This window comes from Ornithodoros turicata, chromosome 3 (assembly GCF_037126465.1).
Source record: "Ornithodoros turicata isolate Travis chromosome 3, ASM3712646v1, whole genome shotgun sequence".
NCBI classification, from domain to species: Eukaryota; Metazoa; Arthropoda; class Arachnida; order Ixodida; family Argasidae; genus Ornithodoros; species Ornithodoros turicata.
This window is the reverse complement of record NC_088203.1, coordinates 23,341,652-23,413,740: the sequence shown is the minus strand read 5'-3', so window position 1 is coordinate 23,413,740 and position 72,089 is coordinate 23,341,652. Positions and strand designations below refer to the sequence as shown.

General features: G+C 45.6%; 1 protein-coding gene and 1 long non-coding RNA gene across 4 annotated transcripts in view; both read left to right on the top strand.

Moving 5' to 3' along the window:
• The window catches only part of LOC135390050 (uncharacterized), a 43,615-nt gene extending 22,495 nt beyond the window's left edge, over positions 1-21,120 (top strand). The window contains exons 2-4 of the long non-coding RNA XR_010421679.1: positions 2,613-2,729; positions 18,347-18,452; positions 20,482-21,120. This is a non-coding gene — a long non-coding RNA (uncharacterized LOC135390050). The remainder of the gene's footprint in view (positions 1-2,612; positions 2,730-18,346; positions 18,453-20,481) is intronic.
• A 12,895-nt stretch (positions 21,121-34,015) lies between these two features.
• Positions 34,016-67,217, top strand: LOC135388300 (uncharacterized). 3 transcript variants are annotated; one of them, XM_064617759.1, is made up of 5 exons: positions 34,016-34,086; positions 42,361-42,521; positions 63,859-63,975; positions 65,284-65,389; positions 67,123-67,217. In XM_064617759.1, exons 1-4 carry the CDS (start codon positions 34,050-34,052, stop codon positions 65,362-65,364), a joined length of 396 nt encoding a protein of 131 aa, XP_064473829.1. In that variant the 5' UTR covers positions 34,016-34,049; the 3' UTR covers positions 65,365-65,389; positions 67,123-67,217. The 3 variants fall into 3 exon arrangements, with proteins under 3 accessions (XP_064473829.1, XP_064473830.1, XP_064473831.1); XM_064617760.1 differs by lacking the exon at positions 67,123-67,217 and adding an exon at positions 66,624-66,694; XM_064617761.1 differs by lacking the exon at positions 63,859-63,975.
• The last annotated feature ends 4,872 nt before the right edge of the window (positions 67,218-72,089 follow it).

Below are 72,089 nucleotides of genomic sequence, written 5' to 3'. Positions count from 1 at the left end.
TGAAAACGCGCACAGTAAACTGACACAGCAGTTTGACACATTCAAAGGATCGCCGTACTTGTGGACTGGTACGACGACCGAAGTTTTTCAACAGCTGGGAAACACAGAGTCACATAGAGAAAGGTTTAATACATAAACGAGGGCGGAGGCAAGGAGGTCAGCATAGGCTTTAACGAATACTGCAGTAATTTTGTCGACCCCTGGGGTCGAAGTAGGTTTAGCGTCCGAGTAGTTGCGATAACTTCCTCGCGGGACACCGCTATATACAACAAGGTTATAAGACGCGTTCGACACGGAGCTCGAAATCGCGTGGTATAATGGCTGTGCTTTGCTGTATTTATATAGTGAAGAAAAATGTGTAGCGAAGAGCTGAGCCATCGAGGTTGGATTAGAAGATATCACTGTTAGTGTTTAAAGCACATAGATTGTTTAGAAAGACCCACGTGTTTCCAAAATTGTTTAGGCTGCTGTGTTTCCGGTAGGGAGAGTCCCATTAGCGGGTCTTATTTGCTTAATGATTTTCTACTGGTATTGTTACATCATGTCTGAAATTAAAATATCTCCATCAATCTTGTATGATCTTCACATAAGTTTCCTCTGCTGTGACGCGCATTGTCTGCAATGTTATCGGTACAAAAGGACGCTATTTAAGAAATCACAGCACCCAGCACTGTACGGAAGTCAATTTGCAAAGTGCGTATTGTTCTGTCATTTCCACTGTGTGTGTCCTCCACGATTGCGCCACGGGCTCCTATGGTACATGCACGGACATTGAGGGCTGGTCATACGAGCTACCACCAGCCAGGCATGGCAGAGACAGCGATGGCTGTGCAAGGACTAGACATAAGGATCACCATGGTGCACCGGCAAGGAATGATCAAGCAAGTTTTGGCACCTTGGTTTCACATGCTAGGAGGTAGCCTATTTGAAACCTGGGGATGAATCTTTATTCATCCATCGAGTGTAGTGTATGACGGTTTGCGTAAGGTCATGGTTATACACGTAGAATGGAAAAGCAGTATACAGCCTAGCAGTTGCAGTAGCATTCGGGTTGAGGTGGGTCGTTGTTGTTGATCTCTCTGCCTCCTTGATGACGTCATGCTGTCAGGAGTACGATGAAAATTTAGAAGCTGGATGAAGGCTTCGTTAGTGACGTTGCCGATTGCAATCGTAAACTGTGTGTGAAATAGCATGCGACGTTAAGCTTAGATCAAAAGAGTGAAATACTGACACTAGCACTACCGTAGCATCCAATGAGCAGGCGTTCTATTGAAAATCGGTTGCACTCTAAAAGCGGCTTCAAGCAGATGGCTTTGACCTTGCAGCTACAAATGGTTGCAGCTGGTCATGGTACGCCGCACGTTTTTTTGATTCGCAGTCGTGAGACTGGTGCTAAATATGGCATCCGAGGGAAGTGTTGGATAAAGTTAGTTGTGTCATGACAATCTTAAATGATGAAGAACAGAAAAGTATAAGAAATTGCTTTACGGGCTATTTCAGGGCTGCTACGACGAAGTCTCCATCCGCCACTTAATCTAAAACGAAAATTCGAAAATCACGCCGTAGTTGGCTGTTAGAACTTTCTGTTCTACACCATTACGAGCGACCAGTTTTATTTATTATCTGCTCGGGTCCTCTGTTTAGAGCCACACGGACCGCCGTGGCGGGCAACCTTTTATTGCCTCTCCTCTCCTCCTTCTCTCTCTATCCTCCTTCTGTCAGGACTCTTGACATTCCAACATGCCCATTTTAAAGGGGTAATAAAATGCGAAACTTCCTTCTCGCGGAATATGAAGGATGCCGTTATCTTGGCACCGACCCAAAGGAAATAGAATTCATATCGATCACGTCGCTCGCCATGTGTGAGCGAAAGAAACAGCCATTTAATATTTCTCGCTCCCTCTCCTTCTCAAGAAGCGCGACAATGCTGGGACGAACTGAATTGGTCTGTTCAAACATTTGTCCCGCGATGGTTGGGCAAAGCGTTTGAGGAGACCAATGAGAGGCATTTCCTCATTGTCGGACTTCTTGAGAAGGAGAGGGAGAGGGAAAGCATCGTTTCTTTCTTTCTTTTTTCTATCGGTCATAAATCAGGAAGAACGCAACCGACGAATCCTATTCCCTTTGTGTTTGTGTCAAGGTAACGTCACCATTCATTTTGCGAAAACACGCAACCGGTTCGGGACTGAGACGGCGTCCTCCTGTGTAGGCTTGGATTGTCTGTAGCCACCACGACTATTACAGTGTGATTAAATAGATGCACCAAATAAGAAAATCTTGAATGGTTGTGATGTGACGATGAGTACGTAGAGGTGATGGAACAAAATTTTATTTCTTCGCTCTGTACAGCAGAATACGATTTCAGAATGTATTTTTTCGAGGTGCACAGTTACAGCGTCCTTATAAAGCGCACTGTAAAAAATAGATATATTTACTGTAAGCGCTCCGCATTTTGTTGGATAACTGACACATTACGAAATTCTTCTGAAAAGCAAGAACAAAACAAAAATTCAACTGTACCTCTGATCTTTGTTGAGATTCGCCGTATGCGTGTTACGATCTTCTCTGCACCTCCGTTCAGGACCGGTTCCATATAGGAATATTCGTTTCAGGGGCAAATTGTAACCAAAGCCTACCTGAAGCGCTGCAGCTACACGTGTGAAATGCCTTATCTTCCAAGATCACAGAAGTCGCAAACACGGAATGAACCCGAATGGACGCCCTGCGCGGTAAGAACTTTCGTGACGAGCACACTGTTAATCTTAAAACAGTATTTTAGGTGTAATTCACACATACCATAATTTACTCCTTTACGAGTGTATGTTAACACCCCTTTCGAGGCCTACACCCTCCCCAAAATGGTGTAATTATACTCCTTTTTTTTGCGTACAGCCTATGTACCATAACTTACTCCTTTCCAGCTGTAAGTGTACACCCCATGCCAACTATACACCCTGCTGAAGAAGGTGTTTTCTGTGATAGATGGAAAAGGCACAGTACACACGAACACAGTGCACTATTATGCATTTTAGTTGCAATGTCTGCGGTGAGAAAATAAAAGCTTCTGCCTACAAATGAGTGAGACAGACCTGTATATCAGAAGACGGTGCACAACTTGTCGTCCATATAGCTCTTATAGCCGTTATAATTTTGATGAAATGACTGACACAGGCATCACAGAAAACAGTATTCTATTCTGCAGACAATGTTTTGAATACCTTACATCAAATTATATTCAGCTCCTTGTGACTGTTCTTAACTGAGCGTGCGCCCGATTGGTGCGCGGCGGTCACGTGGTGTAGGCACTCCGATGCGCACGTGTCTGTCTGTATGGAGAGCGAAGGGACGGCTCTCGCTCGTCGTTTCTTGGTTTCTTCCGATCGGCCGTCAAAGATGTGGAGTTTCGCTTTATCAAAAGTCATTCATGATGTAGTTCTTAGCTAGGCTGTGGTATTGCGACTAGAAAGCTTTCATCGGTTGGTTGGGCCGGTTTGGGGCCCGTAACTTCCGCGAACGGAGCCGAGAAATGAACGACCTCACTTTTTATCGGACATCGTTTGAAACTCTGAGTGATCAATGCCAACGCTAACCCAAACACAAACTCTGTCGGACAGCCCCAGATGGCTAAGTGACTAAGCTTCCCCACGAGTTCCTTACCGCTCAGCGAAATTTGTTACCGCTTTCCCATGTGGCTTTTCTGGTGATTTTGTTCTGCCTTCCCTTTTTCTGGGATCGAGGAACAACAACTTTCTGGACGCTTAACCACATACGTGCGTATACCACTCACTTCTGAGAAACCCGTGCAAACCTGCCCTCTTGCGAAAAGAACTACACCAACTGTATCTGGCGAGAACTTCCAAGTAACTTCACTCGTACTTCAAAGTAACGACTTACTCTCTTGCGCATTTCGTACATAACTCGGTACTTTTCAAAGTTTGGTATTTAGCACTACGCAAAGCATTCTGGAAAGCATTTTAAGTTGCCAGGTATAGAGTTTTGAAAGCACTTCATCATCAGAATATATACGTTGTTGTTGTTGAAAGCAAGGTAACAAGTTTCGCTGAGCGAGAGGAAACTCGTGGGGAAGCAACACCAAGCACTGTCTTAGGTTGGTTTAGTGATAGGTTAGGTTAGGCTAGTGCGGCTTTCGCAGCTAACTTCGCCATCCATAGAAATGGATTTGGAGAGGAAAGGCAAGCTGCCACAGTCGCTCTAACCTAACCTATTACTAAACCAACCTATGACAGTGCTTCCCCAAGAGTCTTGCGAAACTTGTTTCCGTGCTAAGACATCATAAACTGGTTGGTTTAGGTTAGTTTGGTATGGCTGTGGCAGCTTGCCTTCCCAATTCCGTTTTTGATAATGAGATGAAGCCAACTTTCAAATGGTAACGCCTAGCAAAGGAATGTTCGACAGAGTTTGTGTTTGAGTTAGCGTAGGCAGGGATCACTCAGACCATGTCCGATAAAAAAGGAGGTCTCATCGGCTCCGTTCGCGGAAGTACGGGCCCCAACACGGACCACCCAACCAATGGAAGCTTTCTTGTCTTAGTCGTAATACCACAGTCCAGTTACGAATCGCATGTTACAGAGATGTAAACAACAAGATTTGGCCGAGGCAGTCCACACTTAGGGAAGACACAAACAAGTAAGCATCATACGCCCGGAAATTAACGAATGCAACAACTCAGGGAAAAGAGGCGCTGAACCGAACCTGGGTCTTCTGATTTCCGGTCAGATATGCTACCATGCACTACACCACACCAGCACGCCGTTTCCCATGAGCCACTGAGTGCCGCAAGTAAATCAGAAGACCCAGGTTCGATTCCTGGCGTCAGCGCCTCTTTTCCCTGAGTTGTTGCATTCGTTACAGAGATACTCCACATCTTTAACTGCCGACCGGAAGAAGTGACGTGACAGAGCCGTCCCTTCGCCCTCCATACAGAGAGACACGCGCATCGGAGCGCCTGCAGCACGTGACCGGCACGCAACCAATGATGCGCGCGCTCCCGTAAGAACACTCAAAACCAGCACCCTTCCGGGTCCCGGAAGAGTCACAGCGTTTTTAAATTGTACCTCACGATTCAAGAAATATATACGGCGCACCTGATAGAATATGAGATACGACACGGTCTGTTGCATGAGGTACACATACGATACGATGCCCCTTCGCCACTGAATGGAGGAAGCATATGCACGGACGCGAGAGACCAGACATACTTCAAACATTGTCAGGTCTCATTCGCCCGTGCCATTCCGAGCTTCCAACCTGACGTGGAAAAGGGAACCGTGCCGTCTACGAAGTTCAATTTGCAAGAGTTCCACGACGCGCATAAACAGAGAGACACGAAATGAGGCACAGAGCAATTTATTTTAAAAATACATACCTTGAAAGTGGTATCCAGGTTGACACAATCACCCAAAACATCCCGTGCACACTGTCGGGAAGTGTTTCACACGCACACATGTTTCCATGTCGCAAGGTATCGCACAACGGACAGACGATGACTCGGTGCAGTCCGCGTTTGGTCTCGTGATCATGCTACGATGAATCTCGGTACATTTGAAGATCCAATGGAATTGCGGCATGAAGAAATCCAAGTCTGAAATGAGGTGTCTGTGGTGTCGGTAGGAAGGAATTAACTACCTTGGTAAGAACGGATCAAACTTTCATGGAGCCTGCATGACGCGACCGTCCAGGAGATCAACTTCTTTCTTTTTAATTTTCGATAACAGTCGTGCAGACCATCTGGTCCGCATGCTCATGCCGACATGGCCGTAACAACACAACATATTCTCCCCCCCCCCCCCTACAGAAAGTCCTTGTGAAATGCCCAACGCAAATGTATACTCATACCCGACAATTAAATGTGAATGTTTATGGCCGACGGGGCCCCCGTATCTCTTGGGAGGACGTCTTTCTCTCGGAGGCAGCAGACGTTTCTGGTGTCCTGCACCTTCCTTCGGAGGCAAACGTGATCCTGCTCCTGGCACATCAGTTGGCGCACCGATGCCAGTAGCAGGGGGGAAAGCTTGTGATGCCGCTTCTTGATTGGCATCGTGTTGTGACTGGGATACATGCACATCCGAGGCATCCATACCACTAGTAATATAGGTGGGATAATGCAGCATGAAGAACTCCGTGGAAGGTGTGGGGTTGCTGCTGGCTGGTTGAATACCCGCTGGTGCGAACTTTGATGCGTTCCATGTGTTGCCGTCGGCTAGTTGGAACGAGTACCTCCCTCTTTGTCGGATGATTTTGAGTGGCTTGGTGAACGACGGCATTCCTTTTGGAGTGAATCCTGGTTTCCGTACCCGAACGTAATCTCCTACTTGATATTTTGGGACTTTGGCACTACGTTTCTGGTCCGTGTAGGTCTTGCTCTGTTGCTGATGCTTGCGCACCCGTTCACGTAGATTGGTCATTGCTGCAGCAGGATCATCCTCAGGTAAAGACGACGGTATCCTTACGACGTCCAGTCGTGTCCGTGGTTTCCTGCCATGTAAAAGTTCGGCGGGTGATCTTCCGGTGGTTGCATGAGGGGTACATCTGTACAGTCCCAGGTACTCGGTGACGGTTTGCCGTAGTGGTCTTCCTTCCAAGAACGTAGCTTGAACATAGTTTTTCAGAACTCTATTAAACCTTTCAACAAGCTCGTTTGCACGTGGATAATACAGAGATGAAAATGAATGTTGAATGCCTCTGTCCCTGAGGAGCTGTTCAAACTGATGTGAAATGAACTGAGGTCCGTGATCGGACACCAAATTGTCCGGATAGCCTTCTCGTGCAAACACTGATCTGAGGAAGTCCAAAATTGTTGATGCTGTCACATTCGCACAGAACTTGGCCTCTGGCCATTTAGAAAAATAGTCCACCATCACGATGGCGTACCTGCAGTCAGGAGGAGCTTTTTCAAAAGTGCCCATTATGTCCACGGCTGCCTTCTCCCAACACCTGCTCGGAAACTGAATGGGTTGCAGTGGCGTATCAGCCGTCTTCGCACTTTTATCGGCGTCTTGACAAATATTACACGACTTGACAGCATTCTCAACTTGTTTATCCATCTGTGGCCACCAGTATTTCTCCCTTAAACGCTGCTTGGTGCGCACGATGCCTGGATGCGATTCATGGGCTAGCTGTATGAGATGTCCCGTCAACGCTGGTGGTACCACTATGCGATTTCCACGTATTAGCAGGTCTTCGAATACCGTGAGTTCCTCTTGAACTTCCACTCGAAAAAATGGCTGACGACTCGGCACCAAGTCTTGCTTTAAAGGGACTATCAAATTTTCCGAACCCCCATACTTTTTTTTCGATGGAAACTATTCTTCCCGCAGAGAAACTAATATGCCACAAATTTTTCCGGACGAAATCGCTCCACTCTGCGAGGAGCGCGCACTGGAAATGTCTCTTCCGCGTTCCTCCTCTCCCGCGCATATTTCCCTGCCGATGGTGTAACTGTACGGACCGCTCTTCGGTTCCCCGTTACGTCACCGGTGTTGCACAGTGGCAAGTAATGCCGCGAGCTCGCGCTGTGGCTGCCACCACTGCCGAAATCTGCCGATCGCGCGAAAGCTGCTGTCATGGAGATTTCCACTCCCGATGAACGCATACGCGGGATCTTACGGCGCATGCTCCTAGCGGGATTCCTCGGCTCGGCAACACGTCACGATGACGTGTTGCTGAGCCGGCCGTGGTCGCGTCAAGTTACCCGTTGTGTCTCCGCTCGGCAGCTCGTCACGGCGCGGCGCCAGCTGTCCTCCCTTCGCCGCTCCGTTTAAATACGCTCCCGAGAAATCCGCTCGCGCGACGAAAGTAAAATTTCGGTTCTAGACTCAGAAAAATGTCTTTTTTCGAACGAAACGAAGAAAAAATCGTTTCATAGTCCCTTTAACGGCCGTCCTTACATCACGAACTCCATGACTTATTTCAAGATCGGATCATTCCGTGATGCTACTTGAAGGTCTGTCTTCGCAACAGGCGTTCCGATTTGGCCAACAAAGTCGAATTCCTGATTAAGCTCTTCAGTCTAGGCATCGTGTGACAGAGGCAAACACGACAGCGCACCTGCTATTTTGTTGTCGGCACCCCGGGAGTACTCGACTGTGAAATTGTAACGAAGAAGACGCTCTGTCCACCTACTACGTCGCAGTGGACGTCTTCCTGTGCCGCGTGCCGATAGCAATGTCACCAAGGCTTGGTGATCTGTGCGAATAAGAAAAAGACGACCACAAAGGTAGACGTGCCAGTGCTCACATGCCCATAGGCATACCAGCGCTTATCGTTCCGCTACAGCATACTTGCGCTCTTGCGAAGAAAGGGTGCGTGAAGCAAAAGCAACTGTCCGATACACATTGCCTCGCACTTGTTGCAGAACAGTTCCTAACCCGTACGAAGAAGCGTCTGTCGTGACGATTACTGGTAGTGTAGGGTCGAACGGGTGGACGACACGGTCTTCTCTGAAGAGTGACTTCACAGCATTGATACTGTCATTGACAATGTCTGTCCACAGGAAGGGTTGATCTTTTCGTAGTAGGGCACGCATAGGATTGGGACGAACCTTGAGTAAAACCCTACATGTCCCAAAAACGAACGTAAGGTAGCAACATCCTTTGGTGCTGGTGCATGTGTTATTGCTTCCACTTGAGAACGAAGCGGACGTAATCCATCAGTGCTTACGTGGTGCCCTAAGAATTCCAGCTCCTGTGTCTCGAACACACATTTTGCATTGAGCCTCGATCCGGTTGAGCGAATGACGGTGATCATTCTTCGAAGATTTTCTTGATGTTCAGCTTTGTGTCTCCCAAACACAATGATGTCGTCGATGTAACATAATACTCCGGAGCAATCCTTCAGTATCAGAAACATCATTCTTTGAAATATGGCGGGCGCAGATGAAAGTCCGAAGCAGACCCGTTTGAATCTGTAGAGTCCGTCATGGGTAATAAATGTGGTCAAGCTCCTACTTTCAGGATGCAGACGGACTTGATGGTATGCTGACCTTAAATCGATTCGAGAGAAGTACTGAGCTCCTGCTCACGCATTCAGCAGCTCTTCTGTATGTGGAAGAGGGAACAGGTCTGGTATGATGGCTTTGTGCACCTCACGAAGGTCCACACAAAGGCGAATCTTTCCATCCTTTTTTTGGATTACTACAATGGGGGAAATCCATTCTGACGCCTCAACCCGTTCTCTTGTGTCTTCCTTTTCAAGACGACGCCGCTCTTTCGACAGAGTCGCGAACTGCCAATGGAAGTCGACGTAGCTTAGCAGTTACGGGTGGAACATCTAGACGAACTTTCACCTTGTGGGTAAATCCATTAGCCAAACCCAGCTCTGTTGAAAACAGCTCTGAGAAGTCCTGTGCAAGTGAGTCTGGTAGCATTGATGAAGCGAAGGACGTTTCATAGCAGCTGAGTGTCCCGCCTTCAATGTGTATGCCGAGTCCTTAGATGGCGTCAAGTCCCAATAACGTTGTTCCTCTGGGAACTACGAAAAAGCGAACAGCATGGTGCCTCTTCGTAAGTGACGGCAGCCTCGAAGCACCCCTTTACGTCAATCTTCCGTCTTGAATAATCCACTAATACAGTACGTCGTGGAACCAGAGTGAAATGTCTCCTGACGAGATCTTCTTGCAGAATGGATACTGACGATCCCGTACTGACTGAGGCGTAGTGACCAACCTTGCCACAGCTGTTGCAACGCTTGTGGAACGCTGGACAATTCGAAGCATTTGCGAGATGCTGCGTTGACCCACACCAATAGCAGCGTAGCCTTTGCGCTCCGTTGAGAGTTCTGGGAATGATGCAGCTGGCACGTTTGTCCTTTACCTTGACGCCCTCGGGTCTTCGACGCCGGAGCGTTGCCGATGGCTTGAACGACATCACCATGTACGAAGGACTGGGTTTCGTCCGATACTCCTTGACAATGCTTGGCGATGTCCACGGCACGAGAAAACGTTAAAGCCGATCCGTCAAGGAGAAGCTTCCCATGTATTTGCTGCGAAGATACTCCTTGTACAAATTGGTTTCGCAAGTTGTCTTCAGTTTGGGCACCAAAATTGCATGAAGCGGATGACTCCCGTAAGGCCAAAACAAAATCGTCAATGCTGTCGCAAGGCAGCTGAGTTCTTCTCCTGAAGTTGTGGCGTTCCGTCACCACGTTGACGGTGGTAGCGAAGTAAGCATCTAAAGTACGTAGGGCCGTTTCGTACTCGTCAGGGACAGCGTCACTGTACCTGACACGGCATTTGTAGACGGTGTTGCACCGGCTTCACGTGATGCAGTTTGCGTAGCTTCGTGTACTACTTCTGGAAGCGTATTGTAAATTCGAAGGCCTTCTATCCTTAAGCAATGTAGAAGGATTTGCTTCTTCCTTTTTGATGTGAATTCCCCAGCTCCTGAGCCTCCAAAGAAATTGCAGAAAAGTTGTCTACATTGCGTCCATGGAACGTTAGGCTTGCCGGGAGTGGATAAGCACGTGGGCGGAGGCGTAATACCGCCGAAGCTCATGATGAACCTTCAACGTGGTGCAGTTCCTTTTCTTCGGTGAGCACTCTTCGAAGATTTTCTTGATATTCAGCTTTGTGCCTCCCAAACACAACAGTGTTCAATCACAGATTAGCCATGCTCGAACAGTAAGTTGGTTCAGCAGCTTACCTACCCACAAATCGAAGCCTACAAAATCGAGACTGAAATTAGCAGAAGCAACAGCAGCCACGAACTTATTTTTGTACATGCCTACATGGATGGGACGCAAGCGAAGGCTGCAGCCGCTGTTCAATGGCAAATATACAGGACAACAAGATGTGGATAAATGTACCTGCAGCGCAATCACACGCTTAGTGAAAGCTGACAAACGACCAAAAACAAAACTATCAGCTTACCCGTTATCGCACCCTCCTTTGTTCTTCATAGAGCACTGCACGGGCCCGGGCTTATCCGAAAGGCCGACCCCGGCCCGGCCCGTGGGCGTTTTTAGGCGGGCCTGGGCTGGGCTCGGGTTTCAGCCACCGGGCCCGCGCCGGATACGGGCTTGACAACGCAGGACATGGTCGGGCATGTAGCGAACATATTTCACGAGGTTGGACAGCTCAATTTTCACGTTACTTTTTTTTTCCCATTGGGTATGGGATATCAGGTATTCTCATCTGAGAACTACCACGTTTTTACATGTGGTCATGCGTATTTCGTGAATGGGTCTGGATTTCACGCGTGCACTCACACACATTTGGGGACGATTGGTGTGGCGGGCGCGCTGAGGGTCGTGCACGAGTGTCAGTTAGGTTAGGTGTTGGGACATATTTCGTTCTCGCGAGGGTCCGGCACGAGGGTCAGTGAGGTTAAGTGTTCTGACATATTTCGTGTTTATGAGAGTCCGGCAAGAGGGTCGGTTAGGTTAGGTGTTCTGGCATATATTTCGTTCGCGTGAGAGTTCAAGAAAGTAACACCGGAGCATGTGCAATAGAGCGCCGATGAGTCTCTCTTGAATCGCAATGTACAAACGCCAACGCGCCGCTGCGCGCTGCAAGCAAGCACCAAGCGCAGAGCGGCTTGCCGGCAGAGAAACACAGCCGCTGATGCGTCCGAGTGTACCTCCTGACTCTCCACCAATTAGCTGCGTCCTTTTCCTTGCTGCGCTGTGCTCTTTAGTAAATGTAAATACGCCTCCGAACCTCCGAGAACAGATAGAGCAGAGGCGGGCTGGGACGGGGCTTGAGCATGGAAACAGTCGGGTACGAGCCGTAGCAGCCGGGCCTGGGCCGGCCACGGGCATGGAAATTAGGCCCGTGCAGTGCTCTAGTTCTTCATCCAGCGAGCACCGTTGGAAGTTTGGAACGCCTGTCAGAACTCGCAATCTTATTACCGCAATATCGCAATCTGAATTACGCAACTTTGGGGTGATATCAGCGGCGATGGCTCTACCGTGGCGAGGCAAGGCGAGGTATGCGCGGAGTGGGTTTGTGCGGTACGGCATGCTTGAAGGCAGGGATATTCCCAGGATTTTTGTCTCGGGCGTACGGGTGGGTATGTTTGTGTTCCGTAGGGGCGGGGGCCACCCATATTTGCAGCTTTTCATGCTTTTTTGGCCCTTCTGGCAGAAAATTTAGAGGGCTATTGCAAGATTTTTGTGCGTGTCCTCAAAGCCGTAGCGGCGGGGGTGCGAGAGGGGCAGCTGCCCCGGGCACCCTCGCCAGAAAGGACGCCGAACAGCAGGCTCTGGCAGGTTGATTGTACCCGCTGTAGTGTACCCGCTGTCTAGCGGTGTTCGCTTCTGTGTAACGCTTCTGTACCTCATCCCACGGATCTCCGTGTCTTTGGAGACGTACACAAGATGTACAGAACGGACCTCACATTTAGTGTGAGGACTTCAAACGTCCAGCCCAATTCGATTCTCAACTTGAACAAAGCTAATTGAACTGTTACATGACATTTTCGGACAGCGCTCCCCTGACATTGAAAAGCGAATCTCTGTCCCTGCACTCTAAATCGTTTTACACCTTAAAGGGTGTAAATCAAAATGTTCATGGCGCACACCTTTTAAGGTGTATTTTAACACCCTCATGGCAATTGTGGTGTAAAGGGTGTAACGCCGAATAAAACTGCTGGGTCCATGGCAATATGCTGGTAACTGTGTATTCACAATTACCAACATATTACATATAATCACATTGAGGTACATTTATGTATGTACATCAAGGTGATTAAATATGTGTGTAAACATGCACAGCCGACATACAGAAAATCATGTATGGCGTGGCAGCTGTGCATGGCAATGAAGCATGGCAGCTGTATATAGCTTTTCGTGAGATTGTAGACCTTTTCATGAGCAGGCACCTCCCCCATATGCGTGTTCATGGCCTAGAACGTTGCATTTATTGGTTTCTTCAAGGCTGTTTGGTCCTCTCCTAGCTGTATGGTATATACGTTTAAAAAGAAAACACCAGTATTTTAAACATGTTGCTAGAAAAACTCGACATTTTAAGAACATAACCCTTTCATTAGCAAGAAGACATCAATTTTATCAAATGTATGTGTGGTCGCAGCCCTTCATCAGAAATGCCACATCTACTGATGGTTCCAAGGAGATACTACTTCAACATGCCCCCAAAACAATTCAGAGTTACATTCATGACCGTGATATTCACGCAGAATCTATGGTCTATGTGAAAAGTGCAGTTGATAATGATAACACATTTGCTGTTGGCTGTGTTGTTGCTAAAGAATCTTCCGAGGAGGACGTACCCGTGTTCGTTGAGATTACAGTTGAGTATGATGAGCACTATCATGTATTTGTTCTGTCTTGCAATGAGGAGCAACGTGTTTTAAGAAATTTAAGCACTATCTCAGCAGATCTTCTAAATCTGCATACATTACTATATGGTAGACGTGTTGTAAATCTACGCCATGCACTTTTGTAATGTAACTTCCCGTTCCCTGTTGTATATATTTACTTTTGTTCATGTGAACGAAAATAAACATACTCCTCCCTACACCCAGGCGACACACTTATCACCATATTTCACCTGAGGGTGTAGTACACCATTGTTACACCCTCAGGAACTTCCAAAACAAAGTTGTAGGGTGTGAAAGGGGTGTGATCTTTGTTGATACACCTATTTTACACCTTTAAAGGTGTGAAACGATTTAGAGTGTGTGGTTGACACAACTCTGACTAGAATAACTACAATCAATAAATAAAAGAGCACAGAAATATCCCCTTCTTTAGCTTATTGAGACCAAAGAGAACCATCTATGGAAGGATACAATAAAAGGGTAAAACAGAGTAAATATCTCTCTCTGTGGAGCTCTTAAGCTTACTAAAAAGTGCACAAGAAAGGCGTCTGTATCTTATGAGCCCACGTCAGGCACTGATTTAATTATCTCGATTGCTCAGTTGTGTTCTTAGGTCCAGTTTTCAACTTTTCATGACATCAAATGGAAATTTGTATGTTTTGGACATGAGGTACTGCATGAAACAGTGAGCAGTAAACAAACTTCTTGCAGCCATGCATATGCGTTCCTTAATTCCCATCCTGTTTTTTCCTTACGGAAGAAAACAAAGGGCAGCCAACATGTAAACTGGACATTGTGTCTACTGGAAACACCATTTTTACACCACATGGTTCTAAATATGGTGGAAAGGGAGAGTTATTTTGCTCTAACGCGAATTTTACACCCCAGATGAGAAACATTGTTTCCACAAATGGTGTAATTGAGGAGGTTTGAAACGGTTACACCCTGATTACACCCAAATTACACAAAAAAATGTGTTTTGAAATTAACAGTGCACGTCTTAGTAATCGGAGTAGATGTACACGCAAGGCGTGTCCGCCTATTTCTGTGTCGATATGCTGCACGTGCATGAGGTTCTTTTGACTTGCACCTGAAATATCCAACACACCGGGCTGGAAGCAATGCCCACCAGCTTCGGTGGCGCAGCGGTAACGCGTGCGCTTGGAGACTGGGAGGTCCGCGGTTCGAATCCGCGGGCCGGCTGTGCCGTCTGGGGTTTTCCTGGGTTTCCCTCAGATGTGTAATAGGCGTATGCCGGCAGAGTTCCCCTGAAGCCGGCCCATGGACGCAGCTATCCTCCCCCCGAGCGGATTCCGCTCGGTCTTCCACTTCACCCTTTCCTCTCCTCCTCTCCAGCACCTTTCCCTTCCCGAGAAACATGCCGCCTAATCAGGCAGGCAGACCTCTCGGGTTCCTCCCAACGACACTCCTCCTCCTCCTCCTCCGGAAGCAATGCTTACTTCCCCTTCGACCTGGATCGAACCAGCGATCGTGAGCTAAGGAAAGAAGCCAACACGTTACAGACCGAGCTACCGAGGACGGCGCACATGTTCGCCTTGACGGTTGCAAAAGCTACAAAAGAGAGGTTTCGTTGTACAAGATAAAGATGACATCTTTCACAGCAATTTCACCTGACGATACCGCGCCATTCTCGTGTCACTTATATACCTCATACGCAAATGCCTCTCCCGACAGCATTGCATACGTATTAGTGCGACAATAGTGCGATAATAGGAGGCCACTGTCATGAGTAAGTCCCGGGAGATCATGCAAAATGAATATTTTTAGAATGCGTTCTAGATGATATTCTAATATATATCCACACATTACCGCTCACTACAACATAAAAATGCAATGTTTCGTGTCTCATATAATTGCATATTTGGGCAATTTCTTTCTGATCGTCATATAATACGACATTTGCATATTATACGGCATATCTCGGAGCTTTTTGGTTCCATATTATGTCATATTTCGGCGTTTTCCTTTACGGCTGCCGTTCCCTTTGTTCTCCTACTGCTCACAGGATATTTCAACAAGGAGGTTGTCGGCCCAAAGCCCGTGTTCTTGCTACACATCTAACCTACTGCACTCGCATAGGCTCATTCGTGCTACGTAACAGTGGATTCTGCTTGCACCACTAGCACCCAGAACCAAGTTCTCAAAAGAAAGCCCGCGACATGTAGTCAGTGCGTTCAAGTATTGCAGAGTGTGCGTGCCGTTCTCAGAGCCATAAACATCACAACAAAGACCTGTGTGCACACGGCTTGGATCAGCTATAGGCAGCTAGCTAATTCGCCGGAGTAACATCCAGCGGCACAGAGCATATTTTCGCGGTACATGGCTTTCTTAACTGGCAAAGCAAGAAGTTGTTAATCGTCCCATGTAAAAATGCATGTGCAAGTGTGTGTGCACACTTTTGAAAACGTATGTATATGGCTGTGGTGGCATATAGCAATGATCAACGAGGAATATGTGAGCATGCGCACGTATGCGCGCGGAACGTGCGTTCCAACTGCCAATAAGGAACATGGATTTTCATTTGTAGAACGCTTTTTAGACAATCTACGTATTTAAGCAGTTCCAAGGCACGCAAAAGCTTCTGCAGCAAAATTCCGTGCATCATAATATTTCTGCATATTTCTTGCATATTTTGACGTTCTGCGCAGCATATCTGCATATTTTGGAAGATTTTTGCCCATAAACTCGCGGGCCCTAATCATGACCATGCACAGCAGCGAGAAGACTTTCTCCATAGCGACATTTGGTTCCCGAACTATAATCCACACATATCGAGATAATATCAACAAATTTCACGAAGTACGTACTCCTTCGCCGTTAATGACCAGAGAGGACGCACTTCGAACACGCATTGCACGCATTTTTCACCGCGTTCTATGAACATACGACCTTGAGGAACTGTCACGCAAATTGTCATTTGGGAAGCGCGAATTTCCTGAGAAAGGTAGTTAAAAAAAGTGCAGGCGGTGTCAATCCCGCCAAGCTTCTTTTTACGTGTTTATTGGCTGTCTAGAACCATCTGCGAGCGAGAATACCCAGTCGAATGCGTGAGTCTAAGGCGTGCGTCGAAGAAGACGCATGCCTCACGATTGGGTGATTGATATTACGCGCACTCTGAGAAGTGAGGGTGCGTCGAAATAGCTTGCCGTTGTTGGCTGCACACGAGTGGGCATCGTCACGATTATAGCAAAAAAAAAAAAAAAAAAGAAAGGAGAGAGACAAGAGAGTTTATAAATGAGTGAGGCATAGGCAGGATGAACGATATACTGATGGGACGGAGGTTCACTGTGGATGGGAGGTGCACTAGAGTGGTCTTTTCTTCGCGAGGCCCGTTTCTTGAAGAAAACGCACGAGGTTGCGGGTTTTTGTAAACTCGCAACAGAACTTAACCACAAAGCACGCTTTCAGCCAATGATCATCCCGAATGACATCGTTCTGCCCCCGATTGGATAAAAACTGGAGGCCAACGTTTTTTTTTGGGTCACTTGTGCAGTTATATTAACTGTCCCAAAAGGCGCATGCCCCGCGCTTTCCACAAACTGGGAGCGATAACAATATCATTCTGTCCAATGGTTAGCCCTCACGGTGCTGTGAGGTGTAGTCCTATTTTTAGAGTGTGTACGGGGTGTTTCACCTACACTCTAAAAACAGAGTTTCACCACATAGCACGCTGTGCGCCAACCATTGCCACGGATGATAGGGTTATCGCTTCTGATTCGAGGAGAGAGGGGGGGGGAGTACGCCTTTTTGTGGCAATTTGAATATATGGTAATTGCCACAAAAAGGCGTACGCCTCCCTCTCTCCTCGAATCAAAAGCGATAACCGTATCGTTCGCGGCAGCGATTGGTGCACTACGTGCTATGCGGTGAAGTTCTGTTTTTAGAGTGTACACTCTGAAAAATGAACTTCACCGCATTGCATGCTCCTAGCCAACCATCATCCCGAATGGTATCGTTCTCCCCTGTGATATGTTGAAAACGGGAGACGTAAGCTTTTTTGGAGTCATTATGTACTGCATAAGTGCTACTATAAAACAGGCGTATGCCCCCTGTTTTCAACAAATCAGGGGCGAGAACGATGTCATTCGAGATTATTGCTAGCTAGGAGCGGGCTATGTGGTGAAGTTTATTTTTAAAAGGTCCTGGTGACGACTGTGCTGACTGGGGTTTTTCCTGGGTTTTCCTTAGACGCTGTGAAGCATATGTCGGCACAGTTCCCATAGAAGTCGGCCCAGGACGCACCTTCCCCCAGGGCGTTAGTCGTGACGTTGCCCACATCTGTGAGGCCGACAACGACGGGCTCTTTCAGCACTACCACCACCACCCATTTTGAAGAGTGATGAGCTCGTCAAATGGGTAAAATAGTATTCGAGCTCGTCAAGCTGCTTACAACGTTTTGTCCCAGTTATCCATAGAAATATTCTTAGTGAATAGAAGTTTGATTTATTCGTTGATTAACGACCTACTAACAATGTAAAATATCGATGCATGTAAATCCCGTTTTCACCGGGGACTTGGTGAAGTACTGCTGCTTCCCGGGAAACTACTTGAGGCATGGCTATATAACCTCGAGATGACCGTGGGTGATCCAGCTCACGCCCGTCGTTACGCGTGCACTGAATTCCCACTAGAGGAGGAGAGAAGGATAACGAATGTGTGGTTTGCACAAGATCGCCGAATCGGTACGCTTGTGCGAACAACTAACCACTACACTCTAAAAACTGAACTTCACCGCATAGCACGCTCTGTGCCAACGATTGCCAAGAATGATCGGGTTATCGCTACTGATTCGAGGAAAGAGGGCGGCGTACGCCTTTTTCTGTTAATTATCATCTATCCAAATTGACACGAAAAGGCATAGGCCATCTCTCTCTTCGAATCAGAAGCGATAACCCTATCATTCGTTGTAATGGTTGGCGTAGAGCGTGCTATGCGGTGAAATTCGGTTTTTAGAGTCTAGCTAACGGCTGCCACTCAAGCGCAAAAATCCATTTGTGATTCTAATCCTACGGCTTGCGATGACCTTTCAGAAAGGGCCTTTCGGGAAGAGCCATAGGGAACGTGGATTGTATTATGTCTACGGAAACTGTCAAGGCGGGGAGTGTTATTAATACACAGATGGATCTCTTCATTTAAGTGAGTATGACAAGAAATTTTTTATCACGCAACTATAGGTAATCCGGTGTTACCAGCTTCGTGACGTGTTGAGGCGCCATTGTAGTCACACTAAGTCGAATCAATGTTGATGTACAAGCAAGGAGAGCGCTTCCGGGAAGCTGAAGGGTATATTATTCGAGTACAATAATAAACAAGAATATAAACGAGGTCCAATAAAACTCCAACGTCTCTATGTCAACTCCCTGCGGTCCCCAGGATACATGCGGTGCAAAGCGTACAGAAGTTTCCAGCGGAGGATGTGCTTTGCTCCTCCACTGTGCTGCATGCGAACAACACCTGTCGTGACTGATGAAATCAAGTAAACATAGGCAAATTCATGCTGAAGGTGCAGAGAGACTGCTTCTTGAGTAAGTACTTGGGGCGTTCTAAATGTCACTTCATTGCTCCTTCGAGGAAGCGAGTGACAATCTCGAACGGATAAACAATAGAACTTGTCTCTTACGGCCATATACTATACTCCAAACTTTTGTTTCTTGGAAAAGAGTTGCCTTAAATATATGAAGTGGCCAACAGACACTTCCGTCCTCATTACGCCTAAAGAGAAAGTTCGCTCCCTAGCGTAATACTTCTGTCACACGGGCGGTCTTATTGAAACGAATCGCCACTGAAAAATGTACGTAGCGCCATCAGGTGTACAACGTCACCGTGTCAAGCTGTCGGGGTGCATTGGATCCAACGCTGCCTGAGATCGCCGCGCAACGGAAGTGCTCGAAAAGCGCGTAGTTCTAGTTTCGGCTTATTTGCATAGCGAAATTTGGCATTGTACATTGGCATCAAAGTACGTTTGCTTCACAAGGTGTTTAATAAAGACGGTGGAATTGAATAATGACTGGCTCCAATTCTGCGGTCCCGCATTTCCCAGAAAACTGCAAATTAATAAGTTAATTAATGAATTTTATCTAGTTAGTCGTTCCGTAGTTACAACGCTGTCCTACAGGATGTTCGCATGGCCGTATAACCCGTTCTCTGCGAGATTTTTTAATAAAAATTCTGTAATTAATACAAAATACACCACTAATATATATCGTCCTTCGTGAGAGAGCTAATAAATAAGCTCTTGCACCAATCAGCTCCATCGGTACAGAGTACGTGGCCCTCTCACGTAGATTTCCTGTCGCTCTTTCTATGCTCGAAAAGTGCGTAGTTCTTATTTCGGGTCATTTGCATAGCAAATGACGATGGATAGATAACAAGAGCGATGGATATTTCAACACACGAGCGCGTTTTAGGGTTTTTTTTAAAACAAGGAATGACTTTCAACGAGGAATATATCCGGTTCTGTTATGGTCCTTTTAGCGGAACCCTTTAATTAAACCAGGTGGTGCCACCAGCATCAAGGTCAAGAAAGGAAGGTAAAACTAGAGGCGGGGACACTTCCTGCCCTAGACGCACATGTCGCGCGCGCTTCTTTGCGAAAATCAAGTAGGCAGGACTAAAGCTTAATGTTCACTTTTTTTTTTTACTATTTCTGTTGTGATACTGTGCATAGTTTTGTTGGGTCTGTGGTTATCCATGGAGGACTTCATATTTCTGTAAAAAAAAAGTGAAGTTCGCTCTGCAATTTTCAAAGTTCAATTGAAAAAATAAATTTCCCTCAATTAAAAATTGTCCAAAGCCTTCCTAAATGGCGGCAAAAGGTTCTAGAAGGTAATTGCCGAAAGTCCCACAACCCTCCGGCGAGTACCTCGTCAGTCAGAAATTTTTATCACTTTAGGTGAAACACCCTGTACTTCCACTTTCAAGGTTAAAGGCTGATTCACAATACAGCGTTTACGGCTCCATACGGCGTCTTACGTCTACCATCGTTCCGTCCTGAATGATGTTCCGTTGCAGTCATTCGCTGTCAGCGGACGTAACACGCAAGCACAACCATAAACGCAGCAGTGCGAGTCAGGCTTAAGCTGAAGTCCCACGCATCATTTTGCTTTCAAGGGATTCTTGAGCTGGAGATGACATTTTTGATAACTGATGTTTCGTTTCTTTTCAGCTACTGGTACGGGCTTCACACGGGTTTCTTACTTCTGACCACGGTTTCTGGTATCACGTGTTAAGCATTCTCCCTAGCAAATGCACGTGCTCATTATAAGCATTTCTATGTTATTGGTACTTATAATCTGCTGTCTTCCCAAGCCAGCGTGGGCTCGTTGCGCAGCATGGCTGCGCCGTCTTGCACACCATAAACACAACCATCCACCAGCCATCATACCCCGTGCTGTAATTTTATTATCCTCTGCTCGACCACAATGGCATGGCAATATGCCTACACATATGGTTTAAGAAATTTACGACGACAAATATGTGTGAGGATGAGTCGTGGCAAGTGAATAGTAACGCAATGACTTGGTGCATGCTGCAAACAAAGCAACCAGAAGCTGAAGGTTGGGCAGAGAATAACGACATTCCAGCCTACATGTGGCAATAGGTCACATGGGACTCTTGAAACTGGCTGACTAAATTCATCTGAAGACGGACGCAAAGAAGACTACCCACGTGGGACGGAACTACAGCTTCCCGTACAGCATGGTAGCTACGTGAAATGTTAACACATTTCCGCATCACGCCCTTCATGCACAGGCATTGGTCGGTTATTTGTTCGAACGAAATAAATCGCTGTTGCTGCTGCTGATATGCATCTACTGAGTTTCTTTAGAAGGGGATTTACCTTCTGGTCCTTCGGTTGCAAACCTACATCAGAATCTTTGAACAGAAGGGACCAGGAGAATCATTTATCAGGAGTTCCATTTACTCAGGAAATCTGGAGTAGGATATTAGGGGTGGAAGACATTTTCAAGATAGGGCACGCTCAGATCTAACCCTGGGAACGAGGCTTAGACGGAAGTGAGCACGGTCTCGAACAACTGCGGGGGGGGGGGGGGGAATACCACCCCCCGGAACCCCTCCCCCCCCCCCCAGCGTGGAATATGTACTGATCTAACCTGACGTAACTTCACTAAGAAATTTGCAAATAACAGCGCAATTCATTACTAGCGTACGTGCGACTTCCGGTTGGCCTCGTTCCCAGGGTCAAGATGGCGGCTTGCCCTATCTCGAATATGTGTGATTTTCAGGATATTAGACACTGTCTTAGATTGCTTGTAGAGGTGCACAAGTACGACCCTTGTGCGCGTTGCTGTTGCATAAATAGTTTATAGAAAGAGGAAATATTATTAAGATATACAATCTTTGTTAGTGACATCTCGGAATCGCTTTGACTCTGGGTCATTTCACACGATGCGTCTTTATGAGCACAACTTGCGGACAAACCGGATTATTTCAGGGAGCAACTACCACGTGGCGCACTTATGATGAACTCTCCCTCGAAACCCTGGCAAAGAAGCTCGTGCGCTCTCTCACACACTCTTAAAAATGAACTTCACCGCATAGCAGGCTCCTAGCCAACCATGGCCAAACAGAAACATGGCCTCAATATGAGGGTAACAGCTAAGAAGTGTCAAGTCCACGAGTGATTGGCTGTTTTGGTATGGTATTTTGTTAGTTTGCCTTCTGGTCTCAGAGGTCGTTTTTCTGCCAGGAGAGAACTGTAGAACTGAGCCAAGCGAAAAAGCATCATGGAGCCTGGGAGTGGAGACTTGTCGCTTCCGTGGGCCAAATTTAGTGCGCATATCGAGCCAGTTAGTTGCGATGGGAGAACTTTTACGGTTCGGTGCAAACTATGAGGATCGCAGCGTAGAATCGCTAGATAGGTTCCCGACAAACAAGAGACCGTTCGTGCAGTACAACACGTAAATTGCGTCATCCGCTCTTCCGCTGAACCAGTGTTCAGTATGACTAAAGATGTCCTGTCGCCGCAGCGGGCAGGAGTAACGGATGACAACTTTGAGCATCTACTGCTACTACGCTGTAACAAATCTTATCTTATAGTTTTTGCCTGTCATTCTCATTTCTCCATAGATTTAGTGGCACCCATTTGGGGGATATTCGGGTGTCTACCGCGTACAGGCACCGTGCGACACCTAAACTGTGGCCGCTGCTCCGTCGCGACAGCACCGCCAGTGGCGGTCTTGGGAGTCTCCCACATGTGATACCAGGCCGCCCGTTCTTTGCAGTCTCAAGTGGAACCGTAGCTTGCGTAATTAAAAGGGCTGATTTTCGAAGTGCAAATGGTGTGGAGCCTTTCGGGGCGCGAACGGAGAGAATGGAGAAAAACTGCACAGAAGTAACCACCATATTTATAATACTACTACTAATTATTATTATTATTTATTTTTGATTATATGCCCATAAACAACCCGAAGGTCTGGGAAATGGAGCACCAAACATGAATGAATTCAAAAATACAAACATAAGCATAAATACACATAAATAATGTATGTAATAATATATCTGACAGTGCGGATGAGCTACTACAACTCGCGTCTGTCTGTGTCACAACACCTGTAAGTGCTACGTCGAGGGGATGGCTATTTAATGTCCCGAAATCCCGACTTCGTAGCGAGTACTATACCATAGGTGCCTTTCTCGAACCCCAGTCACTAACTGTAACATCACGTTTTTAACTGAGTATCGTATTCCTTTCGTTCTTTAGGCACATCACTGCGCACATCGCTTCGTCACTGAAATCTACACCGTGCGTCTGTTCTCTTATTCGTAATCCTACATCGCCATAAGGCATTACAGTAGAAGGGAAGTTAGTTATCATAATGCACAATTCAAAAGAAACTGATAACACGACACATATACAACAGTATTCAGCATCACTCCCTCAACAGTGGTTTATAAAATCAGTCAACACTAGGCCGCTCAACTATAAAGCTAGACAAGCGGTTCCACCGTTTTACCGTCAAAGAGGAAAAAAGAAAATATAAAAACAGCTGTCCTCGTATTATATTCACATACCTTTTTAACTTTTATCCATACAAATAAACACGTGTGAGCTAAAATTCGGCTTAATGGTAGTCGGGGGCTCTATTATCAGAATTACACTCTTAAAAATGAACTTCACCACATAGCACGCTCCTAGCCAACCATCATCCCGAATGACAACGTTCTCGCCCCTGATTTGTTGAAAACGGGAGGAGGAGCCTATTTTGTGCCGTCCATAATGGCCACAAAATAGGCTTCTCCTCCCGTTTTCAGCAAATCCGGAGCGAGAACGTTGTCATTCGGGATGATGGTTGGCTAGGAGCGTGCTATGTGGTGAAGTACATTTCTAAGAGTGTACAATAAACACGCTTGGCACTTTGATCATTAATTAGTTTCATAATTACAGCGCACCAATGATGACTGTGTCGGTGCGTTGATCTCGGAAAATGAAAATCTGACGAAATGCGCCTTGACGAGAAGAAAGGTCATTTAAGCCACAGGTATGGGATTTTTGTTAAATGATCAACAGGTAGCTACACTACAATAAACATGCGTAGCACTTTGAATATCTTAATTTTGTTTCATAATTACAGCACGTCAAAGCTGACTCACACGATGACTGCGCCGCCGCGTTGAGCTCGAAAAATGCAAATTTGACGAGTGGCGCCTTGACGGAAAGGTCGTTTAAGCCACAGGTCTTAAATTTATCTTAGATGATCGACAGACACCTACACTATGATAAACATGCGTGGCACCTTAAACATCTGAATTTAATTTGATACATAATTACAGTGCGTCAAATTTGACTCACAATGGTTGCGCCGCTGCGCTGGACTCGAGAGAGGAAAATTTGGCGAGTTGCGCTTTGACAGGGTACAAAGGTCACTTAAAGGGACTCTGACCAGAAGTTCGACAAATCTTTGGTTTCCATCTATTAGGAAGGTATAACATGCCTCCAAGCCACACGCGAAATATTTTGGCTGTGCGCGGCGGCTAAGTGTGCCAAACGGGGAGCTGAAAACCGGCTTCGCTTTTCCTCCTCAACTCGCACAATCGGCGCCGAAATCTAGTCTCTTTGTAGTGCACATCCTCAAATTTCCGTGTGCGTGCCGAAAGCACGAGGTCCACGTTTCATTGGGCGCCCGGACCGGAAGTTCTGTTGCTAGTGGCTTTGTGAGAGCGGCGGCATCCGTCCGGAAAGCGATCTTCAATATGGACGTCGAAGCAAGAAATGCGTAGACTTCGAGCCCGGAACTTTTTTCTGACCTTTCTGCGATCGAGAAGGAAATTGTGCGTGCTTAACAGCTCGGTAGCCTGGTCGCCGGCCTGGGGGCTTAATCGCTTCATCGTCGTTACTGTCGTTACAAGCTAACGAGTGGCGGGAAATTCAAAAAGGTGGGCACGTGACACATTGCGCGTGACGTGTACCACGGCCTTCACGTATCGCGCGAAGAGCCCGTGCACGTGTTCTATCACGTGCCCATCTTTTTAAATTTCCCGCCCGCCTTTTTGAATTTCCCGCCACTCTTTAGCTTGTAACGACCGTAACGACCATGAAGCGATTAAGCCCCCTGGTCTCGGTAACAGCTCGGTAGCCTCGGTCGCGAATGCAGCGAATGCGAGACAAAGTTAGAGCTCTACAAACATCGCTCACGGATGAAGCAAAGAGCATCAGTCGCCTGTCTTCAACAGACAGGTAAGCGATGAGCTTTTTAACGCACACTGTGATCGAACATGTAAACGTTCTCTGAAATTTCGTGTCCTGATATTTAATGCGCACTTGCTGTTTATGGTGCCGGTGCGGCTGGTGTGTCATAATGCCGAAGGAGATCGAATGCTTGTGCTGCAAGCAGCTCGAAAACACTGCCGAATGACTGCAGTATGAGTGCATTACAACCCACGAAGATTTCCAACTTGTATGCTTCAATATGACTGTCCTGAAGGTGGCATATTTTGAACTCCTTGTCGAACAATGTTAAAATTTGGGCGCTCGAAACTGGTTTGTTCCTGCATTAAAGTCGCTAAAAACTCCAGTGCAGGGCGCGGCACATAAAAAGACTATACAATACACAACTCTGAACTGGAGAAAAGCAATATAGGCAATTTTGTAATTGTCAGTGTGCTGTGTCCTGAGTCACCTTTTTTTTTTTTTTTGTATTGCCCTGTGCATAGGGTCTTAGCGTAGGTTTTTTAGCGATGTTGGGTGTTCTTGATTGTTCGTAGATTCAGTAAAAAGTAAAACAATGTTGGTTTCTAAAAGAACACAGCATGTGTACTAATATACAGAGTGTGGGCAGGTAAACTGCAGTTGCTCTCGGGTACATGTGGAAATGACACTGGACACACACTGTAGTGTAACCGGTTACCTATTTGCCTAAACCATATTTTCTATACATCTGTGTAGACGATACAGATACACCGCGTATCGCCAGTTTCCAAGGTAAGTATGGCACAAGCTTGAGAAAAACAAGAGCATGGTCATCCCAGCCTGTGCAGTGAAGAGGGTCTGGCAAGCCCTCCCCACAGAAACTGCCACAGGCTTCAAGTACCCAAGATCCTAACTGGAGGTACCTCTTCGCGCAGCTCGTCTACTGCATTTAAAATAGTTCAGCATCTGTATTTAGGATGATTTATAGCTCTCAGGATGATACATGGTTCATGAGTTCATTATGTTGTGTTGAAACACAACACTAGTCGTTTTTAATGAGCCTTGCGGAACGATAGATGAGCACTCCTTTCGTGACATTGTGTACCGTTGCTACAGTGAAAAATTTTTTGAGCAAGACTGATCAACAAACGAAAAACAGAGTATGTCTTCCAAATATGTATGTCCCTTGTAACTTCCGTATTTGTTAGGTGACCCATGTTGACGTCCCCCTTCATGTAATGCCTCAAAGAGCCTTTGAGGTATATTCATAAATAAATAAATATCAAAACCGGAAAAAGGTGTAACATCTATTGTAACACCTATCCTCTCTTTGTGTGAATGATACATATAAACATTCTCAGAAGATATGTAGTCACACTTTGCCTCATTGTGCCTAAAGAGTAGTTCCACCTCTTACATATCTCCACGTCTTCAATCTCCAAAGCAGTACAAGGCTAAAGTAATCAGCTACTACATAAAAAAGGAGGGGTAAGAAAATAAAAGCTGGCACATATAAAATTCGAAGAAACCCTGGTGCTTTCACGGGGCTACTCACGGCTCAGTGCTGGATCAGATCCCGATGGAAAACAGCTTCACTGAGCCTTAGTGATATATTCCCTTGATTGCCCTGACTGTGAGGCACAACTCATTGGCTTGGTGGCAAGTGGGCTCTGCTTCTGATAGTGCGGTTTGGAATAAAGGAAGCAAGGAACATCTCTCTAAGGTCTTAAGAAGGATATCAACATTACCTGTCAAAGCACAGCATTTCATATCGCTTTCAGTAAGTACAACACTCCTCATAGCAGTTACTATTCGTGTTGGGAAAGCATGCTGAAGTTAGCTCAGGCAGTGCATCCAGAACTGTGAGTCAGGTTCATAGAGAGCACCTTGAGGGAGGGACAGCAACAGTGTCCAGTGAAGACTCTCCAGGAATTTTGCGCGGGTTTTGGAGTCACACCTTTTAATAGTTTTGATGGAAAGCAGGATGCGTGAAACACTGACCTCTGGAGGATGAATTCTTGTTATTTATAACCAGGTACCCATATTCTAGTAATCTAGAAACGCCTTAGCTCTCTTGCAGGAAATTGCTAATGAATCTGAGTGTCTTTTGTGGAAACAGGTTGTACTGCCTTTCTATCCACCCTTCTTAGTTGCCCTAGGAGAAGCAAATATGTAATGCTGTACACCATATCTAATGCTAGCACACTAATTGCTTTGAGTGTTCTCAGGCTTCCGAAATGGAGCTATACCTAGTGCATACGCTGTGCCATGTCGGCAAGAACAGATTGCCTTAATTTTTTGAAATTGGCCCTTCAGTGCTTCATGTGACTGCAAGAATGGTATCCCCTAAACAATAGCAATAAGAATGATTTCTGCAATGTATTGAGCTTTGTAAAACAACAACTTTATTTGAAAATATATTCCAAAAGCCGGGTGACGACCTCATAATGTAACGTCCTTTACTGCAAACACCACTCAACACAGCGATTAAAAACAGAGCGTAAACGTTTTGCCGCCTATCCGGGTGGCATCATCAGTACAACAGAGGCCAAAGATGAGCACATCAGCCTATCTAAGAGGACATCATACGCATCCCACAGGGGACCACGGTTTGTATTACAGGCTTAAGCATCACGCCTGATAAACCAGGACTCTAAGAACTTTCTAGGGCCCCACCGCTAGTCATTTGCAAGGGGTACTGCACCATCAAAATTAAATATATGTCCCTTAGGCCAGCAATGGTAGACTAATTCGGTCCTGGTTAGTTAAGCAAAGTATTAGTAGCCCTGGCAACGTCCCTTTTGTGCTCTTTTAGTCTTGTCCCACGTCTTTTGTTTATCTCGCCAATGTAGGTTGCATCACATTCTATGCACTCAACTTGACATGCACAGTCAAAATGCCTGACGGGCACAGTGCCCTCCAAATGGCGTATGAAACACGTTGGATGAAAGGAATGCGCACCACCGATTTGACTCCTTTGATGTTGTTTTTGGTTGTTCTCTGTTGTAGGGATGATGCCACCTGGATAGGCAACGAAACGTTTACACTCTTTTTTCTTAATTGTTGTGTTAAGCCGGTGTTCTCAGTAGAGGATTTGAATGATGATTAGTGGCGAGCTTCATACCCTGGGCCACTACTCTAACAATTGCTTGTGGTAGTGTGGTGAAATGGAATAACGAGCCTTGTAAACAATTTACTTGGCAATATATTTATTTATCTCTCATAGGTTGAAGAACCCAGTGTGGGTGTTACATATCGTTGGGGCATGTAATCAGACAAGACCGATCACCAAAACGCCTTGCTTTTGACTAGATTAAAACGTGAAGCGATCGTAACATAACAAATGCTGCATGGTGGCGATATGATAGGTTCTCCTCACAAGTTGTTGCCACAGTTGCGGTTAGTTGAGACACTGCATATCCAGTTAATGGTAGCAGGATCAAATTTTAATTAGGCTAGTTTGGCCAACACGCGAGCATAAAGCACAGTGTCAAAGGCCCTTAGAAAATAAAAAATACTGCATCTACGTGGACCCAGAAATCAAGAGAGTTTAAAATGCTGTGAACGAATTCCACTACGTTAGTTTTGCCTGCTAGAATTTAAAAAAAGAAATTGGTCAACATTCAACATTCAACATTGTCAACATGGTTGACAACGTGATAGTATATGATGTGCTCCATTAGTTGTCCATGGTTAGCAGATAGAAGGAGCATAGTTCTTCTGACATACCTCTTCTGAAGACAGGAATCAGCTTGAGACCTATGTTCTCGACTCAGACACATACAAAGCACCTTTCACACAGATTAACGCATGTTCGTTCCTGCTCTTTCACCTTCAAATGTTCATCGCTGTTGAGTGGTCTGTCATTCTTGTATCCAGATTGGAATTGAAATGCAGGTGCATAAGGGATGCTCTGAAAGAAAAATGTTTGGGTTTAATCCTGTCAATGTTTACGAAAACGAAAACAACTTCACAGTGACTATTCTTCTGAGGTGAGCAATTCCAGAATGAAAGCAAAAAATATATCTCGCCGTATCATTGTATCCAACTGAGACCTGGCACTTGAATTGAATAATGGCAGTTGAAGATGATGATGATGATGATTCAGTTTAATGGCGCATAGGCAACTCGGGCTATAGTGTGCCAAAACCATGGTAAAACTGACTAGTTAAAAATCAGACTATTATACTAAAATATTATACTTGGTTGGTTGGTAATTTGAGATATAGACAAAAACATGATATGATAAAAATAAGCAGTTGAAGAAAAGGCAGAAACAATTGTTGGCATTGTGTGACTGATGTCGAGTTTGCCACACCAGGTGTATAGTAACGTACGCTAATATGCTGTAGCATATACCCAAGCAACAAACAAAGGTTGGGCCAAGCTTGGCAATAGTTAGGCTGGCCTACCTGGCCTTGTTTGGTACTTCATTGGCCAGCAAGCTTGTTTCTTGATACGGATCTGTTCCCTGGCCAATGATTTGCCAAGCATTGGCCAGCATACGTTGTGCCAAGCTTGTGTCAAGATACACACCAAAGCATTCCTGCGGCGTCGCTCATATCCATACCTAATTGTCTCGCGGCGTGAGGTAACGACATATCATTATTTGTTTGTGTTGCTCGTATTTCCCACAACGGACAGTGAGCACGACGTTTCAAAATAAAAAAAAATTGAGAGCTTTTTAAAAGTATATAAAAAAAGGTCGTAAGATGCCCGAGACCACAATACGACCAAACTCACAACGGCATTTTTTCCCGAGGAAAATCAGATACTATACATAGATGGTCTCGCGAGCTTCCGCAAATTCGAGAGTCCTCTTCGCGTGTGTGTCAAAATGAAGGGTGAGGTGTCGAAGTTTAATTTGGTGCGTAGAGAAACCACACTGAAATGATGAATTGCCTGTCGTATTAACTCGCCATGGAGGTAACTCTCTGTTTCTTACTGCTTTGGGTTTAAAAAATTCCCTTGGTCCATCGAAAGTCGAACTTATGCAGCGCTACACCGTTCTACGTTACCCTCTCCCCCAGGCGTGATTGGTCTAAGCTTTGGCAAGTGCTTGGCCAACGAGCTCGTTTCTTAATACGGATCTGTACCCTGGCCGACGGCTTTCCAATCCTCGCTCTGCCTATCACTATGCAACGTTGCGCCAATGTTGGCTTTTGCCAACCGTCGGCCATCGGTCATTGCTTGCTTGGGTAAAGTACAATGATACGCGCACTCAATATGTGGTGAATATGTAAACCAATATACACATACTTACATTTCAAGCTTTCTTGAAAAAGGCAGTCCAAGACTGTCGGATTTGTCGGACTCTATATACAAAGTCAGTAAGCACAGTGTGGAATGATTGTTTCATCTTTCGAAAGCAGAGGTGCAGCCACCACGACGCTTCGTCATCTCAATGCTTCAGAGCGGCATAGCCTAGTAAGAAGCTGTCAGAAGGATCACATAAAGATAACTGGATTGAAAAAGCGGAAGGTTCTGTGGGATGCGTAAGAAAGCATACGCGTTACACAACAGCTACGAGAATGATCGGCTGCACTTGCGTGGTTTTCAGTGCGTAGACTTGGAAATAAATGTGCTAACCTTGTTGAAACTACTTTTCCGTCAGGACCACACGAGAGCACACTTGGTTTCTTTATATGAAGGTTTAGGTGACGGTATCATGAGGTCCCAATGCTCCTTTGAGATGCAGCAGACAGAATTTCGCTGAGGCGAGTGACTGCCGTTGCGGTTCGTTGCTTCGCAGCAGATCAAGAACAGTACACCGCGATGCTAGGTGAAATGTTCAGAATATGTCGAACAACTCCTGCACCAACCCAACGACCCGAAAAAAGCAGGATGAACCGGGAGTCACACAAGTTCGCAGTTCGCAAGCTCGTCGTCATACGGCATCCATTACAGCTGACCGGATACGGAAGCATATGGAACGCCGTGCACAGATTGAAAAGAAAATCGCAGCACCTATTGCAGGTGATAAATGTAGGGTATATTTTTCTTTTTGAGGCTCTGTAACAAAAAAATTAACATATAAATGCCATTTCATGAAGGAAATTGACAGGAATTGCGTGACCACGTGACGCGTTTGAGCCAATTATGGGTGTTGGCAATGGCCCTCGTGTTGACGTCATCTTGATGGTGGGCCGGGGTGGATATTCTATATAAACGTATGTTTTCTCGGTTTGACGCAACGCGTGCTGCACTCGGATGAAGTCGAATGTTTAAAATTCGAGTTTAGAGAAACCGTGGGGTTTTAATGCATGCATTTTCGCATGGAGAGTCCTTGTTGGGTGCTTAACCGACTGCAAGTACGAAAGAGCTCCCACAGTTTCTGGTCAGAGTCCCTTTAAGCCGCAGGCCCGAAATTTACGTTAAATAATCGAGAGGTATCTGCACTACAATAAATACGCGTGGCATTTTAAACATCTTAATTAGTTTCATAATTACAGCGCGTCAAAGTTGGTCCACAGGATGATTGAGCCGCAATTGTGCTAATGTATGCTTATTTTTATGTTTCACACTTTTTCTTAATTTTTCCTCGCAGCACCACGCGGAAGCTTGGTTGCCATCAGTACGAAATTTGATGGGTACCTTAATGACACTGAGCTTGTATATTTTGTCTATCGACGTTATATACCTCTATTTAGGAGAAGCGAACGCAAGGGAATTTTTATTTTTCATGCGTACACTTGTCTCGGCGACAGCATACTTAAATTGTGGATCGCCGTGCCGTTGCGCTGTTCTACAGCGTCATTCACGAACAACACACATGCACATACATTGAATGATGATGGGGCCACTTCTCTCGACTGGCAACGCGTCACCATCGCCACCCTCTGTGTTATGTTGCTGTTGGCCTCGAGTGGAACATGGAGACGTGGTGGTGAAAGCGCTTGCCGTTGTCGGCCTAAGGGAACTGCGCCGACATAGGTCTGAAAGCGTCTGAGGAAAACCCAGGAAAAACCCCAGGCAACACAGCCGGGATTCGAACCCGGATAGGATACCTCCCAGTCTCGACGTGATATGGCCAGCACGCTATCCACTGAGCCACGCGAGCTGGTAACATGGAGACGTAGGCAATGCGAACGTAGTTTATTCCTTGGAAACAGAAAAGAGAATCACATCGAACGAGCGCACGCACTCTTGATAATCCCCGATGTGGCTGAACGAGTGTATCCTATATTGGACATATATAACACTCTGCTTCGAGCCTCATTGTGGCGCTCCAGCTCTGCGTTCACTAAGGCTATCCAGGCACAACGGTTAATTCTCCCTAAGCCCAAGCAGCACGCGTGTACCCAGCTGTTTCAAAATGGGCCCTGCAACTACCTGAAGTGAGGGTCAATATCCCGGGTCTACCACTCCGGAAAGATGTATCGACTCAAATCCTCCGGCAGGTTAGTCTAGACCTAATGGAGAGGTTGGCGGGTAGAATTCAACTTTTCACCGGTGCATGTACAACATCTGGCTCGTCATGTGCGTTCGTCATTCCTGAGATGGGTGTCGAAAGATCAGCACGGTGTCGCACACCATCTCGGCTTCTGCAGCTGATCTCCACGGGATCCATCTGGCGCTAAGCTTAATCATTTCTCAACGGACGTGCTCTCGGTGGTCTGTGTACAGTGACTCAAGATATGGCCCAGAGTCATTGGCCTCTATGCTCATCACGTGGTTTCTGGCCCTAATTGTTCATGATGTGCTGCACCTATATGATGCTGCAGCCTCACAGGGGCATGATATCATATTACAGTGGATTCCTTGACACTTCGGCATGGCCGGTAACGAGACCGCGGATGCTGTTGCGCGCAGAGCACTTCAACATGGTCACGTACAAACAAAGACGATTTATTTCACCATAGGGGGCGCCAAGAGGATGATACGTGAACTGAGACAACAAATGTGCAACTCTTCTTGGCTGACAGGATCTGCTCGATCTTCGCTGTTGTACAGGGTCGACCCCAAGCTACGCTTCCAGGTACCTCCGTCTTTTCCTCAACAAGCAGGGTGTCTGATTGATTGATTGATTTTTAAAAGAAAGAAAGCAGCGTGTCTCTTGCACAGGCTCCGGCTGAATGTCCCGTACAGCGGTCAGTTGCTGTGCAAACTGGCCAAGTCGCTATCCCCAAACTCCAGTCAGTGCGATGTTGTCGAGGACACAAAGCACATCCACCTCAGGTGCCCCAAGTATGACGACAGTCGCAGGACACTGGAAGCAAGTCTGGCTCGCCGGGACGCCCGGCCATTTGACCTTGTAATGCTCATGGGTCCTTAGCTATTGAATCATCAAGCGGAGGCATTGAAAGCGCCCCTACGTTTCCTTGAAGAAACAAATCGGATTGACATTTTGTCACACTTTCTGGTCCCTCGTTTGCGACAAGTGTTCCCACTAGTTTGGCATGTTTGTCTCCCGCCCCAACAACTGCTGTTTTTTCCTCCCTTTTATTTATTTCAACTAAGTGATCTGGGGTAGCTAGTCTGTCTTTTTCGTGACTTACATTCTTTTTTTTTTCTTTTTCAGTCACATCACATCCCAAAGGCCCGAGTCACACAGTCGTCACTGTAAAACCGTGTCTGAATTCTCGGTTCGAAAGCTGTGGCCCACACGTGCCATCCTCTGGATGCTCATGCGCCGATAAACATGTTACCATAATCTGCGTGAACAGGATACAGTGCTTAACAGACGTGTACATTTCGGAGCCGCACAGCCCACTTTGAATTGCCAGCCCCTTAACTGGACACTTACGAAACATCCCATGCTGACGATACACAGCTGGCGAATGTGTTTCGCTGCTGTTAGCTGAGGAGGTTCTAACCTTTCGTTGCATGAAATAACACGTTTTGACGCCACATTCGACGAAATGTCATTTTGTACTCGTTTACTCGCCAATAACATTTGTCAAGTATATGCATATGGAACGGGAACAATTCAAACTGCCCTTCGCTGGAGTCTGATTCCAACTTCAGAAATGACACTGCAGAAAGTGCTGCATTCGAAGTGATTAAATGCCACACTTGCTATGTTACAAAACTCTCGAACGCGGCCGGCCAAGAAGCCAGTACAGTCTTGGAGACGTTGCAGGATGAAGGCAGTCCTGGTCATATTAGATCTCCTGATATGTAAGCCCTTCCAAATATGTTCATGTCATTAGGTTAAGTTCGAAGGTACCTTAAGCAAGTTAGCGTAGATTGATCTGGTACTGTGCGTATCTGATCTACTACCCAATCAATGAAGCATAAGGCTCGATTCTGTTTTGCAATACGACATGTACAGGGTGTCTTTGTTCTTCGATACAGATTTTTCATAAAAAACTATAAGGGCTATGGACATCCTGTCTTATCTTCGATCATCTCTGGGCCGGCGGACGTTCTTGGCCATCTGTTGCTCACCCATCGAACTACTAATTACCTAAAAATCGTTAATTAACTTTTTAATTATAAAAGCTTCGAAATTGTACCAATGAGAATACCAGTTCCTTTCGGTCACCTGGCCGTTTTCAGAACAAAAATTCATTCGGTCATTCGGATTGTCCGCAAAAAAATCGTGAAGGAACATCATTTTTTTCTTTATTTTGTTCATAGCGCATATTCGGAGATCCGTCTTTCCTTCACCCCCGATGTGAGAGGGTGAAAGAGCACACTGTCGCCTCTTGCGTCCTGGAAAAAAGATGAAAAGAAAACAGAAAACGCAACCTAAGATAAGAGCAGTTTCGATAGCTTCACCCGATTCGTTTGTTTTTATTGTGTTTCCGCAAGTTAAAGCTCACCTTCCACGCATGAGGCGGCACTGTGCTACTTCATTCTCTCACACTGGGGGTGTAGGAAAGATGCGTCTCCAAAGATGCGCAATGAACAGCATAAAGAAAAAAAAGGTGTTCCTTGACGATTTTTTTGCGGACGATCTTCGGAACGGATTTTTGTTCTGAAAACGGCTACGATATCGCTGACCGAAAGGAACTGGTATTCTCATTGGTACAATTTCGTAGCTTTTATAATTAAAAAGTTAATGAACGATTTTTAGGTAATTAGTCATTCGACGGTTGAGCAACAGATGACCAAGAACGTCCGCCGGCCCAGAGATGATAGAAGTGAAAACAGGATGTCTATAGCCCTTATGGTTTTTTTATGAAAAATATGAATGGAAGAAAAAAAGACATCCTGTATACTATATTACGCAAAATATATAAGTTGAACTTACACTATTCAGGCGAAAATTTTTTGAACTCGTACCAGTTGAACTATGTCATCGAGCAGGGACCCATTCAGGTAGAACCACTTCAAAGGGTCCCAACTCAACAATCAGGCTTGCAACTGGTCCCAGTTGAGACTGCGACCAGTTAAAAACCAGTTAGGCAAACTTGGTACCAGTTGGGGCTGGGACCGGCCAGAAAACAGTTGAGTCAACTTTTACCAGTTCATCGAACTAGTCCCTGTTCGATAACACAGGTCACCCAGTCCCAGTTGCAACTGGTCCATATGGGACCGGGGTTTGGTTCCAATTGATCATCAGTTGGTGAAACTGGGAACGAACTGGTACTACTTGACTTCCCAGCTGATTTTTTCGCCTGGGAAGGCCATAGGTGGATGTGCTCGACGCATTTTGCATCGTAATGTTACGAGGTCGTTCACCTGACGGCCGATTCGGACTCGGAAAGTCGCTGAAAAGGGATGTGGCACCTGCCTTGTTCGACGACGACAAAGAGGATAGCACCAGAGGACCAAAGTTGCAGGTAAGTGTCCTCACGAACATGCACATAATGTGAACATGTGAACGACAAATGTCGAGCTGCTGAGTTCTGAGCCCTATAGTCCACGGTTGTATGTAAAGATATGCAGTTTCTCAGATAAGTTGGTTGCGAAATTACAAGGGCTTGAAGAAGCTTGAGTTTGGGCACAGAGAAGGCGAAATAGTCACAGTAACTTAAATCAGCAGCAACTTGAGGGTCCCTGTTTTGAGACACTCTGTGTCTATCTTGACATCTGTACCAGTAAACCACCGATGCCCCAAGGGCGTCGACATAATGTTGCACTCAGGAAGATGTAAACATCCGAAGGACACCCTGAAAATGTTTTGCATACTTGGGGTATGTCCAGAAGTGCTAAAATAACAGCTGCGCGTGTCCCGGAGAAGTGCTTCGCACGTCAGAGCCGACCTTTGACGGACCTCAAGTAGACGTTTTCCCCGTGCCTTATTCCGTCTCTCTGGCATTCTCTGGACATTCCCATTAACGCTCTACAACAGTGCATATCAGCAGCACAAACCAGCAACCTCAGATCAAACATTTTATTTCGCATGAAACTGAGCGTCACATATTGTATCGCCTATATCATATCACAGCGTAACATGATGGGCATTTTTCCGTAACTGGTTATTGAGAACTTACATGTCTTTGAAAACATGGTGTCCATCAACACACACAGCATCAATCCACAAAGAGTAAACTCGTGGGGCATGTATCCATGATACGACGACTTCAAACTACAACGACAAAAAAAAAAAGTTGAAGTACTGATATCATCGGCAATCATGCTGTTCTGTGTTTCGTACACCTGGTGACGCGCGGTGTCCCGTCCAACTTACCTTTCATGGCGTCAAGATTGACGCCATCCAACTTCGGCGAGATCGTGTTTCCACAATCTCGAGACAAACTTCCCTGCCCGCCGCGTCATGCGGGCTTAACCTGCAAGAAATATCATTTCAAAAACATTGCTACAGCACCATGTCACTGTGAAGTACGCATAGAAGTATATGCATAGAGCTTTGCATAGAGCGCCGATGGTAGCGATCTGACTGCACGCGTATTGCCTTCTCCCAATCAACACTCATATTGCCTCCGATTAAGGGTGAAAGCATGGGTAACCGCGTAGTAGGAACGTAACTGTATCACACATTGACTACATCCCTTAAACACGGGTAGAATCGTGAAAATGCCGTCACTTGTTTGAGAACCATGAACCACATCCTACCGCTTCAACGTTTCGTAACTGACTGATTAATTCGTTTGCGGCTGACAGAAACCCTTCCACCTATCTGCACTGCAGTAATACACTGCATGCAAAACAAATAGCTTATTAAACTATAAACTAAAAAATAGCTTATTAAACTATTTGCAACGCGGACGAAGCAGCCTGTGATGCGCTACGGAAAACGTGTACCAACGCCGGTGCGCAGTGCACGGAGGCTGCTTGGCTTTGGTGACCTTTCCGGCAGCCGTAGTGCTTGGCCAGCGTCGGTGGCATTGGAGACATCCGACATCGGCATGCTCATATTTTTTTATTGGTGTCCAATGGGCAGGTACGAAAGACCCTTTTGTTTTGCAGAGAGGGGGATATGTTTATTTAAAAAGGAGAAAGGAGATTTCCTTGACTAGTCTGCAAAAGCATGGAAAAGTACGAGAATTTGAAGATTACAATTTGGTAGACACCCTGATATATTGTCGCTAGTTGATTTTTTGTAAGAAATTTTCCTGTCTGATGTTCCCACTACTCTGCAGTGCATGATTTCATTGTTGAAGTGCAATAATTTCCAATATATTGCGTGTGAAACGCTACATCTGTGCTGTGTGTGCCTCCAGCGATTCCAACATTTTACACTCACTTCGTCGAATATTTTCAACTACATGTTGGACTCCATTATCATCTCTGTTCTTCTCTGGTCATCATCTCTTAGTTTTCTTATCATCTCATCATCTGTTTGTTCTTCCTGTGTCTGAGGTAGCCAATTCGACTTCGTTGAAACTCACATTCACATTTTTTTCTTTACTACACCACATCATATATATCACATTAAGTATGATGGATTATTATTTGTTCCAATTTTACCGGCTTCTCGAACTGGTTCCTCATTCTCTGCAAGGACGTACAGCGGTCTTCCCACGCCATGTTGCATCTCATCGCACTACTTCAGTTGTAAATGGTTGTGTCCCATTGGCTTCTCTTATCGGCTTCAAGTGGCTTCCCATGTGTTGCATTGGCGGCAACGTAACATATTCGATGTCATTAATTTAATTGGTATATTGTTTGATTGATACTTTATACCAATTCCTTCAATTGGTTTCTCATTTGCTGTATTGGTGCAGTCTACCGCAGAACATGTTGGATCACAATAAATCAATTGAAAATCAGCATTTCGTATTGATGCCCATTAAGCCAAGTTCATAGAAATGGTTCTTTATTCTGTGGGTGCGGTCATGGCTATATAACGTGGTGGAGCACGATGTTGCAAAGGTATCTCCCCTGCAAACCTCCCGATTCCGCCAGTGCGAAGCTTGTACTTGAAGCGAATCGAATGAATTGGCTGTCTGATTTCTCATTGAATCTCGTCGGAATTGTGGAGATAATTCGGTGATGTCTTGTAGTTCCGGCAGGACAACAACAACTTTATTTAATGATCATGAATAGGATTTCCGTCAGGGAAGCCCATCTAGACATGTAGTTGTGTGTGTTCCGTTCTACATGGAGATATTACAGGAGATATCTGAGGGCTTGTTGGCCTTTTCAACCACCTTTTTGCGTACTACGGCGAAGGGAAACAGAAGCTATAGGCTTTCACACTTCTGCCAAGCTTAGACCATGTTGGAATTTTGGCTTTGCAGATTCTGATGAATAATTTTAGCGTGTTGCCACTTTGGTAGCACTGTTAAAAATTTTCATTGCTTTTGAGTTTCTTTATGTACGCTGTTAAATGTTGTCATAAGACTGCAAAAATATAAGTAGCCTGCATTTCACTTCTAAATCAACATCTGAGCGGGACAAAATTTCGAAGTCCCACTGATATAGTGACCAGATATCCTGATTAGATAACGATAGTGCGCTTCGAATGACCTGTTTCATTTACAGCAGCGGGACATTTGTTAGGGACCAACACTTCGGGATCATTTTAAAACGTCCTTGTGATATGGGTGGTTTACTGGGGTGTAATTACGCTCAGCCATAGAACTACCCCATATGTCACATACATGGTAGCATTATTGTTCCACTTTAAAAGCCGAGCTGTGTCTGTGACTGTTGCATCTTCAAATTGTAAGGTAAGGTTATCACGTGCCACTAATTTCATTGTGTTCTTCTACTCCACAGAAGTTGGTTTCAGCAAGTGGCTGGCCTTCAAAGGTGCTCAAGTACCTTGACCTGCAAGGAATGACAGTCAGCATGCTCGTCACTGATAGGTGCATCGTAAAGTCCTTCATGAAAAGACTCATTTATCTGTGAATGATCGCTTTGCCGTGTGGCGCGTTGCAAGAGGTAATAACCCACACTTCCTTTGTAGTGCACACACTCATAACGGACATGTGCAGTCCAGCCTGTGTGTCTTGGTTGGTTGACAACATATCTCACATTAGAAGGGGTATGGGGGCAAGTTTTTCTGTTAACATTGTTGATCAAATTTGTAGCTTAAATGTGTAGATGCATTCTGTGCATATTTTTAGCAATGTTAGCCTTAACAGGTATAATTATAAATCTCTGTTTCTCCTTGCTCAGGCCCGAGGAAAAAGACACATGAAGCAGCACTGGTTAAGCGACATCCTGTGCTACTAAAATAGTGCCACAGCATTGTAATCCTCCTCTACTGGTGCTCTTGGACAAGCAATGACAATGGGAAGATGTAAAGTGGTTCACAATACTATGGTGCATTATGGTTATTTGGATCATGGTGTTGCTTCGTATGAACATCGAGTTCTTCATCCAAGATGTGCATACCAAGACATTGGAGAGCAGCTTTGGCTCCATGAAGATGGCTTACAATATTCCAAGCCAGCAGGACAATTGTCCTGCAGTCCTCACTTACGGTGCTGAAACATTTTGGAGAGGACACATTTGGAAAGGAACAGATTTGGAGAGGATAGTGGATGTATCTCGTCTTCTGAAAGACGTCCGGTCATTGTGTGAACTACAACAACAACAACTTTATTTCGAGTTGATGGATGGGAAGTTTCATCGCCAGGGGCGATACTCTACCCCATTGCTGGTGGTGATGCAGGGAATGAAATAACAAGCCCCTTCACAATATGGATTGAAGTCCATATGGTGCACTACAACTTTCCTTAACTCAGTGCTGTTTGTCGGTCATGTATGTAAGATATCAGAGCAGTCTACTTTATCTCTGTGCTACATTGTACCTGCACATGGGGAATGCATGCGAGAAAACTACTGAAAGATGAAATTGCGTTGTTCATTTACTGTGCAGGCCGGTGTTGTCCGTTTGCATTCGAATAAAGCTGATTTCCAAGTATGCTATGTCCAGGAGCTTACTGGCGCTGTGGTTGATCTCTGTGCATAGTGGCTGTTCATGGGACCCTGAGCTGAAGGAAGAGGCTACAAAACGCTCACCCCAAGAGACACAGTGAATGTGTCACTAAAACACTGACAACTCTTCAAAGCATTAACTGCAAGTGGACAACAGAAGGGCTTCGGTGAATGTGTACAAGCAGTCTCGTACCTAGGATTTTTGGTTTTGGTGTCTCATTCGCCATGAATCAGTTGCTTCTAGAGAAGCGTAGTGTGGATGCGGAAACAAACAAGAGTTTTCTGTGCGCACGGTAAAGGGTAATCCGGGTTCTTTAGCCATTTAAAGTATATGAAGTGTTAAGGAAGGACTAAACAGGTTGTGGCACTTTCGTAGATGTGCTCCGTTACATGAGGGGTGCATCATGTATTCCACATCGTAACACTCATCGAAAAATAATTATTCTTTTTATGTGTCATATTTTGCGAGATAAAAGCCGTCAAACAGATGCCAGACTAAAGCACAGACCCCAAGAACACACACAATCCTCTGGATGTCTCCACAATGTGATTGTGTCCTTGTTATTTGAAGTGTATCCCCAAAAGGTCCTAAGGATAACACTCGTGGACTGTCTGTGAAGAGTCATTCCTATCCCTGTGGGTAGCTAGCGGGACGAGAAATATTACTTTGTTTAGTTTCCCTGCTCATTCTTTCTCAACATATTGTTGTTTTGCTTTTGGGCAGATCCTGGGACCTGATTGATATTTTTCTTCAATAAAGAGTTATCCAGCATAAAATTCTCTGCCACATGTCATATTATAAGCAATAAGTAGTGTCTGTTTTGGCTTCGGAAGAGAATTTGACTATCTTTTGGAATGGGCAAGTTTATGCATAAGCTTGCCCATTCCGAAAGATAGCATGCTTGTCCCATACTACAGTTGGCAATATGAGTATGAGGGTTGTTGGAGTTAGTGCCCGTGACAAGATTCTGTTTATCACTAGAACAATAAAAATGCTGCCATAGCTTTGGTATCATTGCAATTTGATGTAACTTCCATAAGCACTTGGTAGGTGTGCGTGCCAGAAATAGCACAGTTAAAGAAATCAAAGCAGGGAAGTGAGGGAAAGCTTTCTCTTCCATGTGTACTTAAACTAAATTGGTCCCTGAGGATCAGGGAGGGACAGCTTCAGGGATATCATCTCATATGTCAAAGAGGCAGCATCATGATATTTTGAGGATCAACCTTAGGATAGCCTGATAACCTAACCTAGGATAGCCCTGACATGACAGTGTGTTCTTAATCCTTAATCCTTTCCCCGATGGCTAGCTTGCGCTGAGCAGTGCATGCACATGCTCTTGCATGTTTAAAATTGTATGCATGTGATTAGCAGTGTCTGTTCTTATTAAAATTCTTGCCCACCAATAGTATTTTGTTTTGTTTTTGCGGTCTTCCACTATGAGGAGGATGATCACGCCACCTGGTGTGATGTGTTGCAACTGGGAAGCCACCTATCATCAATCTGTGCAACCATCATGTCCGGCGATTGCATCTCCAAACCGCTTTCTTCAAGATGGCGATGATTGGCAAATAAATTGTTCGTCCCTGTCCACTCCCTTTGTACTTAATTATTTTTTCTATAACCCCTAGTTCTACACAAACAAACGTCCGCTGGTCAGCACTGACTCAGATGTTGCAGCACCTTAAATTCAGTAATTTAAATTTAAAATGTGCTGGACCAGTTGACATTTTTGTGTGCAAAACTTGGGGTTAGTACTTACTACTGTTGCCACCGCAGCCTCAGCAGTCCCGCAAAAAAAGCTAAACTTTAAATTTCGTTTGTGTAATAGCTAAGCACTTTTCGGACGAAAGAAATAGCTGAATAGATTATCGACCGACGCTAAACACTGTGGAATACGTTTGGTGGATGGGTTTCTGGTTGCGAGAGTCTCTTTAACGGGTCTTATTTGCTTAATGATTTTCTACTGTCATTGTTAGATCATGTCTGAAATTAAAATATCTGCATGCATCTCGTATGATCTTCACATAAGTTGCTCTACTGTAACACGAATTGTCAGCAGTGTCGCCCATAGAAAAGAACGCTACAATTAACGGCACCCAGCAGTACGGAAGTCAATTTGCAAATTGCATTTGATCCTGTTATTTTCACAGTATGCGCCCTCCACGACTGCGCATCGGGCTCCTATGGACCATGCACGGACATTGAGGGCTGGCCATACGAGCTACCACCAGCCAAGCATGGCAAAGATAGTGATGGCTGTGCAAGAACTAGACATAAGGATCACCATGGTGCACCAGAGAAGAATGCTCAAGTACGTTTTCGCACCTTGGTTCCACATATGCTAGGAGGCAGCCTATTTTAACACTGGAGATGAATCTTTCTTCAGCCATCGAGTGTAGTGCATGACGTTTTATGTAAGGTCATGATTATACACGTAGAATGGAAAAACAGTACAGGAGTACAGGTTTAGGAGTACAGGAGTAGGAGGTGGGGTGTTGTTGCTATACAGATACTGATCCTGCAGATCCTCCTACTAGATGACGTCGTGCCGTCAAGAGTACGATGGAAATCTTGGAGCTGGATGAAGGTTTTGGTAATGACATTGTCGATCACCATCGTAAACGTTGTGTGAAATGACATGTGACGTCTAGTCTAGGTCAAAAGAGAAATACTGACACCACCACTACCATACTTAGCGCAGCCAATAAGAAGGCGCCCTACTCAAAATGGGCTGCTCTTTAAAAGTGGGTTTAAGCAGATGGCTTTGAGCTTTTAGGCACAAGTGCTTGCAGGTTGGTACGCCACACGCTTTTTTATTCGATAAAGTTAGCAGCGGCATGACAACCTTAAATAGTAAAGAATAGAAAAGTATAAGATATTACTTTGTCTATTTGAGGTCTATTTGAGGGCTGTAACAACGAAGTCTCAATCCGCCACTTAACCTCAAACGAAAGTTTTAAAAATCACGCTGTTGTTGACCGATAGAACCCTCCGTCCTACACAATTACGAGGGACGGGTTTTATTTCTTATCTGCTCGGTTCCTATGTTTAGAGACACGCGTTTCGCCGCCGTGGAAAGCAACCTTTTATTGCCTCTTCTCTCCTCCTTCTCCAACATCCTCAATCTCTCCTCACAAAACGACCCTCTTCTGCAATGAACAAGCACGGCAGTGACGTGGAGTCGAGCTCACGGAAAAGGGCCACTTCTACAAAGGGAACTCTCGACATCCAAACATGCATTTTAAAGGGGCACAAAAATGCGAGACGCCTCCTTGTGAAATGAACGATACAGTTATTTTTGCACCAACGCAAAGGGAAATGGGATTCATATCGGTCGCATTGTTCCCGATATGTGAGCGAAAGAAAGAGCAATTTAATCTTTCTCGCTCCCTCTCCTTTTCAAGAAGCGCGACAATGCAGCGGCGAACTGGATTGGTCTGTCCAAATGAAATGCCGCGATGACTGAACAAATCCTTTGCGGAGGCCATTGAGAGCTACACTGTTAAAAATGAACTTCACCGCATAGCACGCTCCTAGCCAACCACCATCTCGAATGATATCGTTACCTGCCCTGATTTGTTGAAAGCGGGAGGCGTACGCCTTTTTTGTGACACTTATGCTGTTCATAATTGTCACAAAAAAGGCGTACGCCTCCCGTTTTCAACAAATCAGGGCAGATAGCGATGTCATTTGAGATGATGGTTGGCTAGCAGCGTGCTATGCGGTGAAGTTCATTTTTAATAGTGGAGGCCGTCAGACTTCTTGAGAAGGAGCGAGAGAGAGAAAACGTCCGTCGCATTTCTCTTTTTCTATCGATCATAAATCATGAAGGACGCAACCGACGAATCCCGTTCGTTTTCTGTTGGTGTCACCATGTTAACGGTCCACGTGTTCATCATGTTGGTGTCATCATGTCAAGTTAACATAAGCATTCATTATGCGAAGCCACGGAACCGAATCGGGACTGAGACGGCGTCCTCCTGTGTATGCTTGGATTGTCTATAGTCCCCAAAAGTATTACAATGCAATGAAATAGATGCACCAGATAAGAAATGTTAAGTCGTTGTGATCTCACGATGAGTATGTAGAAGAGATGGAAGAAAATGGATATTTGTACCTATTTATTTTATTTGTTTCTATTTCATTTTTTTGCAGGGAGTACAAATCGTAATATACGGACGGGGGTCCCTTGCAAGCTAGTATGGGACCCCGTGTTACCCCGTGTGTTACAACAAGAATTAACAGCTCTATACATTGATATAAAATTTGACATACATTGATACATTGATACAGAAAATGCAATAAAGTGAGTTAAGTATAATATACAAAAAAGTAGAGTGTGGCAGTTCAGACGTTGCAAGGCATGACATATATCAATAATTTAGTGGTGTGGGATAACAAAAAAGAAAGAAAGAAAAGAAAAGAAAAAAAAACAATTCGTCTGTGAGTATATTCGTAGATGCAGAGTGGTTTATTGGTATTGTTGCATGAAGAGCATACGTGGTAAACAAATGTGTGGGGATGAAGAACACGTTACTGTACAGGGGAAATATCTGTTACTGTTACTGGTGCGCTTTGTTTAGGAGGTGGTCTTTTCACTTCTTTTTGAAACATCTGAACGTACTAACCAACCGAATATCGGATGGTAGTGAGTTCCAAAGACGGGAAGTGTTGTAGGCAAAGGAGAAGCATCCATAATTGTTACGTATAGTGGGAATGTGTAACGGTTGAGTTGATGTGCTGCTTCTATGTACAATTGGTTGCAGATGTGTAAGTGTTATGGATTCTATTGCAACTAGGTTGTTTATAAGTTTGTATGCTAATCGAAGTGATCTGAACGCAATATCTTTCTCCATGGTCAATATTTGCAGTGTATCATAGGCGAGAGCTATGGGGTGGTGTCTATTAAGAAACAATACGATTCGCAAGGCATTATCTACGATGGTTTCGACAGGCCGTAATGATGTTTTATATGTTCGTTCATAAATCGTCATGCCGTATGATATGTGAGAATGTATAAATGAATTATAGATCATTAGTAACGTTTTAGTATTAGGTATGTGTCTCAAACGATATAGAATAGGGATGTATGCCCGGATCTTCTCACAAATATAGTTAATATGTTTTTTCCATTAGAAGTCTTGTTCGAATATGATGCCGATAAATTTGGAATCGTTAACTTTCTGTAGTGCTTTGTTGAATATCTTCAGATTGAATGTTCTGTGCAGTGATTTTTTTTTTCAATCATGTAGTTAGATTTTTTTAAGGTTAATCACTAGTCGATTGGTCGAAATCCAATGTGATAGTTTTTGGAGAGCAGTGTTACCTTGTTCATATAAGTATGTAATATCTTTGCTTGTCAAGAACAGGTTGATGTCATCTGCGTAGAGGATGGCTTTACATCCAAGGAAGTTAGGTAGATCATTGACATAAACTAGGTAGAGGAATAGGCCTAAAATGGATCCTTGAGGGACGTCACAACAACAACAACAACAACATAGATGAATGGATGATGATGATGTGGGATGTTTCCCTGCGTTGAGTGCAGGACCCTACCCCATTCCAAAAAGGTTCACATGAAAGGATGACGAGGGAAGGAAATCCCTACAGTTCGTGAAGGAGGCCGGTGGCCCTCAGAAAGGAAAGAAGAGCGCCAAGTGCACGGCACTGGTGTCCAGGGTTACTCCATGGGCCGAGAACTTTGCAGATGTTGAATGGCCTCTGATCCAGCATTTCAAGTTGAGATTTAAAGGCCCGTCGCTCGCGTACGTACTGGCTGCAGTCTTCGACAATGTGTCGGATTGTTGCCGGTAAACCACAAGTTGTACACAGCGCCGTGGTGCTGTGGCCCAGCCTATACCGGAGTGCAGGGGTGAATGCGACGCTAAGTCGTAAACGACGCACTAGAGACGTAAAGAGGCGAGGGAAACCGCTTGGCATGTCAAATGAAAGCGTTGGGTCAACAGCATACAGAAGCGACCACCGGGTGATGTCATGACACCATTCCTGATGGGCCCAGGGCGACGTCAAAGCGGACAAGAGGGAGCGCCTATCTCCATTCGAAAGTATGATGGGGACTGCTGAGCGGCGATGGTGAGCTGCAGCAGCTGCCCGATCCGCTACCTCATTGCCTCTTATTCCAATGTGGCTAGGGACCCATTGGAGGGTGAGCCGGTGGCCCCTGTCTTCTAAAGCCTTGAGTGTCGTTAGGATGTTCACTACCACCGGAGCCAAGGAGCCACGGATGCCCATGTTGTCTATGCACTGCAGCGCTGCCCGCGAATCTGTGTAAACCACCCAGAGGCGGGGGTGGTGATCCAAAATAGACCTTAGGAATAGCAGGATGGCATACAACTCCGCAGAGGTAGCCGAGGTGCGGTGCGATAGGCGGAACCCACGTGAAATTGACTCCTCTGGGATTACAAATGCCGCAGATGAGCCGCCGGTAGTGGAGGAACCGTCCGTATATACAGCGGTTCGGTTTCCGTATGCAGCGTCCATCCACTCCAGAGTAGCCTGCTTGAGGACTGGAGCAGGGAGTAGTGGTATATATTAGATCTTATAACAATGGGCCGCTCAGGTTACATGCGACACGCACACGCACGATAAGATATATCAGAAAACAATGGAAATCATGTATCGATAGTGTGAACAATGGGTTCCCAGGTTTCAATAACATGCGCCGCCAGGATAAGGTAACGGTTAACTCAGGTAAACAATGGGAACTCACGTGTCGATAGTGTTTGATGGGCACCTGGATGCACGTTTAATGACATTTAATAACACGCAATGACATGTAATAACGCACAATGACATGTAATAACACGCAAATGACATGTAATAACACACAAATGACATTTAATAACAGGCAATAACATCTGATGACATTTAATAGTATTTTTCCGATCGGGTTGACGTCAGTCCGTCACCTAGTTTGGTTGCCGCGTCAGAGCGCCAGGTAGTTTCGGTTCCCACCAAGCGCCCTCTAGTTTTCAAGCTTTGGCCGTCTGTAGTTTCGGTTTCGGTTTTAAATGAATGGACGCCAAGCTTGGTTGCTCCACGTGTAGTTCTGGTTTCAGTTTCGAATTCCTAGGTGTTGCCAGATGCCCTCTGGTTTCAAGCTATTGACCGACTGTAATTTCGGTTTCAAACCGGTTCTGGTTTCAGTTTCGAATTCCTAGGTGTTGCCAGATGCCCTCTGGTTTCAAGCTATTGACCGACTGTAATTTCGGTTTCAAACCACAGCACGCTAGTTTCGCTGTGACAACGTCAACGCAGGTTTTTGAATGGTTACCAGATGTCCCTCTAGTTTCAAGCTTTTGACCGTCTGTACTTACGGTTTCATTTGACAAAAAAATAAATGCCGCGTCACAGCATGATTTTTTCCCCCCATTTGATAAGTACACTCAAATAATGATGTATATCAGAGACCAGACAACACTGTATATATTCCTTTTTTATTTCAGCACATTATTTTACTACTCTTTTATTCAACTAACGAAAGATATGTTACAAATTACCAGAGTCTTGCTTGACTTCATCCTTGTACAGAAGCAATCTGCAAAAACAAAGGGAAAACGAAACATCCTGTGAATGCTCTTCTCAATCAGGACAAAGTCTAGGATGACTCAAATCTCGATCAGGTGTCACGCAACAACAACAAGCAGCATTATCAAAGAATCGGTTAACGTTTTCCACTTTCCGATATGTCTCTGTTACTGTGTCATGCATTTGCATAGGAGTACGACGTTTGGAAGTAAATAACCCAGTGACAACAATCACAATAAAATAGAGGTGTTCTATACACACACATTTCCAAACTTGTGTTGCGCATTGCGACAACAGCATACAACGAATCGAGAAGCATTGCATGACTACGTATTGCGGTTACCAGCTGTGATGGTTTCGAAATAAAAATAACAAAAAAAAAAGGCATAAAGACAAGAGGTATACTCACATCCTTTCAAAGTTGCGTCGTCGATGAAGGTCTGATCGGTCTCAGTCGTCGACAGCTAGCTTATAAGACCCTTCATTTTTGTTTTATTTCAAGGGAAGGAAGGATCACGTGAATGCATCGTGGACAGCTTCTCCTTTCGCAGGAGCAGCATGTGAAATGCGATACCTCTTGCCGACGCGCTCTTTTTTCTTCTTCTTTTGGTATGATAACACAACCGCGAAACACCCGTCTGGCTTTTTCCAAACGCTCTTTGGGAACACCAACCACACACACACAAAAAAGAAACCGTTATCGCCCTCGCAAGATGAATTTTCGACTGGTGGTATACGCTGTCTGCCACGTACGAGCTTCCAGCAGTGAGTGTGCCACGTAAGAGCCAAGTGATGTGAGTATTTCAAACCATTCTTGTGTTACAGTGTATCTTATAGCTAAATGAAATGCGGGCATGTATTTGTTTTAAATTCTTTTTATTGTTTCGCTCAGATGAGACAGCAGAGACATGGTAGCCGATTTCGAAAGAGTGATACCGTAACCGCTGTGCTTTCCATTCCCAATGAGTCTTGCAATATTGTACACATTGCCGGGACATCGTTCTATTACTTGCCTGGGTTCGAAGCTTATTTCACATAGCTTCGAGCACTCGAAGTTATAATAATTGTGCGCGACATTTGCTTCTTTCAAGCAATGCCATAGTTGACGTGTATCATTTTGCGACAGATTTACTCCGTATCTCGTCGGATGACCATTGCTGAGCCAAAGGCGTACGGCAGTTACTGCAGCTGGACATCGGTGGACGTAGATGTTATGGTCAATCTGAGTCACGGTAGTGCATTTTCCCTGTTTCAGTGTTGGTTTTGTAAATTCTGTTGTAGCTACGAAAACGAACAGGGAAACAGCACTCAGAAAGGACAAGGTGTAGCAGAACATCTCCGGACATCTATTTACCATGACGACCTACAGTAAAATGAGACAACTCGTCATGGATTTCAATATTTATTGGTAAGCGTCTTTGGGTGACAACCTATTTTGCAACAGGTCAATTGTCATGTCGTTTATGTACACAGCCAGGTAATGGTAGCCAGTCTTCATTGCGTAGTACATGATACATAGACTTTCGGCCACCAGTTGCATTACGTCGACGTCACGATCACCGTAATAGCTGAATATTGAGCTCATCTGTTTTCCCCATTCGGAGACCAGGTCGAACGGGTGGTCGGATAGGTGCTCACACTTCCTGTGCACCCTGGCATACATTGTTTTTGAAGACTCCCACACAGTCTTTTTCGCGGGAAGGTTCAGAGGCAGGGACTGGAACAGGAAAATGTCTCTGGTTATCTTAAATGCTGCGACGAGCACTGTGTCGTCCGTTGACTTCGATGAACCGCATTCTAACACGTCATTCCAACAGGTATGAGGACGGCGACATTTTCCTTGGAGTTGATGATCCTGGGTAACGTCCCGCATGCCGCACACATCATCACCCGATTGGGACCAGGAATCGCCAGCGTTGGCTGGCTGTTCGACATCGGACCAGTGATCGCCAGTCATTTCGTCGTCGGTGGTGGCAGGTAGTTCTCCGGAACCCAAGTCCTTCTACGACTTCCAGAAGGTTGCAACAGGTACTGCACCTTTCCATTCCGAACGCGTCTTTTTATAATGCGGTGGCCCTTTCCAGGCTGCACACGTGTTAATTCGCTTGCATAAAATTGACCTTCAATAGGTTCTTCCTGCTGGTCACGTAAGAGATAGGTATTCGGGTAACCAATCTTGACTGCTCTCACCACAAAAATTTCACGCGTAAACGAACCAAGATAACTTTTGACTAACTGGTGTCTAGACTTTGCTATTCTGACAAGCTGGCCAACGCGAAAACGTGGCTTCTCTGGGGGTTTGCTCGGAGTAGGATAGAGCTTTTGTCTAAATAAATGTTCATTTTCTTTGTTGACATCCACAGGTCGTGCCGACAGAGTTCTATGAACACGATGATTATATGCTTTGACCAGAGGCTGTAAAATTTTCAAGTACGATTTATGTCCCTGATATTCAAAAGCACGATAAAGTGGCGTCATAAGACTTCGAATAGATCGTTCTGCAATACTTGCTTTCGTATTTGAATTAGAGTGGAAGAGAGATATCCCTTTTGATTTTAAAAATGCTCCGACTGACTTATTGGTGAACTCTGTACCTCTGTCTGAATGAATCAGTCTCGGAGTCCCAATACGTCTAAAAGCGAGTCTCAGTCCACGTATAATTTCCGCTGCTCGTTTATTCTGCACAGGCACTACAGCAAGCATACGAGAAAATGCGTCGATACAAAACAAAAGATAGCGAAAACCCTTGTTGTATCTCGACAGTTTCTGAAGGTCTTTCAAATCTATTTGGAATATATCCTTCACACCCAAAACGATGGTCTTCCGGAACTGACGTGGTCGCTTAAGTTCTCTGAAGAGAGAGTACACATCACTGGTTTCCAGGAACTTGGCAACCTTCGCCGGCTTTTCACCGATCGCTCGTGCGAGTCGTTGAACACCACCTAGAGCACCAGGATGGTATACGTCCACGTAAGCAGCCATTAGCACAATTTTCTTCCACGAACACGAAGTCCGTCGAATGACAAGTAGGCATTTATAACGGCTGCCACGTCACCTTTGTACCAAGAGGGCGATCGATTGTGCAGTTCGTATTTTATAAGCTCGATGACGGAACTACTTGGAACAACGCGAGAATGACAGATAATCCTTCCCTCTTCATCTATCGCAAATACGGTCTTTAGCATCTGCAGAATGGCGAGGGCCTTCTTCCTGTGTCGTGCGGGAAAATGCGCCAGAATGTTTTCGTCCCGAAGGTAACCACAGTGTTCCTGTTGCGTTTCCAACGTGCTCAATACCGGTTCCATTCTCGAAGTCTCTTAGCCGCTCTTGTGATAACCGGAGAAATGCGTCGACGAGGTGTCTCAGGTGTGAACGTAGGACTACCGGCTGATGGCTCTGCAGTCTCCTTTTCAAGTCGAGATGGATGTACGATAAGTGTCGGTATATTTAGCTTGACCAATAGTGGTAGGATCCTCTCGAGATACGCGGGTCGCCACACATTTCGCGCTCTTGTGACCAAATAATAAACAAGGTCTACAACGTTGGTATTTGGTATTTGTTCACCATTGACAATGAGCTCAAACGTTTTACTATTCCAGCCGAGCACGGGTTTTAGTAAACGCAGTAATTGGCTTGCTCTCATCTTGTAGCCGCTGCTCATAAAATTAACGATGGCATCTTCCTCCTCGTCCGCTTGAATCTGTGTCTGCTCTCTTGTCGATGCCACATGATTTGTCTCCTCACCTGCTGCACTAGGCTGTCTTAATGTGTTCGCGGGAGGATGCAATAGCTTGTGCAAGTACTGGATGATCTCCTTGGCCTTGATATCATCAGGCTCCTGTTTATTCAATATCGACGGAATAGTGCTTTCCCGATAGGGAACAAGCTCGTATTTCTGCATTATTTAAATGCCGATTGCTTTTGCGATGCTTTTGCCCGCTAAACTTGAAACGAGACCTAACAAGGGGGGCAACAAAAATTGCAAAAACCCGCCGGACTGATGAAGAATCCGTTTAACTTTCTTCACATCTGCACGGTCTTGCCTGGAAGCCAGTGTCCTAATGGGTGTTGCAAAAGGCTGCAATTGCTTTTTAACTTTCGCCGGTACGTCGATGTTTCCTTTGCAGAGGTTCATACAAATCTCCCTGATTGTTCGTAGCTGTTCCCTGCTGGCATGTTGAATCAGGTTGTAACGATCTTCCCCTGTCTTTGCTTCAGCGATCATACGAAGGAAACGAATGTGTTTGTTAAGCCTTTTCATGACCTGTATACGATCTGTCTGTGATCATCCGGGAAAATGTTGGTCCACACCTTATAGTGATCGTTGCTCTGTTGAGACAAGTCGATAACTAAGTATGAGTATGGTTTCTGACAGGCATCTTTATATATCGTGGGCAACAAATCATTTCGCCCGAAAATCTGCCTGGACAGCATACGCAGCTGGTCTGTAGTGCGTGGTGAACGAAATAAAACGAGAGCCGTGCTATTGAATTGTATTGTGCGATACAAAGGGTCGTTGACGAACAGGTATTGCGAGATGAACACAGCCGTGATTGACAGGTGGTGACACCCAGCGATATAAAATTTGCAGATTTCTTTGAGTCTTTGCCGGTCGGCTAAACAGTCGTCAAATATAAATAATGAGTGGCTATAATTCTCCGGATCTGCAGGGATGTCTTGACTGAAATTTACTTCAGGAAGAGTATCGAATACCGGCTGCTTATAAAGATAGATATACCATATTTGCTTGAACGGTTTGTCAAAGAGGACAGCTCTGTGTTTAATTAGTCGTGCCACGAAGGTGGATTTCCCACTTTGACTAGCCCCTGAAATTGACACCGAGGCAGGCGTCACGAACCTAAAAGGTGCTATCACTGTCATTTCGTGCAAGGGAATGAAGTCTGGTCAAGATACGTTTCGTTAGATAAACAAGTCCGTGCTTGCAAACTGCAGGGAAAAAAAGCAAACTGCAAAGGTAGGTTCGACTGCAGAGTTGACGATGTAAAAAAAAAGAAGACTCCTCAAGGTTGCCATGCTGGCAACTTCTTATATAAGAACTGTCTGACGCTCAGCTCCTTCACTCTCGAACCTCCTTCTGAGGAGGTATGGTGTTCAGAATGATGAAATATTTTGCAGTGTTCTAACATGTGCTCCTTTTGTTTTCAGTCGGTCCAACGTGTCCGAAGGATCATCGTCGTCATCATTGCATCAGTGTACAAGTAAGCATCATGTCTTCGTCGATCTTGCATAAACTTGACAAGTTAAAGAAATGTGGAGAGTTTCAAAAAATGGCGACAATTCCTAAAAACATCAAGTATGATGTGGTTGATGTTAACAAAATTGAAACGAGGTATGGCGAGGCGGTCTACGTAGAAATTATGAAGGATCACGAGCACGTAAAGGTGTTCCTTCCAGCTCGGTTTCATAAACTAAGCACTCAAGACATCGAAGACATGAGGAACACGAGCGGACTCTGGATGGAGAAGAAAGAGCGAGTTGGAAAAGACGGGAAACGTCTTCTTTCGCCAGACATCGTGTTCGGTCAATCCGAGTAAAAAAATAAAAATAAATGGTGACATGCCACCTTTGTCCTCCGGCCGATCGGCAGCACTACACAACAGCGCTGGGACTTCAAGTTCATCTGGCTAACGTTCATAACCTTGCAACACCCTGTATCCCATTTTGTGAGACACTCTGTACGCTCCGCAACTATACCAACCGCTATGAGCTTCATCTACATGACAGAGACGACGACGGGCAGGATGTCAGCACATTCTTTCATGAAAACGGACGCTACCTTGCCGGTGTACTTCGACATTTCGGATTTCCGTTACGCTTTTATGTTTTGCTGAAGGCGGAACTCGGTCGACATACGCCTGAGGATGAGATCATATTTGTCACTCAATTTATTCCTTCGAGTGTGCATACGCTGTGGTCGGAACGAGACGTAGAACGTGCTGTCATTGAAGTAGGCACTGAAGTCACCAACAATTTAGAAAAGCTTGAAATGCAAGGGTCGGGATTTTTCTTATTTCGAATTCACGCCTGCATTCTTCATGTCGGTCGTCTCGCACCACAGCTCATTGGTTGTACCGACTTTGAATTGCCAAACGAATTGAAAAAAAAGTGTCGGTGTCTTCTGAGTGTCGACCTTCACGAGGATAGTGAACAGAACATGTGTTTCGCATTTTGCGTACTTGCCGGTCTACATCCTGCAAAGGGTTCTTACAGACGCAGAGCTTCATCCTACAGGTCATACCTGTCTCAATATGTATTTCCAGAGACGTTTCCTGTAGTGTTCCCGAAAGATGTAGAAATGTTTGAGAAGCAGAACGATGTGAGCATTAACGTGTACGGTTATGACAAAGATGAAAAATATGTTTACCCGATTAAGGTTGTTGACGACCAGTGCAAGAAGCATGTCGACCTACTGCTGATTGACTTCCATTTTGTACTCATTACTAATTTCAATGCTTTGTTCACACCACCTGGTTATTTTCACTGCAAACGGTGTACGATGGGTTTCACCACCCCGGGTGTACTCGCCGATCATCTACTAATGTGTAAACAACAAAAAGTGTCCAAGACTATTTTTCCAAAGAAGGGTGAGACACTGTCGTTTGCCGGAGAGCATTTGATGTCGGAAGTTCCCTTCTACTGTGTATACGACTTTGAGAGTGTACTATCACCGTGTTCGGGAGGCGGGAATGTCTACGAGGAACACATCCCTTCATCCTTCTGTCTCCTCGTCATACGCTCGTGCGATTCGTATGTCTTGAAGAAACATATTTACCGTGGTGCAGACTGCGTTTCCGTTTTCATGGAACTATTGCGTAATTTGCATGATGAGCTGTATGCGATGTTGCACGAGACTGTGCCCTTGCAAATGACCCCAGGAGACGAGCTCGAACATTCTGAAGCCACTCACTGTAACATCTGTAAAGAACCATTCACTAAGAAGCAGAAAGTGCGAGACCATGATCACGTAAGTGGAGAATTTCGCCAATCATTGTGTCAGGGATGTAATCTGAAACTGCGGATACCACGGAAAGTGCCCATCATTGCACATAATGCCAATTATGACCTCGGATTCATAGTAGCTCATCTGCACCTGCTTCGGAAGACAGACATCAGAGTGATAGCCTCCAGTTGTCAAAAGTTTAAGGCTATAGACATTGGTGTGTTCCGCTTCATAGACTCGTTAAGCTTCTCAATGCTAGTCTCGACACATTGACGAAAAATCTATGTGACAAAGGTGAATCTAACTTCAGGTGTCTGCGTCAGTTTTTCGCAGAGGAGGACTACTTCAGGTTGGTTGTACGTAAAGGGGTTTTCTGTTATAACTACGTTACCTCTTTTGAACGTTACGACGAGCCCTGTTTGCCATCACGTGACCAGTTCTTTAACCAACTGAACGGATCAGAAGTGAGCGAGGAAGATTACCGCCATGCGCAAAATGTGTTTGAAAAATTTCAACTGAAGAGCCTGGGCGAGTACTCGGATTTGTACCTTCTGACGGACGCATTGCTTCTGGCAGACGTGTTTCAAAACTTCCGAATATGGGCGTTGGAGACACACAAAATTGAACCACTTCATTTCGTGTCACTCCCGGGACTAAGCATGTCTTGCGCACTAAAAATGAGCCGGATTAATCTGGATTTAATCCACGATCCCGATGCCTATCTGTTAATTGAACGGGGCCTGCGTGGTGGTATGACCCAGTGTTCAACGCGAATGGCCACTGCAAATGTCCCAGGGACAGATCAGTACGATCCCGAAAAACCAAAGACCATAATTCATTACATGGACATAAATGGACTCTATGGCACAGTGATGCGTGAACCACTCCCATTCGGAGACTTTGAATGGCTGTCACCCGAAGAGGTTGCAGGTTTAGATGTAACCCTTGTTGCAGATTATGCAGACGTTGGTTATTTTTTAGAGGTAGACCTGGCCTACGTACAAGAGCTCCACGAACGACATAAAGATTTACCGCTCGCGCCCGAAAAAATGAGCGTCCCGTATGAGTTGCTTTCGGATTATCAGAAAGACCTGATGAAAAAATTTAACCTCCCACAGCATGATATAGAACCGAAATTACTCCTTACATTGCTTGACAAGAAGAAGTATTTTCTTCATTATCGCAGTCTAAAGTTGTACCTACAGTTGGGTCTTCGGCTCGAGAAAATTCACCGGGTGCTCAGGTTCAAACAAAAACCATTCCTGCGATCCTATGTTGACTTCCATCATGAACTACGCAAGCAGGCAACCAATACCTTCGAACGTAACCTGTACAAGTGTTTAATTAACTCCGTATATGGGAAAACATGTATGAATGTACGAAAGTTCGTCGACTGTCGCTTAGCAACTTCCGAGGAGCAAGTGTTGAGATTCTTGCGTAAACCGAACCTCAAACAATTCAGGGCTCTAAGCTCTAACGTAGTCTTGTTTCAGTTCGCTCAATCGATAGTCCGTATGCGACAGCCTCTGTACCTGGGGTTCACTATTCTCGAGCTGTCTAAAGTCATGATGTATGACTTTTATTATAACAACTTGCTTCGGGTAGCCCCGGACACAAGGCTCTTGTATATGGACACAGATTCTTATATCGTGATGCTGAGCGATGAGAAGGCCCTTGCGGAGCTCGCCGATACCCACCTTGATACATCTGGTCATTCTTGCGATGACTCGATGTATTCTACGAAAAACAAGATGGTGCTAGGAAAATTTAAGAACGAAATGCCCCACGACCACATCCTAGGGTTCTGTTGCCTGAAACCAAAGCTCTATGCACTAGACCTCCATAGTAAAAGACGATACAATCGTGCTAAGGGGGTGAAACAATGTGAAGCCCAGAAGTTGCATTATTCAATGTACATAGACTCTCTTAAGCTTGGTGAAGTGTACAAAGTTTGTCAGAACCTCATTGTGCGCAAGGAAAATATAAATAAAAGTGTATGTGTTACGAAAGTAGCTTTAAATCCCCTAGACACAAAGCGTTTCATTTGTGAGGATGGTATCCACACGTTACCCTTTGGGTACGCATCCAATGGAAAGATGTAGACAGTTTTTATGCATATGTTGCCCTACCTGGCTGTTGTTGTTGTAATGCTGTTTTTTTTATATATATATAAGATTGTGCCTGTAACGACATGGAAATAAATACAATTTTATTGTGTCAAAGTACACTGCAACATGACATGTTGTCTGTCTTTCTTGGGAATTGCTTCCGTACAAGGACGGGTACCAGCTTGTCGTTCAGTGTGAAGTTCGTTGACGAAAATCTCTGAGTGCACTCTCGGAGCGAGAATCCACAAGCGAGCATGCTGCCTACATACAGGCAGTAGAGGCCACATGTAGCTGATCCATAGCCCTGAAGTCTTTTCTTGTTATAGTAAAATGACCTGGTAGGATGAATGAATTGGTAGAATTCTTTGTAGACGGGCTGAATGCCGTAACTATCAAAATACGTAACCACATTGTCACCGGAAACATAAGTCATGGTCCAGTGTTCACCGTTACTGCTCCTTGGAGCTGTGTTAATCACATAAATCCCGGGTATGGCTTCCTGTCTTGCGATTTCATTGCATGCAAAGGTTCCCCGAAACAGTTCTCTGGTGCAGTAGTGTCTACTGAATGCTGCATAGAACTGCCACTCCTCCATGTTTATTTTTCAGACAAATTTCACTCGTCTGTCTTTGTTGATTTCTAGCACACGTGGTGTTTCGGATACAAACAACACCGTAACTGCTTCTGTTAGATTGGCAGCAAACGTTAGGGTCAGACGAACGTTGGCTTGAACAACAGGACAAAGAGCATTCACTTCTGCATCTGGAGTCAGATGGTAATAAAGCATAAATGTCTCTTTTGCATACGCAGCTGGAGCTATTGGTATATCCTTGCGTTTTAGTTTGTGAAGCAGGTGTATATAGGCTTTGGAATAGATGTCTCGTTGGAAGTCGAACTCATCCGTGTACTGTTGTCCACCAACGTCCAGTAGTGCTCGTTTTAGTTTGAAGTTCTCAAGCTTGAATGGGTTTCGTGGTCTGCTACCTTGGTAGGCATCGCTCCTGACCATCAATACTGTTAACTTGGAGGGAACTCGCTCGCTGTACAAGTCGTCAAATATCACCTGAGATTGGTTAGGGGCGATGGTTCTGTACTTAATTTCCAGTCCTCGGAGAAGGTATACTGCAGGTGTTGTTTGAAGTCTTCGTTCTATACCAACAAGTATACTCGGCGATAACTGAACACGTCGGAGATAGAGCACGATACGTGAAAATTCCACAGTGTGCTTTTCTGTTGCACCATCAGCTTGCAAGAGACGAAAATCATCCGACGCTTGACGTAGCACAACTCGAATGTCGGTTCCGTTAAGAATGAGCTTCTGTTGTTGACATATGTCGCTGAAGATTGGGCTGTACATGTCACACAGTGCCGATCCTTTGGTTCGCTTGTAACGAGCGAAAACTCCTTTTGAATCAGATGTGGGAGCATATACCTCACTCGTGCCTAAAGGGTCTGGCTCGTATAACATTGCTGAAAGGGTATGTGTCTGAGTTACATTGTTGGCATTCGTAATGATGTCCAAGTAGGAACGGTAGCCATAATGTTCGAAACTCGAAACCAAGGTTGAATTCAGGTAGATATGTACGTGTTGAAACAATGATGAACCAAACGCTTGGACAGGTATGACTGCATCAGGTGTTGTTGAAGTGCTTGTTGTAGTTACCGCTGGATCTCCATTCTTTCGAATGATCTTGCACTGAATATGCAAAAAGCTGGATTGAAGATCAAAGAAGCCCCCACCGAGTCCCGGAACATTGTACTCGATCACTCCGCTTGATGTCGGAGCAGATACTGGGAAAAACTCGACGTATTCAGACTTCTCCAAAGCAAAATTTGTAGGTGGAAGAGAGAAGAGTTCCAGCTGGTTTGTTGTACACAGACAGGAATCTTTATGCACTACTGCAATAGACATTTCTTTTCTTCTTTTTTTTCTGTCAAGTAAAGAAGTCAGATTTCCTCTGCTTCTCCGCAGGTCGAGCTTTTTTAACGGCCTTGCGTTTTCTTCCTTTCCCTGTGAGTCTCTGAAGTAACTCGTCACGAGTTTTATGCACTGTGCGGTCTACTCCTTTCTTGACGGCTTCTCGAAATGATGCTCCTTGCTGGACTTCCTCGGCTATATGTCTTCCAGTATCAAGGAGCTTTCTTCCAACGTATGGCGCTACCTTCTTGGTCAGTATGGGCAAGAAACCCCTCAATACGTCACCAAATATGCCTCCTCCAATCTGATAAAGCTCGGGAGCAGTATAGTGTGGTAGATGCTCTCGCTTTCCTGCACCAAAATGTGCTATGCAACATGGTGGGTTTGTTATATACATTTACGTAGGTGGATCGTCAACCCGACACGTCCAGAGCCAGAAATGAATGGAATGAAATCACCTATCTCGTTTGCCAACTCGATTTGAATGGTTGTCAATTCCTTCGCAGATACATATTTATAGTACAGGTTTGTGAATAAATAAGACATCACATCATTCCTACCCTGGACTCTGAATGGTATCGATCGAAGAAGTGGTGCTGTCACGTCACCCACAAATTCGTTCTCGATGACATCGCAGTATATGAAAATATAGTTTTGAGCAGGGAATAGACAAACGTCTCGTTCGGCGACTGCATAACTTGAGAAAGTTGTCCTCTTTCCGAAGCCCAACATCAAAGCCAAATAAGGATGAAAGGTCACATAGCCATCGTTCATGCGTTCCAGGTGACAAATTCCGTTGTATGGGTTACATACGAGGAGACGAGCATCTTGCGACAAATGAAGTTTTGTTCGATAGGCATGGTTAATGGAATTAACGAGGTCCTTCCCCGATTCGTAGTAGCCTTCTGGAACTTCATACTTTACTGTTCGTGAACGATAGGTAACTATTTTAATCGTTTCTTCCGTATCCACCTGGTATTTGAGTAGCTTCACGGGTGACCCTCTGTCCAACTCTCCACAGCCGATTATCTTTTCAGCCATGCCAAGCTTAGCGGCAAGAGTTGCGCTAATTTCCAAACCATAGTTCAGAGGAAGTTGTATCTCATAATGACCGCTACCACGTATAATTCTTGTCTTATGCTGCAAATGTTTTGCTAAAAATTGTCTCAAAGACAAGAGAATGTTTTCATTAGCGTTGAACTTGACCTTCTCTGTTGCTTCAATCGTAGAACCAAGGAATGTCGTTTCCGATATACTATTGACTGTGTCAGTTACATTTTTAATCGCAAAAGGGATGTTGATTTCTGTTAAAGCGGCCTCCCACCTACCCTCCAACGTCTGTGGATGGGCTAGCTTTACTCGGAACTTGCTCATTGTGTTGTCGGGAAACACATCCAAAGATGCATTTGAGAGCAGGTTCACATAGAACTGGTCAACCATGTTTTTTTTTCTTTTTCTGATGAAATTTCTACGCGTACGCTTAATTTATATCGCCAGAAAATGCGTTGACGTTGTCACAGCGAAACTAGCGTGCTGCGGTTTGAAACCGAAATTACAGTCGGTCAATAGCTTGAAACCAGAGGGCATCTGGCAACACCTAGGAATTCGAAACTGAAACCAGAACTACACGTGGAGCAACCAAGCTTGGCGTCCATTCATTTAAAACCGAAACCGAAACTACAGACGGCCAAAGCTTGAAAACTAGAGGGCGCTTGGTGGGAACCGAAACTACCTGGCGCTCTGACGCGGCAACCAAACTAGGTGACGGACTGACGTCAACCCGATCGGAAAAATACTATTAAATGTCATCAGATGTTATTGCCTGTTATTAAATGTCATTTGTGTGTTATTACATGTCATTTGCGTGTTATTACATGTCATTGTGCGTTATTACATGTCATTGCGTGTTATTAAATGTCATTAAACGTGCATCCAGGTGCCCATCAAACACTATCGACACGTGAGTTCCCATTGTTTACCTGAGTTAACCGTTACCTTATCCTGGCGGCGCATGTTATTGAAACCTGGGAACCCATTGTTCACACTATCGATACATGATTTCCATTGTTTTCTGATATATCTTATCGTGCGTGTGCGTGTCGCATGTAACCTGAGCGGCCCATTGTTATAAGATCTAATATATACCACTACTGCAGGGGTTTGGCTCTTCGGCCCCTTGATCCTCGGGATGTGAGACAAGATGGATGGTTTCGGCAGTGTCCATGGCGCTACTGAAGAAGCGGATGGGGCAACAGTGAAGGCAGGTTTGCTGCGGTTTCGCTTACGAAGCTTCTGTACCAGTGGGTGACGGCGATGGTGAGCGCGCAATCGCAAGTAGTGGCGGAAAGTTTCTCTCTTGCGGAGGACGCCAATTGGGAGTTCCCTGGCCTCGGCTACCACCATCCTCGTCTCAGCGCAACGCGGAACGCCAAGACAGGTCCGCAAGCTGCGCGCCAAGACGCAACGGAGCTTGTGTTCGGACGTCTGTGATAGTCCGTGCAACACAGGAAGGCTGTAGACTACTGAGCCACGAACAAGCGCTTTGTGGAGTGCAAGAAGGTCCCGCTCAGTACATCCCCAGCGCAAGCCGGCAAAGTGACGTATCACATTTCCCCAACGTTGCGCCTTAGAAGAGAGATAGTCAATGTGTCTTGCCCACGACAGGTTGCGGTCCAACACAACACCGAGGAACCTGTGGTGCCTGACCTGCCTTAACGGGGACCCCCCGATGTGTACTTGGAACCGGCGCATCTCTTTCCGGGTAAACGGGAGGGTAGCACTTTTCTCAGTGGAGATGTCCATCCCTGCGTTCAGGAAGTAGGCATGTATGGCATCAAGTGAGCTCTGGAGCCGACGCTGAATTGCAGGGCGGGACTTGCCAACAGTCCAGACGCAAATATCATCAGCATAGATGGACAGATGCACCCTCCGAGGAAGGCACTCCTTGAGGCCCATCAAGACAATGTTGAATAACAGGGGGCTAAGTACACTTCCCTGAGGAACTCCCTGTGGCACAGTGATCTTTTCCGTGTCCCCCTCGCCTGTAGTGACGAAAATCTTCCGTTGGCGGAGGAAGTTGGAGAGCCACGTCAACGCCCTATGAGGCACCTGGGCCTGCAACAACCCATGAATAACACAGGGATGGCTTACGGAATCGTACGCCCGTTAGATGTCCAGGAAGACAGCCATCGCTATTTTCCTTCGCGCCTTCGCTTCTTCGACCGAAGAGACTAAATCGAGCACCGAATCCATAGAGTTACGGTGTCTGCGGAAACCCGCCATTTCCTGAGGAAAAACAGGTCTTCGCTCCAGCCACCACTCGAGCCTGTGCAGTATCATACGTTCAAGGACCTTGCCTAAGCAGCTGGTGAGGCTCACGGGTCGGAAAGACGCCAGATCGGAGGGTTGTTTCCCCGGTTTCAGGATGGGGACTACCCGTGCCTCCTTCCACGCGGCAGGGACCTGCCCATCCCTCCATGACGTGTTGTAAACCTCTAAGAGCGCCAAAAGGGATGCGTCGTCCAAATTGCGGAGCGCCACGTAGGTGACTTTGTCTGGACCGGGCGACGACTTCTTGTGGGAGAGTGCCAGCGCAGCCTTGACCTCGGCAAACGTGAGGTCTGCGTCCATGTCAGGGTCAGACACTGACGGGGCTTGACTAATGGCATGCTGCAGCTCCAATGCGTGGCTCCGAAAGGCTGCACATTTAGCTGCCTCGGACTGTGCTGCCAGAATTTTGCAGAAGTCGTGGGCAACTTCCTTCTCAGGCCTAGATACTGAGAGTGCCAGAGATCTGAGGGGATTCCTCGCGGGAGGAGCTTCGCGGAGACTCCGCGCAATCCGCCAGACCTTCGCAGGGCTTGAAAACGGAGTCAGAGACGCGCAAAACTGACGCCATCTTTTTTTGTCAACAGCCTGCAATGCTTTCTGTAGCGACGCACTCGCACGACGCGCGGCTTGTGCATCTGCAAGTTGGCCGGATCGCCTGGCCTTCCGCTCTGCCCATCTTCGAATGGCACGCAAACGCTCCACCTCCGGATCCGTCCCTGCGTGGCCAGCGCTGATCTTTGCAGTCGTGGTGGCAGACGTCAGAGAGTTCACAATATGGCCGGTAAATTCGCCTGCAGTCATTCCCACGCGCACGTCCTTTTTGCACAGTTCACGAAAGGACTGCCAATTTGTTAGCCGTACGGTTCAGCGGCCTGCCCCGGATGCGTACTTGGAGCAGGACACCAATATAGGAACGTGGTCACTACCTCTTCCGCCCAGGTCTGTGGACCACGTCAGGTACGGAAAAACGTCCCTCGAGCACAGCGAAATGTCTAATACGTCTGTTGAGTAGTCCCGACGGAGGAATGTTGGAGACCCGTCATTTAGGACACAAAGATCCAGGTCTTCAATGATGTCGCACCACAGGGACCCCTTGCTGTCTCGCCTGCGACTCCCCCACAAGGGGTGATGAGCGTTGATATCCCCAACAACAAGGAAGGGATCACCCGCCCCTGCCAGAGCTAGTCTTAGGTCATGGGCTGTCGTCTGGACTGACGGCGGCACGTACACGCTGAGAACAGTCAGCGAAAATTTCCCAAGAAGAATCTTGCAGTGGACGCAGTCGAAAGGAAACTGTCTCGCCGTGTGTACTTGCGTCACAGCCAAGTCTTGTCGCACACATAACACCGTCCTCCAAGATGACATCCCCTGCTGACCAAAGACGGTATATCCACTAAGTCGGAAGTCTGGCTTCACGTATGCTTCACAGATGGCCAAAATGGGCCGTTTTATTGAAGTACGGGACGTCACAAGTGATCTCGCTTGGTTCTGATTTTCCTTTACCTATAGTGACATATTGTTTGCGATTGTATTCGTAACTCTTTAGTAGATTAAGGGGTGAATTGTACACAACATTCTTCAGAATACGATTTCAGAATTCATTTTGTCAAGGTGCACGTTACAGCGTCTTGCTAAAGGGCGCTGTAAACATATAGATAGTTAAGCGCCTTCCATTCTGTTGGATAAGTGGCACATAGCAAAATGCTTCTGAAGAGAAAAAAAAATACTACGAACTTCTCTACGCCTCCGTTCAGGACAGGCTCCTAAGGAACATTCATTACAGGGGCAATATGTAATCAAAGCCTATCTGAAGCGCTGCAGCTACACGTGTGAAATGCCTTATCTTCCAAGATCAGAGAGGACCCAAACACGGAATGAACCCGATGGGAGGCCCTGCGCGGTAAGAACTTTCATGACAAGCACACGTTAGTGATCGTGTTAGCTTTACGCTTAATGCGTGGCCATCTAGTTTTGTGGCGACATGCTGCACACGCCTGATGCATTTCTTTTTTTTTTTTTACGAGCACCTGGAATATGCAGCAGACGGGGCTGGAAGCAATATTTACTTCCTCATCGACAGGGATCGAACTCGTGATCTGAAAGAAACCAACGCGACCGCATGTCTCTTGACCGCATGTCTCTCCGGGGCCTACCTACCGGGGTGGACCACCCTGTATGTTCGAAGTGCCATCCATGCTCCTTTAAGAGTAATATTATGTCACCGTATGGTAATCGGTATATTTTATAGCTATTACTAGCCAAAAAATAGCGAAAACCGTCGTTGCAAGGCCCCTCATAGTGTCTTCTGTATTTAGTAAACTGCCTTCCTGAGCAACCTTCATGTTCTGAAGTGTAAAAGTGTAACTAAATGAGCTCCTCAAATGGGCTGGGAGAGCATCAAGCTGCTTAAAACTTGTTGTCCCAGCTCTCCATAAAAATATTTTTAGTGAATAAAAATTTCGTTTTGTCCGTTGATCAACGGCCTATCAAGACTCTGTAAAATCTCGATGCTTCGAAATGACTGTCATGTGTTTTCACTGGGGACTTGGCGATGCACTGCTGCTTCTCTGAAAACTACTTGAGGCATGGTGACATAACCTCGAGATGATCGTGGGTGATCCAGCACACGCCCGTCGTTATGCGTGCGCGAAATTTCCACTTGAGGAGGAGAGACGAAAAACGAATGTGTGGTTTGCACAAGACCACAGAATCGGCACGCTTGTGCAAACCACTAACCACTAGCTAACTACTACCACGGTATCTCATTGAGGAACCGTACTACTACCACTCAAGCTCAAATGGAGTCATTTGTGGCTCTAGAATAGAATAGAAGTAGACAGAAAAAAATGAAAACAGGTCGCACTGGTGCGATCAGCTGTTCCATAACGCTTGATGTGTGGAGCCACTCAGTGATTACTTCGGCACGTATGTCCTTGAGGTAGTTCGCCAGGGCACACAGCCCAGGTTGTTGGTACTGCTTTGGCCATATCCTCAAGTACCTTCTCAACACTAAAAGGTCTGTTGTCAAGTTGTAGCAAGGGCGTTCTTCAGTGTTTGCCGACTAGAGTCGTAGCGTCGGCAGGTGACCTGCACGTGCTCCATGTTCTCCACGGTTCCGGAAGTTGAGCGGTTCGGCGATCCAACGACACTTATCTTATAAAGGAATGTTGCTGCGATTCTAATCCTACGCCTTGCGATTACCTTTCAGAACGGGCCTTACAAGAAGAAACACAAGGAACGTGGAAGCTCTTATGTCTACGGACACTGTCAAGACGGGAATTGTTATTGATATCTGGATGGATTTCTTTGCTTAAGTGAGTATGAAAAAAAAATCATCACGCAAATAATCCAGGGTTATCAACTTAGTGACAGGTTAAGGCGCCATTTTAGTCACGCTAAAAGCGTATATCTAGTCACGCATGTTGATGTATATAAGGAAGGAGTTCGCTTCCGGGAAGCTGTAATCGAATGCAATAATAAAGAAGAATATAAACGAGGTTAAATAAAACGCGTCTCTCTGCCAACTTCCTGCGATCTCCAGGGCACACGCAATGCAAAGCGTAGAGAAATTTCCACCGGAGGATGTGTGCTGTGTGTGACCAACAGCGGTGTAACTGATAAACTCTTGGTGAAGATAGGCAAGCTGATGCGCCCGAAATTCATCCTGAAGTTCCAGAGAGACTAGTTTTTGAGTAAGCATGGGTCAGTTTAAGTTTGGGCCAGTCTAAATCTCATTTCATTGCTCTTTTTTGGGGAAGCGAGTGGCAAGCTCGAACAGTATAAGCAAAAGAACTTGTCTGTTACGGCCACATACTACTCCAAAATACTACCCCAACCGTTTCTCGGAAAAGAGGCCCCTTAAACATATGAAGGCTTCTGTCATCATTCTCAGACTCTTCTGTCATCATTACGCTTAAAGCGAAAGCTTTAGCCCTAGCGTTATAGCCCTGTCACACGGGCAGTCTTATTGAAACCAATGACCATTCAGCATGTACGTAGCGCCATCAGGTGCATCAGGGTGCATTGGATCCAACGCTCCCTGAGAAGTTGACAAGCTACACGCTGGATGGCGCTTTGTGGATTTTCAATGGCCATTGGTTTAAATAATCGTTGAAGACTGCACCTCGTGTGACAGGGCTATAATAATATATATAATAAATATAATACTAATGTAGAGTTCCTATGGAATCAGATAAGACAGAGAAGTTTGCTCTCCGAAGCAAACCGAGAGAAAATGATTTTATTCCCTTCGTCCCCTTCCTCTCGTGCACTCACACTTCCTCTCCTACACTACTACCCCACTTTGAATCCCAACCCTCCGCGGATGGTACGAACATTTATTATGGACGCCCTTTCTTCTTTGCCGTTCGGAGCCGTATAAACAACGCCCTTATTAAGCCCCTGATTCCTGTTCAGGGCCCTGATAGTGTAGGGCCCCTTAAGCGGCGCTCGGCTTCACGGGAGTCCGTACCGAACGAGTACCAGTTCTACGATGTGCTGCGGAACCCCTGTCCGGTGTCTATTATAGAAGTTCCGCTTCTTTTCCAGCTGCTTCTTTTCCACCACGCTGCTTTTCAGTCAGGCGTCGAGCAAGTTGCTGGATGACTCGAGCATGCGACTTCAGTAATGTCTCAATGTCATACTAATGTCATACAAGTAGTTCTCGAACGGAAATGCAGAAAACTCATCCAGTGGATCAAATCTTCTTGCATCTTCCGTAATATGCAGCAAGGAGTGCATGTTGTAGACATAAACTCATGAAGAAAAGAAATGAAATAAATCCCTTTCTGGGTGCACTTTTCACAACCAAAGTAGGCAGTGCGTCCCTTGATGCATTTTACAAATGCTCTGGCTGGTGCATCACATATAAATGAATGCAGCAGAACATTGAATGTGAGGTCATTGTCAATGACGCCGTTCTCTAGATGATTGCAAATTTCTTCAATGAACTCTTTTAGAAATGCTTTCAAATCGTGTGGCTTGCAGTCACCTTCAAAAAGCGAAGCTCTGAACGATGATGAGTTCAAACTTTCCTTCATTTTTACAGGTATAGGTCAGAACTTGAAATTCGAGAGGTTGGAAGTCCATCTACAGGGTGTCCCAGAAAACGTGTCATTTAATTCAAATAAAAAACTACGCCACCTAGAATCATGCGGTCAACGGCATTTGTTCTTACTAGGTTTTCGCCACCTCCTGATGTGCATGTCATGTAACCTAAGTTTAACTATGTAAGTTTTGGCGAAGTGAACTCGGAAATTTGCCAAGTAGAGGTCACTTTTTTAATCCACCAACATGAAGAGCGTGCGGAATTTACTCAAATTGATTATAATTGGCAGTGATATCCAGGATCTATCTATCCTACCGGGAGAGATGTCGGAACATCATGCTTCTCGGGGCACTTGAGTATAACGCGCGAGGACTTTCAGGGCGCAATCGCTGTCAGTCCGACGAAACCAGGGTGGAGACCCAACTCACAGAGTGATAGTAGAAAAAGTGACAGTTCCTGAAATTGGGAGAGAGAAGGTATGGTCAAGGGCCCGAAACTCGCGAATTCCTTTGCGGGGTAAAGTGAGGCGCTTCATGCGTTTCACGTCATCGGACGTCAGAAAGCGTCATAAATTTAACGTCACGGCGACATCCAGTGGCAAGTGCTTACTGATTGGTTCCCATGACGATGAATTCGTTTCCTGAGCGATGATTGGCCGTTTTCAAATTTGTTCGCGAGCGCTCAAACAGGCGACAGCGCGGCGGCTGTTCCGGCTGGAACCGGCGTCCACGTATTCGCCGGCGTTCGTCTCGGATGGCTGATGTTGTGTAATGTGTAAAGCGGTTGGGTTGCTCCATGAGTTCCGATTTTTCCTGTTGAAAAACGCTGGCTGGACCATGTCAGTGTCCTCGAACAGTCACAGCTGCCAGGGAAGATGCCTGCGCAACATTTCTGCTCTGCTTCTTGGTGTAGAAACGATTCGAGTATTCGAACGCCTCATTGTTCCGCTACCAGGTCAGCGACTGCCGACAGGTAAGTCATTTGTTATTGCTTGTTGCCTTAGAACACCGCATTCACTTCGTGTTTTGTGGATAAGTAGCTCAGCAGTCACTGTAAATCCGGGCCGGAATACGCTGTGACCGACAGCGTAGCTTTGCAGTTATGATGGTAGATTATATTTCTTTTCGTGAAACAATATCATTTTCATTTCATGATTAAATACCCGCTCACGTCGTACTGCCTAAAGGCATGACACTACTGTAGGTCTGATTCTCGGTGATTTCGCTCGACAGGTTCCTTCCGACGTTGACTTAGTAGCTGTTCTGTACGCAGCTCTAAAGCCAAGTTTGTCTGGATATTCGGCCTAAATATATCATTGCGAAGTAGCGCAGTTAAAGGTATCTTTTGTTTTAGGTCGCTCATCACACCCCATAGCAGCAAGCCTCTCACAGTCATACCATAATCGTTCTTATTTTCGCATTGAATATCACCTTTATTATTTCTGTTTACATTGCGACTTTCACATGCATAGCTATATATCTGATACTAATTTCCTGCTTGCAGCCACCGAGCTCCACTTCCCTGTAGCAGTCCTTGCCCAAGGCATTCCGACATAGTGAGGCTTCTTCATGCAAATTCCGGAGCAATATTAATGTCATGTCGTTTTCGTTACCGCAGACATGCTGTGTACGTCTTACTTGCATTAACGTATACCGTGCAATAAAATACTTAATGTGGCAAAAACAGCCAAGGCTCCGTCGTTTTTCTGTAACTCCCACTGCATTCCGACATACGCGAACCAAAAAGCAGCGAAAGGGAGAAACAAGGAACAACAAAACAAGACAGCGAGCAGAGCAGAAAGAAGGAAAGGAGTGAGAGAGGAACGCACGCCTCGTTATTCTACGTCATTTGCGACATAATCAAAAATAACAAAAAAATAGGGTGGCTAGTCCTCAGTCATTGGTCTAGCTCCGGAGGTCACGTGAGTTTTCCGCTACAATACGTTTCTGTTGCGGCTGCGCAGCCCTGGTAAGGTCCCAGATGAAGCCGGATTCGATAAGCTATGTCTGCGTTATGTCATTCTCCCATGGCGGTGTGGGCTGGGTTTCCAACCTTCCTTTCGTCGGACTGACAATGATTTCGCTGAACAATTCGTCGCGCGCTATCCTCTGCGAGCTCCGTAGAGCACGATTTTCGGATATTTTTTTCCGATATGATAGCTCCTCAATATTCCTGTCAGTTATCATTAATTGCGTAAATTTGGCTATTCACATTGGTGGGATAAAAGTGACCTTGGCAAATTTCCGAGTTCAGTTTGCAAAAATTTACATAATTAAACTTAGGTTACATGACATGCACATCAGGAGGTGGCAAAAACCTAGTAAGAACAAATGCCGTTGACCGCATGGTTCTATGGCGTATTAATTATTATTAAAATACAATTATACACGTTTTCTAGGACACATGTATGCTGATTACTAATGACATAGTGGAACAGTCATCAGATGTGCCCGTCCTAATATGGTGCAGCAACATTTTACCCAATCCCAAGTAGCAGTATTTGCCACTGCCCATTGGCGTAACTTCAGTGGATCGTTGGGTTTTTAAAAGTGTCCTGGCATCTCCTGGTGAACATGGGTGATAAGGTTTCAAAACCTTTAAAAGAGTGCTCTGGTGTCAGGAAGGTACCTTCGTCTCGAGCGCCTATTGCTGCAACTTTGTTGGAAGGCTACGGTTCTCGTTAATCTTCTCCGGCAATACATGAAATTTACCATCGCTTGACGACCCTGTTTCAACATGGAAACCTGGCTCATTGCTTTGCTCCGTGTCTGTTGCTTCCGCATCAGAACAAAGTGAATGCGCTCTGTGGATCTCTGAGAAGGTACTGCGGCTACTGCAAGGCTAGTCGAGAGGCTCTGCTACTATCGTGGCGGCTTCCACAGAACCTTCATAAGTAGCTTCTGTTGAGCTACTACTGTGGCTTCTTCCTTAATCGTTCAGGACGCACTGCAACTCCCGAGAAACCCGCTGCGAAATCCGCCTTCGTCTTTGTCGCGAAGTTAAAACTTCCGGAGAGCTCCTAAATCTCGACCTCTTCATTTTCAGTGCGAGTGTCTTATCCTTACTCTAAGTGCGCGTCCCGCAAGTCTAGTCAGTTGCATATCCAGACCTGACACTCAAGATTGAAAGAACGCAACTAAAATCTACTCACCACTATCGTGCTCGATGCCAAAATTCTCGAAGTTATTCATCTTCAGACGAAGCAGCAATTGCCCACACCACGTACCCCGCGCATGTGCATCGGCAACCCGTCACAAAAGTAACGCCGTCACAGGGGTGGCATTCAATATATTGCTCCGTAGACGAAAGCGTGCTGGGTGAACGCAATGCATCCTGAACGCACGTCACAGCAAACGTCAAGGCACACGTGGCCTTAAAGATGGCGGCGCCCGGGATCGGCGGCCAAACCGTTTGTAAACAATGCGGTTGTTGTTTGTGCCCGACGTTTTGGATGCCTTTCGATCACGGTAACTATTTTTATCCAATAATCTCGCAGTAAAACGCGGAGTTTTGCACATAAGGCCTCGTATACTGTTGGCGACTTCCAAAGATGTGATTACGACCGCGCGTTAAAACTCACTGAGCCGATGCGATGTACTTAAACTAAGGAGAAATGGGCTACCATATTGCGGAAGAAGCACCGCATAGTTTGCGCTGGCAAAATACGTTCATCTCTTGGCGTTATGACGATGGAAATATGTCGGTAAGCGGCAAAACGACATGTAAACAAAGTCACATGACCTCGAAATAACGTTTTCTGTGACGTACGACCAGGACAAGATGGCAGTTTTGCCAAAAGCGCCCGCTTGGGGGTAGTTACAACAATAGCGGGTTTGTGCCACTCCTGTGAACGCCGTGGAGCACGTCACGTGATAGGATGATGCCAATGGGGTGCGCTGTGCTCTGTTCAGAGTTTCGGTTTCGCTGCCCCATTTGAAAAGCACGCAAAACTGCATATATATGCAGCTGTTAACGGCATAACTGCTCAGTTAACCTTTGCGTAACTCGATCGTTCTTCCCCCTTGTTACCGTTGATATTTTTTGCCCTCTTGTATGAGCGAGTAATTGCGTGAATGTTGCCACCGCTGGAGAAAAATTAAGTGCCTGAGAAAAATAAAAGTGAAGTACACAATCGGTAGACCATTGTAAAACAAAAATGTGGTTGTTAAGTAGTTTTCATGGAAGCATTTCCATATATTTGCTCTCGAATAGTATGTCGCGCCAGAATGATTCAGCCGTGTTGAGGCAACGTTTCAGAGCAACGTTGCAAAGTTATCGCTCTCTTACGTTGAAGCCACATTGCTGAACATTGGCTAACGTTGGCCGACTTTTGACAATATTGCAGCATCGTTGTTAGAGGGTCTCTGACCAGAAGCTGGAGGGACTTTTGCGCAGTGGCTACCGATATAATACACGAAGGCAACTTCACATACGAAAATGCATGCCTCAACACCTCGTAGTTTTCGTACACTCGAATTTTGAACATCGCGGTTCACTCCGGCAGTGGCACACCTAGCGTCAAACTAAGAAAACGTACGCATATATAGAAAACTCATCTGGTCACCCCACTGGGATGACGTCAAACGCCCATGCAATCAACGCGCAGAATGCCGTCACGTGATCAAACGCTACAACAACAACTTTCTGCAAGAACCAACATTTCCACGCCAATGTACCGTTGTCACAATGTCTGGAAATAAAAAGTATGTACATGCTTCAACGTTTGCGTCCGGGTTCATAACTGCGAAAATCCAATTAGCGACTTCTGTGGAAAGGGGAACTAGCTACGACGACTTTCCGGGTCCAGCGCGCTGTTTCACACAGTTAGTGTAGTGTGCGTATTTCCAAGTTTTCTTTTTTATATATCTTTTGGAACGACCGACCAATTTACCGATGTACACTGTTGGACTTCTTCTTTTTCTTCATTAAGGGGAAGGGAATGTTAGCCATCATCTGACATGCCTCTC

Coding starts and splice junctions, on each gene's coding strand:
- LOC135388300 (XM_064617759.1), top strand. CDS start 34,050: ATGAAGGCAGTCCTGGTCATATTAGATCTCCTGATAT. Junction 34,087..42,360: donor CATATTAGATCTCCTGATAT/GTAAGCCCTTCC, acceptor TTATTTTCACAG/TATGCGCCCTCCACGACTGC. Junction 42,522..63,858: donor CACCAGAGAAGAATGCTCAA/GTACGTTTTCGC, acceptor CATTCATTACAG/GGGCAATATGTAATCAAAGC.